Below are 60,948 nucleotides of genomic sequence, written 5' to 3' on the forward strand. Positions count from 1 at the left end.
GGATTTGCCAAGTTATTGATCTTAAAAATGTTGTTTTTTCTCATTTTTTTAAAATAAATATGCTTATTGGTGACCAGTGATGAAAGCAGAGCGATAATGAAAGAAAGAGTAGGGAGGCCAGTAATTAAAAGGGTGGTAACGGAGGAGATGTAGGGAAATAATGCGTACTGACAGAGAAGCTGAGTGGGTCAAGAGCTATGATATGGATCCAAAATGATGTCATCAACAGCACCGCCCACGTCTGCATGGCAGGTCTTTCTCTCATTGGACGCGGCTCTCCAGCTGCAAGAAGACAGCGCCGGCAGCATCATTTGAAGTCAGGGCCTAGCTGCGAACTGGAAGTGCTACAAATTATTTATTTAAAATAACCACACAATTTCTTTTATTTTAAAGTGCTAGCTAGTGATGGGCGAATTTATTCGTCAGGCGCGAATTTGCAGCGAATTTGCGTGATTCGCCGCCAGCGAATAAATTTGCGAAATGCCCGCGAAAATTTGCGGCAAAAATTCGGTGTAAAAAACGTGCGCTGGCGCCGTTTAGCGAATATTTAGCCGTTTCGCGAAATTCACGCGAAATTCGCAAATTTGCGCAAATTCGCCCATCACTAGTGCTAGCAATGGTATGGTGGGAAGTACAAAACCTTTTAAATGAGTGCTCCATTCTACTTGTTGGCAGGGCTTTGCTAATGTAGTAGTATGGGACTCCTGACTACTGAGGGCAGCCCTAAAACACCCCCATATGATTATACTATTGCTTCCATGATTAACTGTTGCTTTTAAACACTAACTGGGTTGTATAATAAAAGGCACTACGTTTGGCCAGGAGCACTAACTCATGGGATTTATGATTTCATTCTCTCAGTCAGGTAAGGATGTACAGTACAAAAACTTGTCTTGATGAAACTAATATTTCAGACTTTCATTACAGTTCTTGTGTTTCTGTCCAAGTGCCTAAGTTGCTACATGACCCCTCAGCTGTTCTTACCTAAAGCTGGTCATAGACATGCAGATTTACCTCCATATCGGACAAACGATCGTTCAGTGCCATCTCCCGACCTACCACTAACCATTCAGATCAGACAATAATGAAAGTTATGTCCAACAGTCTCCCAGTGATATTGTCAGATTGGCAATACATGCAGAGATATTATCTGAAGCCGACAGAAATTTTCCTACCTGTCTGATCGTCTGAACCACCGATCGCCATGGCATGAAAAATGTCAGGACACTCCACACACGGCCCGAAAATCGTACAAACGGAGATTTGTACGATCAAATCATTTTGTCTATGGACTGCTTTGGTCTTTTCTTCAGTATGGAAATGGACATTTTCTATGTTTGCAGTTGTGCCTTGATATCTGGTGCAGTCATACTTCTGTTTGATGGACTATTGACACTTTTGTATATTTCATTTTGCTGATGATTGAGGTCTACCAGATATTTTGTGATCAGATCTTGTCCTTACTTCTTAATGCCTTTTGGTATTTTCTTTTTTGATTGGCAGTGTAAGTTCATACCATTATGATGTTTAATCAGAACACATACCATACCGTAGCCAGACACAGCCCTGGTCCATACCATACTTTGCCCATTATGCATAAACTCTAAACTTATGTCTAGCTTTTCAGGTCCCCTATTTAGGACACTGGGCTAAACTATTTTTCTTTGGCATTTCTCTGCAGGAAATTTATGTAAAAGTATCTTGAAGGCTTTACCATTTCTACATAGCTAGAAAAACAGGCAATTTATCAGTTTATGAAGAAAAAAAATACCAGGATAAAGCAAATTGCCTCAAGTTTGACCTAATTTTCCAATCCATTACTTGCATCCCTGAAAGGGCATTTATATATTTCCTATAAATCATCTTTAGAAAAAACCCATATTTTCATTTTGTTTCTCAGGATCCAAACTCCCAAGGCTTATCTTAAAAGTCAGAAGGGAGGCTGCAATTCAGTCCTACAAAACCCCTGCTATCTCTTAACAGGAGTGGGTGGATTTCCAGCACTGAGAATGTTTGTGTATTATAAAGTATTTGCCATGGCGACAAAGCTTAGAGAAACATCCCATTAGCCACAGACAGGAAGCTCTGGCAGATTGTTCTGATTATGCGCAAGAGAAACTGTGCGTAGTTGTGGATTTGTCTGTCACTTATTGTGTTAGAAATGATCCATCTTCAAACCCTTTCAGTAAAGTGCAGAGAGAGCCTAAGGTGACACTGTCAACATTCTGTAAGCCCTCTGGTACTGAATGGGTCAAAACATTCTAAAACAAACAAAGGGCCCCTTTTAATTTGAAACACTCTTCCTATATAGGATTCCATTTCCCCCAGCCACAACAATGAAACTTTATTATATTAGGTATTACTGCTTTACCCAGCCAGTAAATCGGAAATTATATGATATTTTAAATAGAATTATAAAGGATATATGTTCTCAGGTTAAAACTGATTTAAATTCGGAGCAAGATAAAGTTAAGTTACAAAAATAAAAGTAGGAGGTCAGACTGCGAAAGAGGAGCTAAAGGCTTGTTTTTTTTTTGCTGATAATTGGTCAAAAATAAATCTGGGTTTAACGAAAGTGTCCAGTGGGTTTCCTTTCTAATTCTGATTTTTAATGATGCGTGGAAAGGCTGCTTTATTCATTCAAGTCAGTCTTTTTTAGACATAATTGTCAAAAAAAGAGTCGCAATTAAACTCAATCAGGGTTTTCTCACAATTGCTAGAATATTTACAAAAAAATAAAATTGGAAAATCTTATTTGTGTTGGAAAGTCCTGGAAAAAGAGCATGACCATTAAATTTTTTTGGCAAATTTGACTGTTTGAAATTAAAATAAAATCTGAAAAATCAAATATCAAATCAAAAATGAATGATGAAAATACACCTGATTGATGTTGCCAAATTTTTTCATTAAAATGATTGAGATTTTTTTCAGTTGATGCATCTCGAAAATCTGTGTGTAGAAAACTCAAAAATGTTGAAGATTTTTTGCTGAAAAAAGTGATCTAGATTTCTTTTTAGATTTAATACTGGTCGAGTGTTGGGTGCAGACTTATCAATGCCAGAAAACTCAAGAGATTCCTTTAATTTGCACTGTTTTCTGGAATCGGTTGCATTTTTAAAATTTCTTCATGCAGGGTTTCTTGAAAAAATTAAAAGCTTGCTAGGAACTCACTTGAGTTTTCTGGCATTGATCCACAGCTCACCCTGTAATAAATATTCCCTAATTATGGGATTCCTTCCCTTTAATTTAAAGTAGCTATACAAATAAAAATATGGTCAGTTAGTTTGGCCAGTCTTTGCTGAAGTGACCAAGGTATTGCATTTTATGGTAGCCTGCCACAGACCCTTTGCTATGCCACTGATTTTTAAACAAGATGGGCCATAAAGCCAAATTCAAGGGCTCAATGAATTTCATGTGGCATGATTGTGTGGCCTGAAGGCTAAACATGTTAAATACTTTGAAACTGTTCCATTTGTGCCAGTACAAGGACATTATATTCTTTACAATAATGCTTTACATTAGGGCACTATTGTGACTCTTAGTCCTCTTGATATTCCATCTGTGGTCTAGGTAAATTACCCCAATAGTAACAGCTGAAGGTAGGAGCAGTGAGGAACAGCAGTTATTGTAGGGCAAGATGAGTGTTCACCTTGCAGTTTGGTGTAACTACTCCTGGTAAGTACTGGGCATTGTTTTCCAACAACAGTTGAAAGGCCTTAGGTCAAACAGTTCTCTATTATATAAATAAGACAGTTATATTGTCCCAGGATCCAGCATCACCAAAGATGGCCCTCTTTGTAGGACAGGACATTTACTATTGGCCATTTCCCATTGGTCCCAGAGGCATTTTCCAACATAGTTTTTATTTAGGCATTTCACTTACCTGCTAACTTGTTTTTATGCAAGTGATATAATCTAGGGAACCATATATGATCTGATAGTTGGCAAAAGGAAGTAAAACCACGCCTCAAAAACATAGTACGGCAGTAAAGCCTTTTTATATCTGTAACTATCAGATACAGCCGCACAAGCTGAAATGAGGACAAGAGACCGTACTTTATCTGTATTTCAGCTGTCACTGTGCAGTATTACGACTTGAAGTAGATGGCTGCACCATAAAATCATGGGCTCAATGTCTGATGTTGTAAGAGAGGTAAATGGCAAGCGTGATGCAGGAAAGGAATCAACCGACTTTTAAAGGTCGGTCAGAGGTTGAAGTAAATTGGTCACAGCAAGTTAATCTGGCTGAATGGGAGCCAAATGAAACTTCTAGTGGAATAAAAGAAAATGTTTTCATTTCAGAGCACAGATACTCTCAGATTCTGTTTTCTCTTGCCCATGGCAAAGCATTACTCATTGTTTACGTTAGTGATAGGCTTTATGGATTTACCCAGACTCTATTTTGATTAGAGGGTGGGGGATGGAAAAAGTGGGGGAGGGATTTAAAAATATAGATTTGAACTATGCCAGCCTGTTATATTACACATATAAATAGTGTTATGATGCAGCTATCAAGAAAAAGAACCCAGACACCTTGTTACTACTATTTGTAGTTATTACATTGTAAGTTTCATACCAGTGCTATAACAGGAAAATACAAAAAACTGCAAAACGTTTTTGCTGTGTAGAATACGGGTGTTTTGGGGTTACAAGGAGATATTTCACACCAGAGTCCATGGCCTTTTCATTATGAATTTAGTTACTTACACAGACAATGCAATTTACACAATTTTAATATAAACTTGACTTTATTGAATACATGAATTGCTGGGAGTGCATGAAACAGTGAGCACCTGTCATACGTCATCCATGTTCCCTACCCACTGAATAAATAGGAGTGACTGATGCAAAGGCAACTTACCATGTCTTTCATATTGTGTTACATTTTAGAAACACATCATATGGGCATGTTCTGGCTGACTGCTATTTGCTTCCCAAGTCTCAACACAAAGAGAAATGATTACCCTGCAATCTCTTTTCAGGTTTGTGTTTGTCGAGATTTTATAAAGTGTCATTGTTGAGTGTGTGCCTTTAGGGAGATTGTATAAGGTATGCAATGTACTGAAATCTAAATTGGAAGATTCATCTTATGCAATTCGAAGCTTGTGTAAACCATGTCAGGTTCCTACCTTAGTCCTGAAAGAACCTTCTCCTTGTGGTGAAAGCAGATTTCATCTTCAATATGTCTAGTGTAGTGTAGTTATTCTGGTTTCTAAAGCTGGGCATACACAAACTGACATTTCTAATTGATGACTTGTCCACACCTAATGAAGCTGGGAGCTTATTTTGTTATATATGGGGCCAAGTCTAGGACTTGCTGTATACCTGGTCAGATATTGATCTGTAAGGTTGGAAATACCATCAAAGAGATGGATTGGATGATAGATGAGATCCTTATCCTTTGGTATGCATGGGGCATTTAACTATTGGTTCAGCCTACTTTGCCCACCACCAAAAGTTTAATCTCAGTAAAAGGAGCAGATTTTTCCCATGTATGATCAGTTTAAAGGGGACCCATCACCCAAAAAAATGATTCAAAATCCTATGTTATCACATTAGTCAGTTTAATTACACTATATTTAATTATTTGAATCTTGCTTCCTTCAGTCTGGGAATTCATAATTATAGCAAGCAGGCAGCAGCCATTTTGTGCACACTGTTGCATCATCTCAGAATCTTGTTTGTGCAGCAGAATGGGGGACCCAATGTCCATTCCCATGCCCTGGCTACACAGTTATATGGTAAAGAAAAGGGGGTATGTGAGGAGAGCAGTGACATCTAGGAAGTGCTGAATGGAAAGTGAAAGTAATTTCTGACCTGCTTCTATGCCCATGGCATAGAGGAGTGGCAGACAATATTTGATTGACAGCTGAGATTTTTAAATGAGCTTAGAACAACTATGAATGCTTTAATAAAAAATAGAAATTGGATTTCATGTTTACTTTTAAAAGGACTTTTATTATACAGATTTTTCTGTCTGGGTGACAGGTCTTTAAATGTGTTCCTTTCAAGTGGTAACTCACATAGAATATGGGTCTGATTGGTTACAAGAGCTGGCCAAAATTGCATTCCTTATTATTTAATAATAATAATAATAATAATTATGCTATTGTTTATTACTATAGAAACCCTTTACACAACATCTTTTAGTCTAAGGCTGGAACTACAGGATGCATCTTCTTGAGATCCGACGCAATGAGAGGGAACGGATGCAATGAAAAAAAAGGTAAGTAATAGAAATATCGGACCTTGTCGCTGCATGCATCCAACACAACTGTCTGATGCGAACCCTGTTTTCATCCAACAGTCGTGTCAGATGCACGCAGCGACAAGGTCCGTCATTTCTATTACTTACCCTTTTTTCTTTGCATCGCATCGGTTTCAGTCCTTAGGTTAAACAACAAAGGCCTTAAACCTTTTCTTTCGCTGCTCAATAATGATAATTGCATTAATTTTTTCTTAAACTGACTCTTCTGGTCCACTATTTTTTCACAGTGCAACAGTATATCCTTTGATTACACAGTGATATAAGAAAGTAAATATTGATCAGAACCCTAATATGTTGAATAACAATGAGATGAGCAGGGTCAGACTTGGTTGGCTGAAAACTGGGAAAAAACTGGTGGGACCTGCCAACCCATGCCTGCTGCCTGCCTCAGATGGGGTAAGCATGGTGCTCTTATTATTATTATTATTAACATGTATTTATATAGCGCCAACATATTGCGTAGCACTGTAAAGTAAATGTGATTATACAACTACATCACATGAATTACATACATAGAATATATGGAGTAACAAACATCACAATCAATACAGGTACAAAAAGGTGAGGAAGGCCCTATGCATAGGCATACAGTCTAAAGGGAAGGGAGTAATACGCAAGGTGTGGGAGTGGGCAAGATCGAATTGAGTGGGTGAGAAATGTGGTATTGCGTTTGGTAGTTAAGCAGAGTGAGGGTAGGCTTCTCGAAAGAAGTGCGTTTTCAGAGATTTCTTGAAAGTAGAAAGGTTGGGAGAAAGTCGGACAGACCGTGGGAGAGCATTCCAGAGGAGGGGTGCAGCCCTTGCAAAGTCTTGAATGCGAGCATGTGAGGAGGTAATGAGAGAAGAGTTGAGTAGCAGGTCAGTAGAGGAGCGTAGTAAGCGAGTGGGTGAGTATATAGAGATGAGTTCAGAGATGTAGGGTGGGGCAGAGTTATGAAGTGCTTTGAAAGTCAGTGTCATTAATTTGAATTTGATTCTGAAAGGTAACGGAAGCCAGTGCAGGGATTGACAGAATGGCGAGGCAGAGGAGGAGCGGTTGCTGAGGTGTATGAGCCTCGCAGCAGTGTTCATTATGGACTGGAGAGGTGACAGTCTCTGGAGGGGGAGGCCAATTAAAAGAGAGTTACAGTAGTCTAGACGCGATATGATGAGAGAGTGAATAAGAATTTTGGCAGCGTCTTGGGTGATAAATGATCGTATTTTGGATATGTTCTTTAGGTGGAAGTGACAAGATTTAATAAGTGACTGGATATGAGGAGTGAATGACAGGGCAGAATCTAGGATAACCCCAAGGCACCGGGCCTGGGGAGAGGGGGTGATAGTGGAATTGTTAACTATGATGGATACTTCGGGGATGCTACTGGTGTTAGTTGGAGGAAAGAGAACCATTTCAGTTTTAGAGAGGTTTAATTTAAGGTAGCGTTGTGACATCCAGGTAGAGATAGCGGACAGGCAGGAGGAGACGCGAGTTAGGAGTTCTGGGTTGAGGTCAGGAGATGAGAGATAGATCTGAGTATCGTCAGCATAGAGGTGGTAGTGGAAACCATAAGAATTTATTAATTTGCCAAGGGAGGAAGTATAGAGGGAGAATAGTAATGGTCCCAGGACAGAGCCTTGGGGAACTCCAACAGAAAGAGGTAGGGGAGAAGATGCTACTCCATTGTAGGAGACACTGAAGGAACGATTGGTGATGTAAGAAGAGAACCAGGACAGGGCTGTGTCACGAAGGCCAAGTGACTGGAGGGACTGGAGGAGGAGAGGGTGATCTACAGTGTCAAATGCGGCTGAGAGATCAAGCAGTATTAGTAGTGAGAAGTGATTGTTGGCTTTAGCGGTTAAAAGGTCATTAGTCAGTCGAGTCAGGGCAGTTTCCGTGGAGTGTTGTGGCTTAAAACCAGATTGTAGGGGGTCCAGCAGGTTATTGTCAGAGAGGAATGAGGTAAGTCGGTTGTAGACTAGGCGCTCAAGTAGTTTAGAGATGAAAGGTAGCAGAGAGATAGGTCGGAGGTTGTTAAGATTGGAGGGATCAAGAGAGGGTTTTTTCAGAATGGGGGTGACAAGAGCATGTTTTAGTTGAGAAGGAAACAGTCCAGTTGAGAGGGAAAGATTAAATAGGTGAGTTAAGGCTTTGATTAGACACGGATTGGTATTGCGGAGAAGTTTTGAGGGAATTGGATCAAGCGGGCAGGTGGTAAGGTGAGAAGAGGCCAGAAGCTTTGAGACTTCCTCATCAGTGACAGGGGTGAAGGAGCACAGGAGGGACTGGGGAGTGTGGAGGGAGGGTGGTGGAAGTCTAGGGGGGTTGAGTAGTGTAATGTCCCTTCTGATAGTGTCAATTTTGTTTTTGAAGTGCTCAGCAATATCTTGAGCAGAGACAGATGTGCATGGAGGGGGTGGAGAAGGGGAAAGGAGAGTGTTAAAGGTGGAGAAAAGTTGTGCTGGTTTTTTAGAAAGGGAGTTAATGAGTGAAGTAAAGTATGTTTGTTTGGCTTGGAAGAGGCTGGTGTTAAAGGAGCGCAGGGCAGATTTGTAGCTCCAAAAGTCTGATTCTGAACGGGATTTGCGCCAGCGACGCTCAAGTGCACGTGAGTGTCTTTGGAGCGCTTTTGTATGAGCAGTATGCCAAGGTTGAAGTGGCTTGGGTCGAGAACGTTTAGTTTTTATAGGAGCAAGCTCATTTAGGGCAGTGGTGAGAGTACTATAGTAGACAGAGGTAGCCACATTAGGACATGAGATGGCTGAGATATTAGAGTGAAGAGAGTCAAAGGAAGAAGAGAGATGTGACACGTCTATAGCTTGCAAGTCACGGTAAGTACGTGTTTGGGGAATAGCAGGGGGTGAGGAGGGAGTTAGTGAGAGTTGAAATGTGAGCATATTGTGATCAGAGAGGGGCACAGAATACAATAAGAAGATAGTATACAAATTAGAGAGGGAGAACAAAAGTCATAATATTAAAATAATAATAAAAGACAAATCGCATTTGCATTGACTTTGCATCAACAATCATTGAACATTTGTTCAAAAGCTAGTTTTCAGATGAACTCCCCTTCTAATTTTATTCAGAAATGGGTTTGTTCTACATTACAATTATTGGTTTGCATAAGCAGTATCACAAAGAGCAAGTTTCGTGTGTAGGCAATTTACCTGCCTGTGAACTTACTGAGCACTCACCAGGGCCACATAACTGGCCTCCCTGTACTGCTGCGCAGACATAAAATGCCTGAAATTCTAGCGGGCCCCTCAGAGTTTACATGAAGAGTGAACAGAAACCTGCCTTATATCATCCATTTCATCCCGACTAGAGCTCTGCTCTGTAAGTTATCTGACCTGTGGGAGGTGACCCCATCTCAACAGGAATGTACAAATGATAGGAAACAGCACCCATTGATGCTCCATTTTATAATCTTCATTTTACTGACATATTCCTTTTAGCAGCCATTTCCTTCTAGAGTGGTTTAATATTTACATTTATGGTAATTTGGATCATTTTGCCATATATATGTCTGCTGGTTTTTCATTATATCCTTTTATCCTTTTAAAGCCTTTTTTGGTCTGTAAGTTAACCCAAGTTGATATTGTCAGTGGCTAAAGTGTCCTGGGAGCTGTAGTCCAGCAATATCAGGGTTGTATGCAGTGGTGAATTACCATAAGGGCAGTACCATAAGAGCAATGCAATAAGGCTCCATGTTCTTTGTTACTGCCATTGGAGCTGAAAGCATTAAATACTAATTTTCTAGCACTAACCACCTTAGTAGTACTGTTTACACTCTTCTTATGTATCAGTCTAATATAAAACAGTAAATAGTAATCTCCATATGTTAGACAAAAGCAATTGACACAGGATTGGATGTAGTAGGATTCCTATTGGGGAATTCTCTTGTATCAGTAATTCTGTTCATATCACCTGTTGAGAGCTAGGAGACGCATAAGGACAGTTTTCAGCACTAGGTAGCTGGGAAAAAATGTGACTCAACAGTGTTGACTTAAGAATCCATCTTTAATATTTTTGTACTGCAACTGCCACCGTGCAAAAACCCCTGATAATCGGTTGAGAGTTGAAGTCCAGCAAAATATGTTTGGGGGAACATTTAAAACCCCCTTAAAAGCATCTGTCACCCTCATTTCCCTGGCTAGAAATAAAATGTGCTTTAGGATATACAGTATTTGTTAATGTGATTCATTTATTTAGTACGGTATGTGTTTTTAATACAGAGCACTAATTAAAGTACTATAAAGAATATGAAGAACAATGTCTTGCTAATAAATATCTGTCTGTAACAATCAGGACAGTGTTTTGTTGTAGTCATAGTTACAGAACGAAGAAAACCATCAGAGGAGAAATCTGCAGATAAATGTACTGCTGCAGTGCGTCCTAGTTCTGTCTTCCTTGATGAACTCCCCAACACAATCCCCCATAAATATTAGAAATATCTTTTTATGTCACGTTTAATTGGCTCACAAAATGTGAGCGAGGAATTGCGCCAAGCACAGAAATTCAAGAGCAGGATCCTTTTATTTCTTAAGTCATGAAAACACTTTGAAAAGAAGCCGAACAATTTAAAACATTCCATTCAAGTGAATTGTTGTTGGAGGATAAAAGATTCTCAATAGAAGATTGCAGCGAGCAATATCAAGCTAATGTAAAGTTAGCAGTCTTTTCAACTATTACAATTAAGATTTTGTTCACTTTCAAAGGGGAAGCTCATAAGACGCGCTGCCCATTTTACTTATTTTGTTTAGAACTTTTTCTTGAGTTTTGTGTTTAAGGCAACAACAGAGGCTCCTAAACTGTGCAGCTGGGCAGGACAGGGGTCCAAAACAATAGGTTGGGAGAGGACAGATTAAAGGGATCCTGTCATCGTTAAATATGTTTTTTTCAAAACGAATCCGTTAATAGTGCTACTTCAGCAGAATTCGGCACTGAAATCCATTTCTCAAAAGAACAAACAGATTTTTTTATATTCAATTTTGAAATCTGACATTGGGCTAGACATTTTGTCAATTTCCCAGCTGCCCCTGGTCATGTGACTTGTGCCTGCACTTTAGGAGAGAAATGCTTTCTGGCAGGCTGCTGTTTTTCCTTCTCAATGTAACTGAATGTGTCTCAGTGGGACATGGGTTTTTACTATTGAGTGTTGTTCTTAGATCTACCAGTCAGCTGTTATCTTGTGTTAGGGAGCTGCTATCGGGTTACCTTCCCATTGTTCTTTTGTTTGGCTGCTGGGGGGGGAAAGGGAGGGGGTGATATCACTCCAATTTGCAGTACAGCAGTAAAGAGTGATTGAAGTTTATCAGAGCACAAGTCACATGACTTGGGGCAGCTGGGAAATTGACAAAATGTCTAGCCCCATGTCAGATTTCAAAATTGAATATAAAAAAATCTGTTTGCTCTTTTGAGAAATGGATTTCAGTGCAGAATTATGCTGGAGCAGCACTATTAACTGATTCATTTTGGAAATTTTTTTTTACCCATGACAGTATCCCTTTAAGGATAATTGAAAATGCTGCTGTTTCAAGGGGCTTTAAATACTACATTATTAAGTAGCACATAAACAAGCATCTAAAAAAGTCCATCACAGACTAACATTGCAATCACCTGACAATCTCTAAAGGTAATGGCCATAAGACCCTTCCTTAATTTCTCTGCTAAGGGCACCCTTCAGGAACAATAAAGCCACAGTGCTTAGGAGACAAAACTGAAGAGCCATTTTGCAGGCTAGAACATTAACAGATTAGAAAAGAGAAAAAAAGAAGCATTGACTTAACCCAACTTCCCTTCCCATCCGCTTGCACGCCCCTGCTCTTGGCAAAGGATGTGATAATACAGAAAAATAAGGGAACCAGGGGATACAATTAAAGTTAGAGAGAAGATAGCTAAAAGGTAATCCATTGAATCAGTTTTAAGGACTTATGACCACGCTTAAGCATTTAATTATGCAGATGATTCTTTTCTACTGTCAACCCCTTTCCTATAGAGCCTAGGTTTGCTCATTCTAGAATAATGGGGAGGCCCAGAATACAAGGACAGACAAACACATATATGTGAATGAATTAAGGAAAAATGTTAAAAGTATAACAGGCATCCTTTAATACTATAGATGTTGCCAAATTATAACTTTCAAGATGTTTAATATCAGTTAAGCTTGTGGGAGCTGACAGTTGCCTATCTTTGTAGTAGGCATTTGACAGGGTACAGTAAAGACATAAGAAAGTATTTAAGAAAAGTAATTTTTCAGTAGTTAATGTTACACAGCATGATCACAGTGTAGAATATCTGACTAATATCCATGTTCCTGATTCTTATCCCTGGGAATTCAGTTTCAGTCTTTAGTCTTTGAGGTTTGGTTAAATAAATGGGTTTATGTTATTATGTTTGGATAAAACCAGAGGTGTTCCAGTACAATTATACAACCATACACACTTTCTTTTTTTTTCATTTTTCACATTTTGTAGCCCCGCAGAGGGTTTTAACATACCAAAAGTATCAGGCTACATTAAGGCTTCCCATATATATAATTCTCATTAGGCAATCTGTCCAGCCTTTAGTTCATCTTTAAGTCCCTCTGCATAGAGGAAATGTGTGAAATATTTCCCAGGTTTTCTGTCTGTGAAGATATTCTCTAGGTGGGGGAAAGTGGAGTAGAAAGCATCTGGATTCCTAGAAGAAAGTAAATTCTGGAGTTCGCTACTGCAGCTGTGTGTAAGACAACCAAAGCCAGGAAGCTGGGGCACTTGAGGTAATGAGACTCTACCGAGTGTTAAAGGGAAATGATAAAAATGAAAAATAAATTGATTACGCAGACATTTTATGGAAATATTTCTGCATGGCTAAGAACCCTTTACCGATGTACAGTATGTGCAGATAATAATAAATGCTCCTACCTAGTGAAACAGTTTGCCAACTTGCACAAAGCCCTGAGATGACTCCAACTTCAACTTATGTCCTCCACTGAATATAACAGATGGAAAACTATGGGCAACAGCAAAGATTATTTTTTGAAGCAGGTTGTAGGTACTAGGCTCTAACAAATACATGCTTTGGTAGCTAAGCCAAGATAAGATATCAGTAAGCCAGTTTCATAAATAACAACAGTCTCTGGGATCCTTTTTTCTTTATTGGAAGCTCAACACATTCTACCAAATTCATAAATTCATTATTGTTCTATAACATTCACATGCTTGCTTGTTTTTATGTTCAAATTGGACAAGTGCACTTAGATGCCATTTCTTGCGATTTTCCTACTTACTGGAACCAATATGTAAAATTCGGGTAGAAAACATGCTCAAATTGTACACGTATATACATTTCTTTATTGAGGAGCTTTAATGGACTCAACTTATCAGCCCCGAAGCAATTTTGTGTTTTATTTATGGCTTAAATAATTTTATGTATTCAAGTAATAGTCAGCTGGCCTGTTCAGTCTCCCATAGCGATTCCCTTGCTCATACATGCTGGTAATCATTGTGCTGACTGGAAGATCATTCAGAGATGCTGGGAATCTTTGCTCCCAGTGGCTTGTGGTTACGTTCTTATTCTGTGTCAGTGTGGTGATTGGTAGTTGACTTTACATTCAGCACTGTACATGATGAGACTGTGTGATGAACAAATCAGATGTCTGTTCTCTTTGGTGTTATCATTCCCGCACAAATGGAGAAATATAGTTTTTCAAAATTAACTTGCTTTTTTGTTTAATTTTAAATTTGGTGTTTTCTGACTTTTATATATTGCATTAACATGTGTGCAATAGAAGACCTGGATCAATATGTGCTTTTCAAAATGTTGCATTTTATAAAGGGATGAACAATGATCAGTTTCTCGTCACTAATTATATATGGTAGGCCATGAATGGTCAACAAACACTGTGCCACTGTGACTATCAGTATGCCTTGAGATTCCCTCTCCTCTTTACCCTCCTAGTGCCTAGGCAATACTGTTGCTGATCAATGCTAGAACCTGTCAAAACTTGTGCTGTCCTGGCTTGAGCTAAATCTTACCATCTAGCACCCAGAGTCCTGTGAACAATCTATAGTAGCTGTTACTTACTCGTGCTCCTGAGGGCTTGTGGCCACCTGCTTTAGTGGGCCTTTTATGTGTACAGTGCTGTTATAATAAAGAGAACAAACATGATTGGTCCAAATACCTTACCTTGGAAAAATGTGTCCTGTTTACTACATAGCCCTATTATATTACTGTATATACTTTGTTTGGCATATACAGCTCATAGCCATTCCTTGGAATGTCCTATAGCTTGAGCTCCATTTAAAAGTTGGGGCATAAAACACTACATAGCCCTGTACTTAAAGTTTGGTTATGGCAGGAGTTGAGTACAGGTACATTTTCCCATGACAGTACTATGTACTGCACGGATACATCAACGCAGGCTGGCATATACCGAACCACAAAGTTGAGAAACAGGAGCCGGATACTGAATAATTCAATATCCGGCTCCTGTTTTTTGCTTTGTTCTGCAACTTTGCCTACACCTTAATCCATTACAAGGCTCAAAGGCCAGCCTTTACCTGCAAATGGTACAAACCCAAGTGTGTGCTCCTGCACTTGTGACAGTATGAGTGATAAATGACCCTGAATATAGGTACTCTTTCTTGTAACCTTTACTTATGTGCAATATAGGAGTTATAAGTGTTAATTAATTGGTTCACCATCATTACGTTCCTATTTAGCTAGTAGTAGTTCATAATAAGAGCTCTTTTTGCCTTACAACCCTTTTCACTGATTGCCTGTGACTTTGAAATCACTACACTTACAGCTCCTTAGCTACTGTAGTAGGCACTTCAGTGACACCTTTATAATCAATACTCAATGCAAAAATCCAATGTCTCATGAATCTCATTAAAGCTGCTAGGTAAGGACACATAATAACTAGGCAGCAGCACATTTGTCAGAAGGCATACCATTCCTCTTATTTCAGATGTGTGGATCAATCCTGTCAATTGGAAGCCTTGACATGCAAACATTTCCCTTCCTTCTTACTGGATAAAACCTACAAGGAAAGACATATGAGGACCTATGTACTGTGATCCTCCTACCACTATTAAGTTGTTAGCTGTCATATTAAATACTGCATCTGTGCTACTGATTCGCTTGTGGCCTTTTGGCTTTTCCATTTTTTTATCACCTATTGGTATGTAATCAATAACCATCCCAGTATTTAATATCCACCCCATGTTATTGTCTACAGAAGAATGGACAGAACCTACCTTCAAGAATAGTAACAACAAGCCTAGATTAACACGCGGATGATGGAGCTCTAGCTTCAGGCACCTAACTAATGTTCCCTCTGAGTTGTGCAGAAAAGCTAGAACATCAGCATACCCAAAAAAACAATGTTGTTCAATACATTCATTGTCCTGTCTACTGTTACTTTTTTAAAATACAGACAAGAGACCATTTTTGCACCGGTGCCCTACAATAAACTCAAGTGTCAAATTTAGTGTTTAGCATAAGTAGACTAATCAAATCCAAAATTGCCTGACAAACTCTAGCCCTAGGAAGTATAAAATATAAGACAACATTAGCGGCTTAGCAAGAAGCAAAGTGTTCATTGGCTTTGTGGGCTTGGGATTGAGTAAAATGAAATTACACTGTCATCATAAACATCCTAAAATTGTGAGAGAGACAAAACAAGATTTCTTATTGCCAAACTTAGATGCAGCAGCCCTGCTTTTGAAAATCATATGATCTTCATTCTGACCTGCATAACCCAGACCAAAACAAAATAGCTATATACAGTACATTATAAAGATATGATGGTAAGGGCAGCCATTAATGTTCCTTTGCCTTTGAACATAAAATGTACATTTACCTAGAGATCTCTTTATAGCTTTGCATGTTTCCACATGTAAGTAGCACTTTTGCATTTGTGAATCTCTTCTTGCCAACAGTGGGTTCATTCCGCAGGAAATAACTTAGTACTCTAGAGTAATTTCAGAACTCTGTTATCCCTTTGTTCCTTTATATTCCATGCTGGTCCAGCCAAGGCAGGAAGCGTTGCTATCAGGATTTCTGAATATTTGATTTCACACCTGCATTTTTTGATGTTAAACAATATTGGCATGTTTGAAGTTCCTACTTTGCACAGCAGTTATTTATTCAGACATTGTAATACGAGCAAGATGTCAAAGGGTCCATTGTCAAAGTGAGAATAACAAAACACTGTTCATTTGCACTTCCAGCTGGTATCAAAATCCTTGTTAAATTCCATGTGGGAAACCCAGTACTATAGTTAAAGAGGATTTTTCATGTCTAGGCACTTTTGTAGTATTCGTTTTGTTTCATGTTATTTGGCAAAGCCTACACAAGGGCATTTAAGGGCAATAAAAGGCTATTCCGTACTACAAGAAAAAGCCTACTATCATAGCTCATACAAATGAGAACACATTACTCAGTGGGAAGGATAATACTTAAATAAAATGCTTACCACACATGTAAAATTTCTTCTAGTAGATCTTCTTATATGTTACGGCAGCATATTGTGTTATCTGACTCTAAGCTCCTAGCAATGAACTGTGTGAACCAACACCACCTTAAGCTGAACTTAACCAAAACTGTCCTAATTATCGTTTCACCTTAACTTGGTCCTATTCCCCCTTTACTATCTTTATTGATGGCATGCTCATTAACCCTGTCAACTTGGCCCATTGGAAGGAAAAACAGCAGCCTGCCAGAAAGCATTTCTCTCCTAAAGTGCAGGCACAAGTCACATGACCAGGGGCAGCTGGGAAATTGACAAAATGTCTAGCCCCATGTCAGATTTCAAAATTGAATATAAAAAAATCTATTTGATCTTTTGAGAAATGGATTTCAGTGCAGAAGTCTGCTGGAGTAGCACTAATTGGTGCGTTTTGAAAAAAACATGTTTTCCAATGACAGGATCCCTTTTAACCTTGTTGCCTTGCTGCTCCATACATATGAAATATCATCTCTGAATTCACCCGAAGAGAATTATCTATCAGTCGATTCAGAACCAAACACACCAAAGGGGTATATTTATCAAAGAGTGAAGTTACAGATCGCCACAGTCCGCTAGCATGAAATACTGCCTCTCTCCATGAAATGAATGGAGAGAGAGGTGGTATTTCACTCTAGCAGACTCTGGTGATCTCTAACTTCACTCTTTGATAAATATACCCCAATGACTACCTCTTGGAGCACTCACATAACACCTGACACTTATATTGCACTGTCAATCAGTGTAATCTGCAGCACTTAATATCCTCTTATTTGTGTCTGTAAGTTATCCACTTAGACTGTGAGCTCAATGGAACAGGGACCTCTTTGCTCTTGTTACTTTGACACTAAGGGGGTAATTTATCAAAGTCCAAATTTATCTCAATATTTTCTGAAAAAAACTCAGACCAAAAGTGCACTGTTTTTTTTAAAAAAAAAAAACTCAGACCAAAAGTGCACTTGCCTTATTTATTAATACACTTTCCCGGAAATTTTGTTTGCAGGAAAAAAAAAACCGAAAAATATTGTGAAAAATATGAATAATATGAATTTTTCAGATTTTCCATCCGAAAACTCAGATTTTTTCAGATTTTTGCCCGAAAACCCTGAAACTTTTGGGTTATTGCACGAAACCCAGCGCAGATGAAAACATCTTTGGGACTTCTCCCATTGACTTATATGCAACCTCGGCAGGTCTGAGATGCCAGATTTTTGGATTCTGAGTTTTTCCATCCTTGGGGTATAATAAATCCTGAAAAATTTGTGGGGGTTTTTTCCAGTAAAAATTTTATACTATTAAAAAACACAATTTTTTCTGGTTTTTGGCATTTGGAGTTTAGTAAATAACCCCCAAAGCTCTTCATTTTTAATGTAACTGTACTAAGTATTTATTTGTATTATTGTACTTACCCCTATTTGTACTATTAATGTTTTGTTCCACTGTACAGTGCTGCATGCTTATGTAGTATATAAATATACACACAGACATACTGTACATCTGATGTTTCTAATAAATTCCTCCTGATACATCTCTTCCCACCCCTATGTCATGAATCCTACTGTTGTGCCCAGAAATACTTAGATATGTGTCAGATGTTTAGTATCAAATTAACATTTCTTATGTCATAGCTGGTAATTCATTTTCTGTTCATTCCAAGAGTCTGCAGTTTTAAGACAAAGTTTCAAGTTGAGAAGCTGTTTCCACCAGTACAATGTGGAATACCAAAGGTTCTAAACTACAAATGGGTAGAGCATAGAGCAGACTTTAGAAACTGTGCCATTACTATTTTACAAAGCACCAATTATAGGGATTGTATGCTAATAAGGCTTTTGTTAGAGAGTTGGGTAGTTGTGCAAGTTAGTTATGCAAATCATCCAAAAAACTATCCAATGTTTTTTGTGGAACTATGAAGTAAGAATATGTACAAGGAGAAACCTAATGGTGTGCTGAACCCAAGTGTGAATGTGAAATAGTTTGTAACGGTTAATTTGTATGTTCTCAAAGTCTGAACAAAATTGAATATATTGCAGGGCTTGGCTGTAGATGATGCTTTTTTTGGTACAGGATGACATGCCATTTTAAGAATATTTTCATTGTATTTTCATCCTTCTGCATTATGACTCTGTGCCCCATCTCAGCCTCCATCTTGAGCTGTTAAAGCTATCATCCACCAGTTTCATTACTCAGAGACCTCATGTATCACTTCTTCTTGATCTTTCTGCTTTTGACATTGTAGATGTCATACATTCTTCATCTGTTAGTCCTATTGTCACCGCTCTCTAATGCTAATGGCTATCCACATTGATGTTTATTTGCACAATGGTTCACAGGTTCTTCATTTCCCAGAGCATAGAAATCTTACAGATCCCTCAATACTCATTACAAAATTGAGATTTGTCCCAGCTGTGATAATATATATTTACAGCCTTTTTGTTGGCTGTTCACATTCTGTTTATAACACAACATAATCCCTAAATTGGCCCTACACATATCAAGGGGCACATTTACTTACTTTGAATTTCGAAGGTTTTTTTTGGCTACTTCGACCATCGAATTGGCTACTTCGACCTTCGACTACGACTTTGAATCAAACGATTTGAACTAAAAATCGTTCGACTATATGACCATTCGATAGCCGAAGTACTGTCTCTTTAAAAAAAACTTTGACCACCTACTTCGCCACCTAAAACCTACCGAGCACCAATGTTAGCCTATGGGGAAGGTCTCCATAAGCTTTTTATCGAAGGAAAATCGTTCGATCAATGAATTAAAATCCTTCGAAAGATTTAATCGTTCGATCAAACGATTTTTCCTACGATTGTTCGAACGAACGAATTGCCGTAAATCCTTCGACTTCGATATTCGAAGTCGAAGGATTTTACTTCGACGGTCGAATATCGAAGGTTAATTAACCCTCGATATTCGACCAATAGTAAATGTGCCCCCAAATGTCATACATAAAAAAAAGTTTTGTATGATTATTTGTATGTGAATGGTGGCCTACTGATTCCTGCTGATTTTGTATACTATGGATATCAGTTTGCTCAGGAATCAGGCTGATTTCAACTTTCCAATGCTGTCGGCTAGTTCATGGGCATATGACGAAGTGATGGGAAGCTGAAGCACTTTGCACAAACAGATAAAGCACAGAAAGGTGGCAATATTCTCTCACAACGTGTACACTGTTTGGCCCATGAGCATACCTGATCAACCCATGTATGGCTACCATTAGACTTCTATGTCATACCAATAGTGGCTTTCTGTAATGTATTTATAAACACATTAGGAAGTTGATAAATGAATAAGAATAAATGGATAACCTACACTGAAACTATAGAGATTAGTTGTGGTTGGCCACAGTCAGTTGGCAAAAAATCTTTTGCATCAACATGTGTTCCTTGCACTATTGTATAGTTGCACCACTGCCTTTCTCCTGCCTCCTGTTCTGAATTGCTGCATAGAAGTGTAGGCCCCCTGCCACAAGCCGCCTCTAGCCTGCATCACCCCCTACCCGCTTGTGCCTTTTTTCTTTCGACAGACCGTGGCAGGAGAGGGAGATCAGAGGCAGCGGTGACAGATTCGGGCAGGGAGCAGGTATGGTCTGGCGGAGCTCACAAGAGCCGGGGCCCACCAGGTTTTTCTGCAGTCTTGCTGGCCCAGTCCGACCCTGTAAGTGTCTATTGACACAGGGGAATCCTGGAGCTACTGTCACTTCCCAACCACGCAGTAGCTTTTGGATGTACACAGTGGCCGGTGTGAATCTCTTCAGCACAGCTGCAAAATACAATAGAGCACACAAATTACAGCAATTGGTAAAGTTCATTGAACGCAACTGAGTCAGTGGCATCTTCCCCTGGTGAGTGCAATTATGCTAGAATCATAGGAAAATATAGCATTGTGGGTAAAAACATGCAATATGTAAGCTAAGTGACCCCTGAATGACATTCTTTCAGTCCTTAATATTTCCAATCTTAGTTTTCCCATTAGGAAAACTTTAGAAACAATAATAATGTGTCTGGAATTCTGTAGCAGAACAGTGTTAATGACTCCACTATCTTATTCTCAGAAATGTGCATTTCAGGTAAATACAGGTCAGAAAGCAGGGCAAGTTGCAGAAAGAGGGGGAAGCCATGTAAATGAACCAGTAAACAGATCAGAGGTCAGGGAAGGCATAAAAAAGATAAGGCAAGTTGAGCAGACGATGAAGACAGGTGGTAAATAGTGACATAGTCCTGTAAACAGACCAACATCACCAGAAAAAACACAGAGATAAGGGCAGAAATCCTGGAACACTTGTAGATTGCAGGACCTCAAGAACAGGGATGTTGTTTCAATTACATTATTGGATGTGAATGATGTATAATCTTGGGTAAGCAGTGCAGAATATGTCGTGCTATACTGTATTTATTAATGAATACTAATAAACTCTTTTTTATATCTACCATTACAAACTTGCCTTTTGGAGACTGCGATCTTGCAGCAACTTTGATGCTAGTATTAGTGACCCCTTATTTTTTAGGGATTAACCTGCATTTAATCACTGGCGATCCCAACAATAAACAAGATAGAGATAATACAGGACTAGGGTATGCAATTGTTTTACAATTTTTTTACTTAAGCATGTACAGAATATTCCAAATATATATTATATATATTAGTGACCAGATGAAACTGCACTCAAAAACAGCTTGGGTTATGTTATGTACTTTGTTTGCACAGGAAATAGATTTCTGTATTTTGTAGAAATATATGGAATTGAAAGCCCTATAAACCTATATTTTCTTTTCTCTGTCAGTGCTTCACATAAACCTTTCTTTTGACATAATGTATTGATGGCAAACTGCAGCACATAAACAAATGTCTGCCTAGAGAGGGAGAGAGAGAGAGAATGAGCCATAGAAAATAGCTTCTCTGCAATGCTGAATGGAACCACATGATAATGCAGCAATATATGCTTTAAATTAGTCAGAATTGAGGGCCTTTAAAAAAAGGGAACCCTGTTTGATCCCCAGGCCAAGGTCATTGGATTTTTTTCTGCTCAGACACTGAGAATTACACACATTGCCAGCAAAATGCATTTCTGTGGGTTTGAAGCATGCTAATTAGCACATTTCCTAAATGTAGTTTCTTATGAATCACTGAATGATTTTTTTAATGCCTTTGTGCCTGAATAAGATTTTTGATTGATAGTTTCTAAATAGGATAGAATTGATATAGCCAAGGAGCCTGGTGTTGCCCTCTGCTTTGCAAAGCATTTGCAGGATTTGAGGAAGCAGCTCTCCAATACTACGGAGTGCCACAATGGCTTTGGTAAGATAGATAAGGTCCTGTAACCAACACTGCTAGTGAGTAAAAAATTTATGTTGCAGTTTCATTTGTCAAATGGACAGGCCTGCGATTTTGGGGTAAACAGGTGGCCGATTGAAGCTCACCAGCTTGCTTTATTTGTCTGTGCCCTTTGGAATGCTAAAGTTTTATTGTGTGTGATGTGTTTAAAAATCAATATTTATGTCTTTCTGTTGTTGGATTTCAGTCTCCTCATTATTTAATCCTCTGAAAGTTGTATGTTAGCAACATCTGGGTGGTGCAACACTGTAATGTAATATATCCCCTTTAATAGGGATATAAACAATTCATAATTGCCCCTAGCCATCAAAGTCTGGTGGCCCAAAGTGTATTATATATACATGGGAATCCTGCTTACAAAGGCAATGTCAACTGTCTCATATTTTTCAGAAGTCTCCCTTATGTTCATGCTTTACAGAGGAGGATCAGGAGGCATGATCTATGTTTTGGTTAACACAAAAGTAGTGGGAATAGTTGTAATGTGTTAAAATGGGCACAAAGTGGCAATAGTGTTAAGGCATTGTAAGTTTAGTGGTAGTTCAGACCGCAGCAACTAGAGGGTGTATTCAAGGAGAGAACACACACAGGGTGGGATGTTCCTGACATCAGCTGGAAAGGCACAGATAGAGACAGGGTCTCCCAGTGAGAAGTACTTGGTACTTCAGTTATACAGGTTAGCTAGTATGGGTAGCCCAGACCCCAATGAGGAGGTAGTGATCTAGAGGCAGTGGCTAATCAAATGATTGGGTGAAATTGCTAGCGGATACATCCTGATGCAAGGACAAGGAAATTCCTACCCAGAGTAGGGCAGAGGGATGTTGGAGGAATGCTGGACTGCTATGACCAGGAGGAGGCACATTCCAAAATTCCTATCCAGAGTAGGGCATTGAGGTGTTTAGTGCATGCTGGACTGCTAGGACCAGAAGGTGGTGCAAGGTCCTTGAAAAGAATGCATGGTCTGTGAAAACTGGGTTTGTGTATGCACTAGCGGAATGTTATCGATGCTTGTCATTGAAATCTGCATGAAGTCTGTCTGAGACAACCTGCATGTAAGCCTGCCAGGGAATCTGCATGAGTCTGGATGTGACCACTTGGATGTGAGTAGAATGTTTCCTGTGAAATAAAAAGTGTTTCCATCTTGCATTTAAGTGTAAGCTCTTCCTGGATTGGGTCTCACAAACTGTCAAGATTCTCATTGGATTATTCTCCCACTTCTTCCTTAAGCATTACTTTATATAGCACAGACACCATAAAGAATGATAAGATTTGTAATTTAGTACCTGCCCCAGAGGAGCTTTCAAGCTAAGGTCTTTTCATTATACATATAGAAATATATATACACAGATACACACTAGGGTCAATTTGATCAAAAGCCAATTAACCAACGAGTTTTGGAGTATGGGAGAAAACTAGAATACTCAGAGGAAAGCCCAATAAATATGTATGACTGCTGACTTAAATAATTAAAAATATAAAAAAGTAAACACACATTTTTTGTTAGGAGTGTCTGTGACACACACATGCTCAGTGTGCTTTGAGGCAGCTGTTAAGAAGCTAAGCTAAGGGGCTGTTGCAAATCATCAAGCAGAAAATTAGGTTTGCCTGTGATATAACCTGCTGCTACAGGGCTCATTATAAGATTCTGTGGCTAATTGTGTTGGTTTCTGAACTGCCATGTACCAATAATTATTTGCTAATAAGTCTCAGACATATATTGTGACGTTTCTATTCTGTATATACAGTATATTGTGAGTTGGTCCCTGAGATTACTAAGTGACAGCAGCACAGAGCATTTGCAGTGAATCAGCAGAAAAGAAGATGGGGAGCTATTGGGGCATCTTTAGAGACACAAAGATCTTCTCTGTTAAAGGCCTGTGGCTGCCTTGGGCTGGTACAGAAGCCCAAAACATAATGTACAACATTTATAGCTACTTCTTTAGTTAAGCTTTAGTTCTCTTTTAAAGGGGTATTTCACCTTAAAATTCATTTTTGAATATGACATAGGCAGTACATATAGTAGATGTGGCCCACTATTTGGTTCAAATCATTTAATCACCCTATCAACTAAGCAAATGAACCTTAATGGTACGGGACCTGAAAAGAAAGATAAGCAATCAAAATTAAGAATAACAGTCAAACTTGACCCTTTACATTGAATCAGTTTTTTGACTCATAGTATCAGTGACTCTAACAACTTGTCTTAACATGGTCACATAGGACTGACTTTGGCTGCAGTATTCATTGTTTCATAGTAAGGATGGACATCCTCTTGGGTTCATCTGTAGTTAAGTTTTTAGTCATATATTTTCCAAAATTATATGGTGCAGTGAGCCAGTGTTGGGGGCTTCAGACCACACTTTAAGTCAAGTATCTTTATATTTCGCTGTAGGAAGTACATTACACTGGCTCACTATTGCCACTGGAAAATGAGAAGGTATGACATTAAACACGTCTCTTTCCTCACTTCTAAGAATGAAACATTTGGTAAATGACACAGGATTATTTGCATAACACATATCTGTTTATTATTGTAGTTGGAAGGGAAATCAACTAAACTGATCATATTATTCATTCCCATTTTACTATGACACATGTGAGACTCATGGGACCTTCTCAGCATTCCTATCTCTGAAAGTTCCAGGAACTTAGAGAATTTTTAGAAAATAATTCTAGTTTGAGGCACCCAGTGGAACAAACCCCATATTATAAACAGCAACATATTGTAAGCTGTTTCAGATATTTCAAAATAGAGAAAAATTTTGCAGTCCATCAACAAGCTTGGGGTGTACATAGGTTGGGTCTCTGGCAGCTTGCTGGTTTCTTTACAAAACGTCACAGATGGCTAATTCTCCAAATCAAGGAAGTTAATAATTAGCACAGATTTCCATCTCAGCATATAAGAAATAACACAATACAAGCACTGTTTAAATAATGTCAAGCTGAATACATTTTAATAGGTGGGCAATGTGTTTGATAAGGTGGGCAATGTGTGGGGAAATTAGTGAAACTAAATACCTTACATGTCTAGCTGAACCCACTGTCTGTCCATCTCTCCCTCCATCTGTATAAAAGCTGGGCTGAGTGGTACAGGTCTGAAGCCTACCTCTACCCCAACTCCCACATCTGCTCATTTGCTGCCATCTGCTCCCCGTCATAATTTGCCATTCATTGGTCATGCCAGTACAACTATCCTCAGTGCTCAAGGCAGAGAGGAAGCCATATGAACTAAGTAAATCCCCCTTTGCCAGAATTGACACCTGCTTACCCTTAGTTCTGGCCTAGATTTTTATATCTCTATATTCTATCTTAAAGTGGAACTGGATATACATGTAAAGATTCCCTTGTTTGGCAAACTAGTGGATCTGATTCTAGTTTGGCCACCTACCTTCAGGTCAACATCAGATCATGCTACAAGAGTACAGTGACCCAATGCCATTTTCAAGTCTGCCCAACAGATATCTGGATAATTTTCAGCCAAGCAGGCAGCCCCAAGCACCCCATGCAACTGCCATGCAACTGCCATCCCATGCAACTGCCAATAAGTTGCCAGCTCAGTCTGGAGGAGCCAAATCAACAATGATATCGGCCCCTGTATGCCTATACGCTGTACACTTTTAATGACTTGATGCTTCTATAATTCTTTCCTTCCCACAAATAGATGGCCAGAGAACACTAAGGTCTAATGGCAGAGATTAAGGGGAACTCCACCAACAAACCTTTTGATACAAAAAAATGATACAAAATGTAATTATAATCAACTTTCCTATATATACAAAATAGCAGTACATACAGAATGAGTAACCCTAGACTCATCCTTCCTAGACAAAGTTATGGGCAAGTGGGATAAAATCAGAATAACTTATAGAGGTTAAAGGAACATACATTTGAATATCTATTTTAACTAATAACACAAGTGTTAAAATATAAGACCAGTGAGGCTGCTACTGTGTCTGTCTCTTCTTGTGCTGAGCTTTTGCATCTCTCATTATCTTCCATTCTGTGGTGCCAGAACATGATAAGAAGCCCAGTCTGAATGTAGCATATGCCAACATTAATCTATTTCAGGAAATATCCAAGCTATAGGATTTAAGCATACTATATAAGCCACAAAAGTTATCATTCTAAATTTAGCCTACAGCTTCTAATCTATCATTCTCAGTTTTAGAAATTATAAATAAATTCAACTAAAATTATTATGAAACAAAAACTGCTGTAAAGACTGTTTGCTTTGCAGTCCCTGATGTCTCATTCTTTTTGGTTACCCAGATTTCTTACTGTCTTCTCAGACTCTAGATGGAGAAGAGTTTATCTGAGTCTCTTAGAGACATGCTTTCTCTTTTGCACCTCTGGACCACACTTTGGTCTTCCAGTGGAGCTAGTTTAGGGTTTAAAGGATGGAGATGAGGTCTTTCCTGGGACATACCCAAGTCCTGATCTGCAGTCTTATGAAAACCACCAGTTCCATTGGAAGATAGTCAATGCTAGATTTCAGTAGTATAGAGGGGCAACTTCCCTTCTGTAAATCTACTGTTTCATTTTGGATCTTTATCTTTGACTGGGCTGAACGATCCTTGTCTTTCCTCTTTAGTGGAAGACATCACCTCTTTCAGTAAAGGCAAATAGGAAAGGAGAGGAAAAACACCTCATTCTGTGGAGGGCCACTTGTTTGGTTCACAATCAGAATCTGTTCAAACCAAGCAAAACAAGACTGAGGGTATCAAGACTGACATGAAGCTTTCTAGAGGCTGCATGCTTAAGTGGGAGCTTTGTAAGACCTCCTTTACACTGATCTGGTAGCTGCCCAAAACATCATCTTTTTCCAAATCATATCAGGAGTTTCTACTGACCAATTGTTCTTTTTTAAACTAGGACTGCTATGTGCACAGTAATAAAGGGATATGAATACATTTTTTTTAAGTGGTAATCAATTAGTCCTTCAGTCATTAATATAAACATCATAATCATATCCCTGTGCACTTTGTAGGTGGCAAATAGCTGCTTCTGGTAACTTAAAGAGCTGAAATTCTGATTTATTAAAATGGAAATTTCAGCTCTTCTAGTGCAGAGAGAACAATTGCTCAGGAAGACCCCTGAAACACCCCATGATATTTTACTGAAGCCAAACCATATGCTAGTCTGTCTGTGTCGCACAGAAAACGTAGCCCCGGGAAGATCGAGTATTTCTGCTAGTCTAGTCCAGTTGATATACAAGTTTGCGCTTCGAGGGAAAAAGAAAGTTATGGCTCATATAAAAAAGTATATTGCCAAGTAATAGTTCCAGTATTATCTGTAATGTTTCTTCCAGCTTCAGTCCCTTTTCTCTACTTTGATTAACTCTTTCCCTAATGTGATTTCCATATCAGCATCTCCATGGTAACTGATCTTGATCTTGCAGATTATTTACAATCCAGTTTCTTATGAGTCTTACTGAAGGTACCTGTAGGGCCTTCTTGCCAAAATCGATTTGAGTGAAGTAGATTGAAGGCAGAGCTGAAAGGCTGCCACAAACTATGAGTTCAAAAACTATGGACTTCTGCATTTTCCATCATATTGTTAAAGAACATGAAAACCCCCCATCAAAATGTAATCAGTGAGCAGCGTCTTTGAAATCTTCAAATACCTACCACTGTGGTTGTTGAAAGGTTAATAGTAAGGGTAAAGCATCCACTGAATCACTAAGGGTTCCTTCTTCTCCTCTAACCCACTCAGACCCCCTCCTTGGGAATTTGCTTTGGCTGGTGGCTACTGGGCATGCTCAGTTCTTCTCAACTCAGATTACATGTCCTCTAGTCTAGTAGCCAATGAAGAGATGGCATTGTTGTTCCCATAAAAACCCTGCTGCAGCTGTCTGCTCCTACTTTTAATTCTAACCTGCTCTCTTGATCTCAGTTTAACCCTTACAGTGCTCAAGCACAAGAACTTTTTGTGGATGTCAGTTCTGCCTGTATAAGCCTGCATTGTTCATTGCATAAATTTTACAGTGCACATGTGCTGTTTGCAGATGTAATGTCACTGATGATGTGTCAGAGGAAAAATGGCTGCCAGTAGAAACCTGCTATTAGTTTTAGAAAAATATGATGGTGTGGTGAACAGAAGAGATATATGCAGTATAAATGATGTGGTTCAGGTAGGGGAGATGTGTCCAATTTATATACATGATATAAAAATGTATGGTTTACATGCACTTTAATGGTAAAACTTGATGGAAGCTGTAGTCCAACAAAAATATTTAATTATTTAAGCAACCTTGCAAAATATCATTGCTTCCTAGACCAGCTGTCCAATTGATGTTGAGTATAATCCTGTAAGAATCCAGCCTGCTCAACACTGTCTATTTTTGGGTTCATATTATTATTGCTTAATGCAATTATTTTCCAGCGTTGTACACCTGAACAGCATTATGTTCCTGTTCTGTAGTTTGATGTAATGTATTATGTTAGATAAAATAAGGCAGAGATGGTAAAAATGATTCTTACTGAACATTCTCACCGGACCATTCCCTTGCATATTTATTTGCCCTCTTTGAGAGCCGGGGAGCAAAAAAGATTTTGTTCTAGGAAAAGCATTCCTTGGCCCTTTATACTATGTGTTTCAATATACAATAAGAGCTTTCTGAAAAATAGTTTACATTCCAAAATAGGAGAGTCTTTCTGCTTCGCCTCTCCTCAGCCCAAGTAACTGGGATGGGTCATCCATCTTTGCAAAAGCCCAAAGCCTTGTTTGTGATGCCTTAAATAATAATCTGTAATGAGCTGGCTCCGTAGCACATTCATCTGTGAAAGTGTTGAAGGACGGCAATAATGTGCAAAAAACTTCATGACTTTCGGGGCAAAAGATAACATTTCATTCTTAGTGAAGTAGATGGGAAATTACCTAATGCACGCAGTTTGAAAAGCAGGCATTTCAGATGTGCCTGGATTTACCTAATTCTCCTTTAATCTATAGTAATTTGCAAAAATGTATGCAAAATGTTGCCTTTTGCAGGTTTCATGATTTTCAATGCACTAACTCAGCATAGGATGAGGAGCTTTGCTATAGAAGTTATTAAAGGGATATAATGCATTCATTACAATGCTACAGTATGGACTTCAACTCTCAGCATGCTCAGCTCCAAGGCTTTCCGATTTCATTTATGTTAATGTTAAATGCAGAATTTTTGTTTTCTTATTGCTAAAGAGTGGTATTGTACGTGCTGCACTAGTGATCCCACCCCTTCCCCTGGTGAGTTAGAAGTAAGACATCAGCTTTGGGTCTGTCACCTCAAAGTCTAGAAGCAACCTTTTTTCCGTATCCTCACTCACATGCTTTATTTACCAGTAGGTCCTTCCAGCTGACACAAGGTCACCCATTCCGATTAGAAGAAAGGAGGTTCCATCTAAATATTTGGGTTTTTTACAGTGAGAGCTGTGAAGATGTGGAATTCTCTCCCTGAATCAGTTGTACAGGCTGATACATTAGATAGCTTTAAGAAGGGGTTGGATGGCTTTTTAGCAAGTGAGGGAATACAGGGTTATGGAAGATGGTTCATAGTACAATCCAGGGACTAGTCCGATTGCCATTCAGGTAGGAATTTTTTTCACCCTCTGAGACAAATTGGAGAGGCTTCTAATGGGTTTTTTTTGCCTTCATCTCGATAAACTAGCAGTTAGGCAGGTTATATATAGACCTAAAAGGTTGAACTTGACTGACTTATGTCTTTTTTCAATCTAATTTACTATGTAACTATGTTGTTATTATGTTACTTAAGAGGGGGTCCTTAACACCATCTTATAAAGCTGCTCCTACACAGATTGATAAAAGTTGTTCCTCCAGACCCCAGCAGTTTTTTGTACAAATTGTCAGGTATTTGTTTGCTACATTTAGTTGGGCGAGGACCAAATATCTCCATAGGACGATTTGGATCCGATCATTGGGCCACCATAGTCAAAGATCTGCTCGTTAGTCAACCTCACATCCAGCTTAATTATCCCTTTCATACACAGGCTGGAAGAAGATATGACTGAAAATGTACCAGTCTACCACTCCACCACTAGGGTTGCCACCTTTTATATGGGTGGAAACAAGGGGCACAGCAGGTGGCATGGGGGTCAGAATAATGATGTTTAAGTCAGGCAAATGACATGAGGCAGAGTTTTGTCTGATTGTCTGATTTCTCGCAGACTCTGTGCAGGCAATATGAAAACAGGTTCTGAACTGGACACCCCTATAATGCACACATGAGGCACTGTAAAATATTCTATAACCCCTACTTTCAAATTTAGCGCTGCAGGCTGCTTCCAAACAAATCATATGATTTCTAGAAAACTGTGAGTTAAATTACTTTAAGATATGCTTTTCATCTTTAAATTAAATTGGAACAAACCCCAAAAGATAATAAACACAACCAACCATCATGAAGACGATTAATAAGAAGCCGAGTCATCTCAAAAAAAGCAGCCATAACCATAAGTACTGTACATTGCGTTAAACAGGAATAGATCAAATGTAGATGAGATTGTAAAGAAAGAAGTATTCTCCTTAAAGGAAATAAATGACAATATTATTTAAGTGGCTGTCACAGATTTTGCTTTCTTCTTTCATAAAAACAGTTAAACACTTAACAAGAGCTGCAATTTTTCTTGCGTCCTGCTTTATTTCCTTTTTATCTTTTTGCTGTTGAACACATGATGTCTGTATACACTTTAATGAAAAAATATTATTTTTATACTCTGTGTTATTAAACCCAGTTGATTAGAATGCTAGACAGGACTGTCAGTTCTCCCGAATTCTGTCATCAGCCCTATACTGCCACCCAGTGGCCATAGCAAATACAGGCATATTCCATATTTTACAGCTCAGAGCTTGCTATAGGTATATAGGTATGAGACTTGTTATACAGAATGCTCGGGACCTAGGGTTTTCTGGATAATGTATCTTTCTGTATTTTGGATCTTCATACTTTAGGTCTACTAGAAAATATTCTGAACATGAAATAAACTCAATAGGCTGGTTCTGCTTCCAATAAGGATTAATTATATCTTAGTTGGGATCAAGTACAAGGTTCTGTTTTATTGTTTTACATTTTTAAAAATTTTGATTATTTGGATAAAATGGAGCCTATGGGAGACAGCTAATCCGTCATTTGGAGCTTTTTGGATAATGGGTTTCCAGATAACGGATCCCATACCTGTACAATATTGATACCTTTCTATTCTTCTTCTTATTTATATATTAACAGTATGTTACAATGTGATTTACATTTTACCAGTGGAACTTACACATATGCACTAGGGTTAGTTTTTATCAGCCAAGGAGTGTGCTATATGTTTTTAGAGTGTGGAAATAACCCATTGCACACCCAAATGAACACAGGGAAAAACAGGAGAACATGAGAAATGAATGACAGACTTAAAAACAACTAAATCTTAGGCCCCCTGCAGAGGTCTCACTCCTGAATCTAACAACTGGGATCCCCATTGCTGCCTTTTCTCCTACCTGTTCATAAAAAATAGAGAGGTTAGTGGGCACTATCTTGTGCCAATAAATGTCCACTTCCCAACAACCTCCATCCAGGAGCATGGGCAGATAAAGTTAATACCAGATTGACCTGTGCATGGCCATGCCTAAGCCGAGCATATACTGAAAGACCCACTTGTTTGGTGTGGTCAACAAACTAGTAGATCTTTATCCAATATGGCCACTAATGTCTGCATCCATGCACCAAATTAGATGATTTTCAACCAGATGTAAGTCAGACAGGCCACAGGGAAGGCCCCATACGTGAGCCAGTATGTCTGTAGGGCCATCTTTAAAAGCACTTAGTAAGTCCACATCACAAATGATAAATGTCTTATACAAAACTATATGGGTTGCACAGGTTACACAGCAGAAGTTTACTGCCCATCTTGCTGAATCAGGTCTTCACTATTTCAAAAGACAGCTAAAGCCCCACCAAAAATATTTTTTGGGTTTGTTCTTGACTGCATAGTGCGAATGTACATTGGAAGACATGAAACAGTTCATTGACAAATGTTCACTAGTACAGAGGTTTTTAATTTTGCTGCTGCATTTTAAAGTCTGTTGAAATGCCCCTACTCACTACACAGAAAATCATTGATTATTTTCATGTGTATTCTTTTGTAACTCCAGAGGTACATTTCCTTTCCATTCTAGGGAAGGATTGGGAGGAACACAGAATTCTCCAGGGACAAGGATCAGATCAGTATCCAGGAGGGATGGATATTCCTTAAGTGCATTCCTCAAGGCAATCAGTCAAGCTTAAATTAGGGCCCCTGACAGCAAAACCCTGTCTTACTGGTTCCTTTGCTTTTCTGTGCTTTCTAGAAGGAATACATTATTTTTTATATAGCTCTAACATATACCACATCACTCCATTGGTATTATACATCATTTAACTGCCCCAGCAGAGCTTACAATATAACATGACAGCTCCCAGTTTACCATCCTCCTCCTCCTCTTCATAGCTACAACTCTTCCAAACATTCTCAGCAATCTTCAGAGCTGGCATTTGCCATTCTGAAAGCTGACTTACTATGAACCATATAAGCAGATCCCTTCTTTGTGATATCCCCCCATCATATTGATTAAAAATGAGTTGGGCAGAGAGAAAGTCAGTATAAAAGACACTGAAAGTTCAAGGGCAAAGTAGGAAATACATGCAGATGCAGAGCTAAAGACGGTGGGGAAGGGAGAGTGAAGAGGGTCAGCGAATATGTAGAAAGTGGCAGCTGGAATTCATCTCCTCTGAAGTATCAGGTGGCCAATGGCAATGAAGGGGCCAGAAAGGGGAACGTAAAGGAGATTACAGGCTTTTATTATTTTAAATTGAGATGTTAAAGGAGGCATAGGATTCAAAATGTCTTTTGTGCCCAATGTCCTCCAAAGTAAACATTCTCCAGTGAAAATTCCATCAGCAAATTCTCTTGCATCTGTAATCAAGCTTGGGATGCCTACTTCGGAGAGCTAGAGACAGAAAAAGAGTCAGTTTTAGGTAATATGCATTAATGCAAAAAAGTCCATTACGTTCTATCTTTACTCAAATTATCTTGACACTCTTGTATCAGCTGTAATGAAACAAACCAACCTGGCTAATGTTTAACAGGTTGGACAATAATACATTATATATGGCAAGGCTAAAGCAAATTCACACCAAAGAACAAATGAGTTGCGACTGTAAGATAAGGCGTGACGCAGCCCAACAGCACAATTGTTTTATTGCTTTATTTTCTATATTGTTAGTTCAACATCAATGGCTCATACTTTGCATTTCATCCGGCTGGTGGAAAATATTTGAACTAGGCTTTATCTAGACCTTATATGAACTAGACCTTCCCATGGGTTATTTAGGGCTTGGTCTCACTCCTGTATAACAAAAAGTATTGTGGAGATACATAAACTCAATTATTTCTGTACATAGTATGCCAACAAATTTAATGATTTCATGAATTTGGGCAAATGCTGACTTTTAGGGTGGTGCCAGCAACTATTTTTACAAAGCCCACAGTAGAAGATGAACCTTTTGTAAGGACCCCCTTTAGCTCAAAAGAAGGTTACAAATATATGACAAAATAACTATATCAGCCATTTAGCCATGCTTCCAACAATGGGCCAGATCCAGTTCAGTGAGAAAAAGGTTTATCACGTGAAAACTCATGGACAAGATTTAATTTGAGATGTACTTCAATTAAGAAAAACGTATCTCACTGTTTATTACATTAAAGACTATGGGAAAAAAACTGGAACTGAACTTGGAGAAAAGTTTTTTCTCCTCGAATATCTCATCCAGGAGTTTTCACGTGATAAACCATGACATAACTTTTTATCACTGAATTGAATCTGGCCCATTATCTAGTACAGTGCAACAAGTGCCACCAAGAAACCTCACTCTGGTTGACCTTCATCCTAAGATTCCAGGAGTATCTAGGGCTGAAAATAGACATTTCCCCCAAATCTCACTGTACCTCGGTCTGAGCTCCCCAGTCAATTTTCTAGCTACTGTTTTAGGGTGTTAGCACATGGCTCAGACTATAGCTATGACTATAGCTCATTAATGCATGGTTTGACAGCTCCTTTTGATGCACAGAATCTAGGATTCGGTTCCGGATTCGGCCAGGATTCGGTTCCGGATTCGGCCAGGATTCCTATTCAGCCAAATCCTTCTGCCCGGCCAAACTTAATCCTAATTTGTATATGCATGACTTTTTGTCACAAAACAGGAAAGTAAAAAATGTTTTTCTGGTCCCACCCCTAATATGCAAATTAGGATTCGGATTCAGTATTCTGCCAAATATTTCACGAAGGATTCAGGGGTTCGGCCAAATTCAAAATAGTGGATTCAGTGCATCCCTACCTTTTTATGACATTTGCTTTTACCAGCCCCTTTAAGAATATAAAGACATAACCCTTGCCTGCAACAAGGCAATAAAGCATAAGCAGCATAAGCATTTAAAATGTGGACTCCATTAGACTGCAGGTTTGCCTACCTATATCTGTTCAAGGCTGTACTTCACACAGATAACACAGTTGAGATAGAAGTCATACTTCCTGACTTATTAGAAAGATAGTACATGACTATAGTGTTACCTTAGTTAGTATGACTAAAAGTTCTATGCTATACCATAGTTCCTAGTAGCTGTCTTGTAAAGGACAGAATACATATAACCCCCTCATTTGCTTTATGATGATTGGAGATTTGAAGCCAATTCCCTCAGTATAATCTTTTGTATTATTTTTGTATAAATTAATTAGAGGCACATGTGCAGTTGTCGCAAAACAGAAAATTGCTCCAATTGTGCATACGTCGATACAACGGTCTCATTCCAAAGATTACAGAAGAGAATAAGATGACGCCCGTGAACTCCGATGCCTGAATCTGCAAGAGAGGTAAGTAAAACGTTAGGGGCATTTGCCTGGGGTAACACTTAGGCTGGGGGGAAGAGGGAGGGGGGTCTATGTAGGGTAGGAGAGTAGGGTTTTTTAACTTTAAGGTTGAATTCTACTTTAAGCAAGGGCATAACTACAGATGAAGCAGACCCTGCTGTACAACAAACCTCCCCTTTGGGGTCCAACAATTGTTCCGGGCCCTCTAATGTAATAGCAAACAAAGAAGAAAACACATTATCACCATGATATAGTCTAAGGATATATAGGACAACAATTTAAGCTTCATTCCATATACTGTATCAGGCTGGGGCTATAGGCTGACCTTCTGGAAAGATTGCATTATATACTATATGTGCACTGTATGAACTAGTTAGCCAAGGTAATTTTCATTATTCTCAACTTATGACTTTAAGGGATTGGCTCTCTCTTTAATTATCTGGAAGGGGGAGGGGTCAGGCTTTTGACTCATCCATAAATTGGAACTAATTAAATTGAACTAACGCTCTACTATGCCCTTTAGTCCATGTTTTATAATGAAAAATAACAAGGACACTTGACACGAGGTACAGGGGGGGCAGCTTATTTAACCTGTAAAAATCAAATAAACAATTAAAAAGCAGTTCATTTATTTCTCAGTCGGGAATAGGAAACAGCACTTATGTCTGAGACAGCCAACAGAGTGCAGCTAACGTTGAAGAGCAAGAAGATTACTGCAAAGCAGAATAAATAAAAGCTCAGTCATTTAACAAGGCTTTTCAGACCCACAAGGGAAGGTATATTATGAGAGTCACGTTATTGCAGGGCTCAGCTACTATTCGAGGAGCTGCCTATTCATGGACAAATCTGGAGTGGTTTCATAGAATAACATCAGTCCTTGAAATAAACAGCTCGGGACCTTAATGGCAGGTCATGCCTCTTCTCTTTGTAATTATGTAGTGCTATAGGCCTGAGATAAAACAATGTTTAGAAGTGAGCCTCACCAGATCCTATTTGTTTTCCTATGACTAAGTGCTGGGTAAGCATGAAACGCGTTAGGCGTTAGAGGGAATGCTATACATGTTTTTTAACTACTGATGTGAATAAAATATATTTTTTTTACTTAATAGCAAGTTTTGGAGAAATTATTGAGATTGTGGTTTTGCCTCTGTTTGGTCACTGGAGGTCTCCGACATGCTCACTAGTAGTGTTTGCTGATTCTGCTCCCAATTTGATTCTAATAGCTATTTGTTTTCATGCCAACTGTACAGTGTTATTTCTTCAGCTGCTGTATTAATATGCCAGTTTCTAGCAGGTGCCAGGCTTGTGTTATAATACAATTAATGCTAATGTTATTTTGTCATTTGCAACAATAAACATGGAGCTTTTTAGGAATGTAGATCTCTTTAAACGGTTCAGCAAGAATATGAAGGAATGGAGCCTGGACTACTTGTCAACCAATGCAGCATTTGCAGAATTTTGCCTTAGCATCAAGACTCATTTAATTTTACATGAACAAAAAACAGAGACCCGATTGTACATAAACTAGTGTTATTCTGCACTGTCAGCCATTGCAACCGGAAAAGGTCAGCCTTTGATAAAGAGCTGTGGTTCATGTTTTCTATCTCTAAATTGTGCATAAAAGCAATTCTGTATTGTACCTGTGTTGGCACTGCTGCCCCTGGCTCAGTACTGCTAAGAAGAAAACTCCCTTCTGCTGCCTTTCCTTGACATAGACCTTCATTGCAAAAGTGCATCACAGGTGGAAAGAGGGGAACTGCATTGGGGAGCATTACTAGCAATCAAAATGCAGTTCTAGAATAAGCCAAACACACCATTTATATACAATGGGGAAGGCTATGTAGAGGAGATGCATGAATTAGTTTATGGTGGCGCTTATCTATTCTCAGCAGTCAGCACATAGAGGAACAATGAATGCTTGGAAGCAAGGGATTAATATTTAATAATATGCATGCATTTTGAAAGCCCTGAACATAGATGAAAATGAACCCAATATTTTGAGTCTACCGGACTGTTATTCCTATTACCAAGCCTGCCTGTTGCTAAACTTATTGAGCATGGGAATCCTAACTCTCAGAAACAATGGAAACGGTGGGAAGAACATTGGGCAAAGTATCCCATTAAAAAGCATTTTATGGAACAAATTGAGACACTCAGAGGTCGTATTGAAGGATAATCCTCAGACTGTTGCACTGGAAAAATTTTGGTTTGCTACAAATAAAAAATACAAACTCTTACCTTATCCCTCTCCTATTGCTACATTGGGTCATAACTTGGAGTTTCTACCAGGGATTTTGGATGAGGGGATGTCGTCAGCATTTGGGGTTCAGAATCTACAAATTAGGCACATACTTCCGTCAGTAACTACCCCAGCACTCATAGAGGGAAACAGATCTGATTGGGATAACAAAGATCATTGGAGATTTCTCCAAATACAACATCTGCTACAAAGTGATCCAGTGCTCCAACAAGCTAAAAGACCCCTGACAGAGCTAGAAAGTATCTGTGATAGAAAAACAATTCAGCCCCACTTGATCTCCCTGCTATATAAATTATTGATACGACACAAATACCCTAACTTACCTTATTATACCCGAATCTGGGAAGGAGAGCTCCAAGTAAACCTGCAAGAAGAAGAATGGGAGAAAATCTTTAGACTGACAGGAAAATGCTCTATTAGCAACTCTTTTCAGGAAAACTCTTATAAAACGCTCTCATATTGGTATAGGACACCTATTAAGCTTTTCCAAATGCATCTGTCCACTGATAACAAATGCTGGAGATGCCATATGGAACCTGGAAATATCTCTCATATTTGGTATTCTTGTGTAAAAATGCGAGGGTTCTGGAATGATGTTCAAAATGCATGTAGGGAGATCCTGAGTTGCCAGATCACCCTATCACCCCAACTTATACTGCTCTTCCATACTGATAACTCTGACCATGTACTTCATCAAAGTCTATTGATCCAATTGTTATTAGCAGCTAAAATTCTAATACCTCGACATTGGAGAGATATTTCTCCTCCTACTTTCGAAGAATGGATATCTAGTGTTAATGATATTTACATCATGGAGGAACTCACCGCCTCCCTTTCGGGGAAAACGGAAAAATTTGTGGGCATCTGGCAACCATGGGTCTCCTTCCTCAATGTTCATAGCAGGCTATAAATGTGTCTAGGATAGACTGCTATTTAAAGCCTCCACTTGCTATACCTTGCTCCTTTACCAAATGTAAAACTGTAAGAAAATGTGTTACCTCATGATTCAACATGTACTTACCTCTATGCACCTCTCCTTTCTCTTTTCTTTTTCCTTTTCGTTCTTCTTGTCTCTCTGGACAGCCTTCTGACTTATTTCATGTTTATTGAAAGATTACTGGTATTCCTTGTATTCCTGATTGTTTTCATTAATCAATAAAAGCTGAAATACAAAAAAAAGAAAATGAACCCAATATTATGCTCAGTACTGAAGCTACAGGATTCATGCCTTTTAATATGCCTGTATAGTGGAAAGTCAATGATAACTTTCAGAATGGGTTGCTTTCATTTAGCCAATAATATGAAGGAAGGGTCTGCAGCACTGCATGCAGGACCAGTGTTAGAGCAGCAGTGGGACAATGTAAGAAGGGGAATCAGTGTGGTAGTTGGACTTCAGCTGCAACTAGGGCACTCTATGCTGCACATCCCTTGTGTACATACAAAAAAAAAATTAAAAACTGTTACACAATGCAGTATATTGGGTCCCTTTAAAGTTGGGGGCCCCATTGCAAATGCAGTGTCCTACTAATACTGCCTTACTGTAATAAGTTATATTAGGCAATAGGCTCACACAGAAACATTATTAGAAGTATGTAAAGGTAATAGAGAAGGCCAGCCAAGTGGTATAGTAAAATGTTTGGGAATTTCCAGTTGCACTTTTTAGATTAGATTGGTATTGAGCTGAAAACATCTTCATAACTAATTGTTACCTTTTTTTGAGCTTGTAAACTCACACATCTGAGGTTTTTTTGAGCTTGTAAACTCACAGATTTGAGGTTGTACAGTTTTTTTCCATGGCTGTATTCAGTCGGTTTTTTTATAGTCTGATTTTTTAATAAATAAGCAAACATTTGAGTAATTTTAAATTGTGAGTTTATTTGAAGAAGAACAAAACTCTAAAACCTCACAAATTTGATTATTGATAAATAAGCCCATAAGTGATATTCCGTACACTGTATATGAGCCTCCACAAAGTTCTAAGCTTCGACAATAGAGCACAACTTCTGCCGATTGCACCAACTGGGTATTGCTATGGGAGGGATCGTTAAACACATCACCAAAAAGTAGGGCGTATTTAGACAAGTGAGCTGTATTCTTTCTGTTAGATACCCTCAAAATCCTGAATGTGGATATTTACTGTAGATAATGTCAATCTGTGGAAATGCTCCAGGATTCAATAAAGCCAGGGTATCTGCAAAATTTTGTACTGAGCGAGTTATTGATCAACTCATTTATCTGACAATGAATGCTATTGATTCTGTGGAGCTTTCCTCCATGATGAATGACCTTCTGTCACCTGTGAGTATATGATCCATCTACTTCTTTTTTCTCTGGAACTATCATTGAACTGCACCGTCCCTCTCCACTGACAGTTGGGAGTTGAAGCCCACTGGGTGTCTGGATTTATGGAATAGTTTAGAAACAAACACATATGGCAAACATGCCAACCTAAAATATGAGCTATAATAGAGTAGACCATTGCTACTGTCTAGACAGTTTGTTTTATGGTTTCTTCTACTTTTTCTTCTTAGCATATGATTAAGGCTCTACAATCTGAAACGCATCAGGCCTAGTGCTCCACTAGGGCACCATCAGTGTCGGACTGGGACACCAGGGGCCCACCCAAAAGCCTTAGACCCAGAGCCCACCAAAAAACCTTAGACCAGGGGCTCACTCCCAGAACTATTATTCTTCTCTTTTCTTTTCATACTATAATCTAATATTTCATTTATTTAGCCTCATTGTTCTCATAGAAATAGGGAATGGCCATGAAATAGGCCAAATGTTTAGCAGCATGAGGTCCCACTGACACCTGGGCCCACCAGGAGTTTTCCTGGTATCCCGGTGGGGCAGTCTGACACTGAGCACCATGTTGGCTTTTAACTACGGATCAGGAGTGCAGACTTTTCCCCTTTTTTCTCTTGGTTATATCTTCTTCAAATATATCAATGAAAGCAAAATACACATGTGATGAAAAACACGACTTACATACTGAAACTTACAGTATGTCCAACGTGGCCAATATTCTGTACTGATTATTGGTTATAATTTGGTGATTCATGGTCCCATTACTAAACACTAAACCATCAGCAGAAATTTGTTTTGACGTTGACTGGCGAGCAACACAAATATTTAGAAATGGGAACAAAATCTCATATCTCACAATCCATGCCAACCAACAATTTAGCCTGTATGCTCATTATTGTCAATTAAAAAAATCTAGAATGCCAACCACCACCGCTCAGTGACTGGCACTAAAAAGAACATTTTGTTGTGTCATTTTCCTCCTTAAAAACAATGCTGTTTAAAATATGTCAATTTTTTATGTTGGAACAAACTTTCCTCTGTCGTATGACCACGCGGTTCATTCTGCAACCAGAATAAAGCTGGCAGAGCTGACACAATTTGGCAGCGCAGGAGCTGAAGCTGAACAAACAGATTTAGAAGTGATGTTGGGTTGGAACGACTTGGCTAACGTTCAGATTTTCCTGAATTCATGTAAATGAGAGGCTGAATGATTGTCATTAGTCTCTTTGTAGCGTTACACAGTGGTTTGTATACAGCCATGAGGAGAGACTGGGATAGCTCCTGGGAAGGATATGTTTAGATCATTCTCATGTGAACAAGCATTTGGCACAGTTTCATTGTGTGGCCTCAGCTGAGCATATGACTAAATATATATATAGCTACAAATTACAGTGAATTGTGCCTGCAGTTGTGATGGAGAGGGATCTGCTGGTGGTTAATATTCATTTATTGACATGACCATGAAACAATCATAGTGACACTCATGCACCATGGCACATACAGTCGTGTATTGTAAAAAAAATCCTGCAAGTGAGTTCATCATGCATTTTCCATTATCAACTGCAAATTATCAATATATAATCTTTTTTTTAAACTTCTCATTGGATGATTTTTTTCAGTTCAATGAAGCCACTGGCTCTGGAGAACGGAAGGTTTTAAAATACAACCCTGGACTGCAACATCAACAATGCTGTAGCAATTAAAAAGCACGTTAAAGTACACTGGGATTTAAAGTGTCCTTGAGCAACAGTGTTTAGATCCTATTTAAAACTTAGTGGTCGGAAACTTTCTATAGCAGTGTTTATATTGCTGAACTGCAACTCAAACATTGAATGTGTAGTCAGTCAAGGCTGGATACTTAAAGGAAATTTAAGCAAAAGAATGTAAAATTGCTGAGAGCTTTTCTGTGCACTATTTTCATTAACATGTTTTTTTTCTAGATTTCACGATTTTCACTTTGAAATTTAAACCACAGTGCACCAATGCGCAGTAAATGTAACATAGTAAGTAAGGTTGAAAAAGACACATGTCCATCGAGTTCAACCTTTTTTTTAATTTATTTTTTTTATTAACTACCTATCTGCCAGTTGATCCAGAGGAAGGCAAAAAAACCCATCTGAAGCCTCTCCAATTTGCCTTAGAGGGGGAAAAATTCCTTCCTGACTCCAAAATGGCAATCAGACTAGTCCCTGGATCAACTTGGACTATGAGCTATTTCCCATAACCCTGTATTCCCTTACTTGCTAAAAAGCCATCCAACCCCTTCTTAAAGCTATCTAATGTATCAGCCTGTACAACTGATTCAGGGAGAATTCCACATCTTCACTGCTCTCACTGTAAAAAACCCCTTCCGAATATTTAGGCGGAACCTCTTTTCTTCTAATCGGAATGGGTGACCTCGTGTCAGCTGGAAAGACCTACTGGTAAATAAAGCATTAGAGAGATTATTATATGATCCCCTTATATATTTATACATAGTCATCATATCACCCCTTAAGCGCCTCTTCTCCAGCGTGAACATCCCCAATTTGGCCAGTCTTTCCTCATAGCTAAGATTTTCAATACCTTTTACCAGCTTAGTTGCCCTTCTCTGTACCCTCTCTAATACAATAATGTCCTGTTTGAGTGATGGAGACCAAAACTGTACGGCATATTCTAGATGGGGCCTTACAAGTGCTCTATACAGTGGAAGAATGACCCCCTCCTCCCGTGACTCTATGCCCCTTTTAATACAGCTCAAGACCTTATTTGCCCTTGATGCTGCTGACTGGCATTGCTTGCTACAGCCAAGTTTATCATCTACAAGGACTCCAAGGTCCTTTTCCATAATGGATTTGCCTAGTGCAGTCCCATTAAGGGTATAAGTGGCTTGGATATTTTACATCCCAGGTGCATGACTTTACATTTATCAACATTGAATCTCATTTGCCACTTAGCTGCCCAGATTGCCAGTTTGTCAAGATCATGTTGCAAGGATGCCACATCCTGGATGGAATTTATTGGGCTGGATAGTTTTGTGTCATCTGCAAACACTGATACATTACTTACAACACCCTCCCCTAAGTCATTAATGAACAAGTTAAATAAAAGTGGACCCAATACTGAGCCCTGGGGGACCCCACTAAGAACCTTACTCCAAGTAGAGAATGTACCATTAACAACCACCCTCTGTACCCGATCCTGTAGCCAGTTTCCTATCCACGTGCAAACGACTTCATTAAGCCCAACAGACCTTAGTTTAGAAAGCAGTCGTTTGTGGGCCACAGTATCAAACGCTTTGGCAAAATCCAAATAGATCACATCTACTGCCCCCCCACTGTCCAGAATCTTACTTACGACATCATAAAATGCAATCAAATTCGTCTGACATGACCTATCCTTCATAAAGCCATGCTGATTGTTGCTCATAATGCCATTCATTAGGACAAAATTTTGAATGTGATCCCTTAACAAGCCTTCAAATAATTTGCCCACCACAGATGTCAAACTTACTGGCCTATAATTGCCAGGCTGAGATCGTAATCCCTTTTTAAATATTGGAACAACATCAGCTTTTCTCCAATCCATAGGCACCATACCAGATGACAGTGAATCTGAGAAAATGTAATAAAACGTCTTACTGAAAAAGTCGTTATATTTGCTCCAAAAGATTATGACACCTTCAAGCACTTTTTAAGAGTGCACAATTAAAATTCGCAATGCAATAACAGTTTAAGGAACAATATTACATTGTGAGATGTGGAATTTATTCTTATTGGTGCAAAGTGCTTTTCTCTTTGCGACTTTAATTACATTCACCCCATAAACTCTTGTTGTTGCTTTGTTTGAGGGTGAGAAAAAGAAACATTTGAATGGAAAATCATATTTAGAAAGGGTTGAAATAGGAAAATCATCAGCAATCACAATAAAACAATGAAAAATAAAAAAATGCAATCATTTCTGTAGAAATTCTAAAATAATCAGTTTATTTTGAGTTTCATCTTTCTCTCTACATTCAGGCTTTGTGCCTGAGTCAGGTTGTTTGATAGACAGTTAGCCGCAATACACTTTTGCTTGGATGATGTATCTGAGTTGTTTTGGGCTCCTATACAGATAAATGGTTGGTGCCTCTATGACCAAGAGGGGGGGGGGCTTTATAGGTCTTTTTGGGGCAAAGATGTTTACTAAACTGACAAGGAGCAGTCTGCCATGTAAGGGACCCCTTACTAGAGTCCCTTTAGGGCCCAAATTTATCTGTATAAAAATAAATCCGTTACAACACAGGGCTTTAAAAGCCCAGGCCTAGGGTGGCACATTTTTTGGGGCGGCATGCCACCCAGCCACATATATATTTACGGGTTCCTACCAAACAGAGATATAGGGTACAGGTGAGCATATGTTGGGGGAGGGGCGCAGGAGGAGGACAGCCTGAGGGTGCCTCCTTTGAAAATCTGGCGCTGTCTATTCCCATGATATTTATATGGGATATGGGGTCTGGAGATCTTCTTGTGTTTAGTTGCAGAGAGGTTTCATATAGACCCCAGTGCAATAGATGAAATCAACCTGCAACCTTTCAACTCCCTGCACCCCCTTGTTAGGGTCTGGGATGAAGACCATTGATATGTCTCAGCAGTTAACATAACTTCCTATTCTTAAACATGTGAATACACCGTCCATTTGTTAGTAGTGAGATATGTGTTTTTAATAAAATGAATAATAAATTAGGTGTTTTCCACAAGCAGCTGTAGATCAGCTATGCAAATTCTATAACAGAAAGCTTTGTAGGAGAGAGAATTTTGCCATCTAGTGGTTTTTGGGGTGAATTGTTTTTTTAAAGTATGCCAATTTCTCAAAACAACAAGAATTGATAAAGTACTCTGTATTATTGTTATTGCAAGTGAGATAACTTACTGTAGCATTCACTGTAAGTAATGGAACAGACTTTGTACTTCTAATCTAATGCACAAAAAATGCCCCGTTGTAAAATATAAATATAGTTCCAAAACCATCAGAAAATCACTCATAATGCATCTTATTACTGTTATGTGAAAGACAAGAAAGCAGGGAGCAATGACTGACCCTTTGATGAAACTCTGCTGTGTAAACGCTCCCGATGTGTGAAGGTTCCAACAATATTCTTTAAACATGGAGCACCGGCGGCTTTAAAAACATAATTTTATTCGAAAATCTTTAAAACATCAAATAGAGTGCACAACAGCCAAAATGCTTGACGCGTTTTGTGGACAAAACCACTTTCTCAAAAGCTATTATTGTTATGTAGTCAGAGAACTCTTCCGTGACTAATATCCTTATCATTTACAGTAGGGAGTACATGATTGCTTATAATATATGAGTGATATTCACAGTTCCCTGTATAACTCAGCCTACAGCTTTGTGCCTTTATATGGTGACATAACTCCTTAGTGACTTCTAATAGCCTTATAATTTGCAGTAGGGAGTACATTATTGCTTATAATACATGAGTGATATTCAGAGTTCCCTGTTTAATTCAGTCTATAGCTTTGTGCCTTTATATGGTTACAGAACTCCTTAGTGACTTCTAATATCATTAACATTTACAGTAAGAGGTACAGTATTCCCGCATATTATCAGCATGGTTACAGCATGATTGTATCCCCCACCGTACACTCACTCATCTAAGGAATTGCACCCCATCACCCCACCCCCAATAATGCCCTAGGCACTGCCACCTACCCATTGTTCTGGTGCTGACTGGCCTGTATTTTAAAACAGAACCAACAGTTGTAGAACCAACAGTACTGGCTGGGTGGTACATCTGTAGTACTCAGAAGGGTTAAAAGGGGGTGTAAAGGCAAAAAAATAAAATCCCATTTTTACTTTCTTTAATAAAAAGAGATCTGTCTCCAATATACTTTGATTAAAAAATGCCTACTGTTTTTATAATAAACCTGACTGTATGCAGTGAAATTTCCTCTTCGCTTTACTTGCTGCAGATAGGAAACTTCAGACGGTCCCTAACTGCTCTGCAGGGAAACTGATCATACTGATCTTACTTCCCTGACCTCAAGCAGCTTTGTTTGTTTCCCTATAAAGCAGCTGGTGACTGAGTAGAGATTTGTATCCGCAGACCCAGTGCAGTCTGTATATTCTGATTCTTAATCAGTCTTGTTGTATCGGCTACTTTGGCAGAAATGATTTGACTTGTACTGTTTTGATCATTTTTGACAATCCGTAAGCTTAGCCTCCCAACAGAAGCCCAGACTACACTGAGCATGTCCGTAGTCTTGGGATTGCAAAGATGTTTAACATAGTTACAAGATAACAGCCCCCATTCGGCCAACTTTGAAAACATAGATCATTTGTTTAATTAGACTTCTGGTGCAGTAAGTTCATGTTTATATTTAGTATACAAAATACTGCATTTCTAGCATTATTCTTTTTTAGACTTTAGTTCCCCTTTAATTCTCAATGCATGCTGAGAATTTTGCTCAAAAAGAACTGTAGCCTTTCAGATTCCTAAATCATTTTAACCAGCATATATGGCCTGTACCTTATTAAAGCTAAGACTTGCTAACCGTACCTGCTTTGTCATTCATTGTGTATATAGTGTTAGGTGACGAGACCTGGTTGGTATTTTACTAACCTGGCAGTATGCTTGATGCCATTATTCTTCCAAAATATGTGGCACCTATATGTGACAATTACATGGTCATTACTCATTTCTATAGACCTCAGTTAGGCACATTGATTTGAAGTGACATTATCACTTTTTTGTTGAAGCACTTGAGGTATAATCTTTCTGTATTTACTCTATTATTATTATTATTATTATTATTATAAATATGGAAACAAGGCTGATGTGCTTTGCTTGAAAAAAAAACATAACCCAATTGGTGTTTCTTGGTTGGGGAGCACAGCAGAGCCAGATATTCCAGCCTCTGATTCAAATCAATGCATAGTTGCTAGGGTAATTTGGACTCTAGCAACCAGATTGCTGAAACTGCAAAGTGGAGAGCTGCTGAATAAAAAGCTAAGTAACTCAAAAACCACAAATAATAAAAAAAAGACAACCAAATGCAAATTGTCTCAGAATATCATTCTCTACATCGTATCAAAAGTTAATTTAAAGGTGAACATCCCCTTCCTCAGTGCCACCAATACAGGAACTAGTAGAGCTAGTAGTTAAGATTATTGAAACATTTACTGTTTGATTTGGGTCTGTAACATCTGAACAGCACCCACCAAGAGTTTGTATAATATCTTTCAAAAAAGAGTTGGGAACCCCTGGTGCCCAAGTGCTGAAAGATCTGTTTTGTGGTGGAATACAGTATGGTTAATCCTTTCTCTAACAGTACAACTAGGGCTCATCTGAATAGAAGAGTCATAGGTAACACGTACTCTACCAGGAGTTGCAGGGAGTTGCAACTTGTCCAGCCATGTTCCAGGCAATCAAGCAAGCTAGCAAAATATCAAGCTCTGTTTCTTGTGTATGTAAAAAGTCATTTTTTGGCTCCCCCCCCCTATAAAACACACATACTGTTAGACATATGGTAACAGGTGTCTTGGCATTGAATTTTAAAGTCTGTCAGAACAGGTGCTCCGAGCTTCTGTACAGATTTCAGAGCCATTGAGTCACTTTCACTGAGTTCTTTTTATTTTTTTGGAAGTTTAAAAACGATTCTGGTGTGCTAGGCAGAAAGTACATGTACTGATATTATTTAAAGGGGCACAATGATCATTTGCTATCCTTAACCCCAGTTACTCATTAACTAAAAAGCACTTCCTTGTGCATTATCAATTGTTTCTTTAAAATAATTTCAGTACTAGCACTTCAGTAGTCTAGAGGCTAAAGCTGGCTGATGGTGAGGTCACAAAATAAGAGGATCCTGGTGGAAGGCCTTACCAGGCCCAAGTCATAGGATTTTCAAATATGCCCAACAGAGGCAGGCCATACTTTTTAGTTTCATACATGAGTCAATACATTTCTAATTCTGTATCTGGGGTTTGGTTACAGCCTATATATACCTAAAGGATTATTTGGTTCCTTTGACTTGCTGTTGTTGTCTTCTGTCTTATTTCTGCCCATGACTTGACTACTTCCACTTCCTGGCCTCAGCCTGTTTGTTTGCTCTGAATATTTCTATGTCAGTATGAACTCCAGCATGCATGTTATATTCTTTCAGTACATGTTGATGGAGGTTTTGCAGGAGATAATTATATGAGCCAAAACTACATCTTTCTTAACATTGAGACATTCTGTGACACCCTACTGAAGTCTTAGAGGGCAAGAGCTCTTCCCTTAGCCTACCATCCTTAGTGATTTCACAGTCTAACAAATATAACAAGATTCTGGAAAAAAGAGAAACAATTCTATGTTTACATTAAAAAAAATGAACCCTTGAGACTAATATTCTCTGTGGTCTGTGGATTTCATCCAAATATCCAAAGCTTATTTCCATGTTGTTGATGAAACCAAACCACATGTTTCCAAATCAACAAACCTGATACCAGATAAGTGTGTTCCATTAAGGACATTCATCTAGGATGTTACCAACACTCCATGAATATTTATGCTTGAAAAGCATCAGCCCCTTGTAGAGGTCCATTAATTAAAGATTGGATTTTAGTGGTTTTAGAGCTTTTTGAAACCACGATTAAACTTTATTTCTTTAAAATCACAAATGCCATGAAAGTAACAAGATACATGGAATTACAAGATCCAATTATAAAAAGTAAAAATGGAAAAAAAACATTGACTGATGCACTAAAAAATACAAATACCTCTAAAATCTCTGAAAATTCTAGTTTTTCAGATAGTTACTAGTAAAAAAAAATCTGAAAACCTCTAAAAGTCTGAATGATTAAAAAAAAAGGTCCATTAAGATTACACAGCTCCCATTGACTTCTATAGAACCTTGACTACTTTTTGAATTAGAATTTTTACAATTAACAAATCTTAAACTCTTAGCGGTAAATTTATCAAAGAGTGAAGTTCCGCCACTAGAGTGAAATTCTGCAGCTCTCAATTAATTTTTATGGGATTTTGAAAGGTGTATTTATCAATGGGTGAAGTGAAAGTTCACCCTTTGATAAATACGCCTATAAAAATCCCATAGAAATGAATGGAGAGTGGCGGAATTTCACTCTAGTGGCGAAACTTTACTATTAACTTCATTCTTTGATAAATATACCCCTTAGCGTTTTAGAGAAATAAAAAAAACTCAAATTTTAATAGAAGAAATGCTACACATGAAAAAAATAGGAATCCAAACTTTAGAAAATCAACTCTTACAGTCACACTTAAGGGCTTATTTACAAAGCATCACAAAGACTGAAAATATTATTAGTGTTTACAATTCCCCTATTTAGAAACTTCAGCTTCAGAAGAAATGTTTCATTTCCATTCCACTTCAACATAAGTGATTATGTTCCCAATTAAGAATTTTACCATCCACTTTGACCAAAATATCATGGAAATCCAGTCTCCTATAGGAGCATAAAAAACTTTTTGTGGGCAGAAAATCAGAAAAGTGATCAATATTTTACTAGCCGTTGATCATTTTGAAAGTTTTTTAAATGTCATTAAAATAATAGAATTGGAATGGAATAATAGTAGCAAATGCCTATTCCTGGCTCAGATGTTTGCATATGAACAACAACATATTCTTTCCAATGTTATTTTCTTTAATTGGATATATTTTCTGTTTCCTCAAAATGTTTTTTTTCCCTCATAGCCATCTGTTTTCTCATGATTTCCCTCTCAACTGCCTTCTCTTCTCCAACACCTGTTCCAATCCCTAAGAACGAATGGCTTGAATTGTTTCCTACAATCTTTGAAGTGTTCCTCATGTTATCTCTTGATTAAAGCAGAGTCTATATAATGCAGGAAAACTCCCTTTATGAATATAAAATATAACATTTAAACATTTCATCCTTTCGGTTGAAGTAAACTTTATGCTTTTCTTTTGCCATTTTTAAAGCACACATGAACATTCAAGAATTGCATCACCAATTTTTGTTCTATTTCCAAAAAACTGGATATGTTTTTTTATTTGTTCAAGCTTTGCTACATAAAGAAAGTCTGATTTACTTTCTACTCAACCATTGATCAGCAGTGGTTACTGTGGTCCTCCAGCAAAATTGTTTTAGGCTAGAACATCCACAGATATTGAAGTTAAAGGCACACTAAACCCAACCACAAAGCTGTCCTTAAGAGCCCCTAGTTCTCTATAGAATTTGAGGTGGCAGCTCACACTGGTCTCCCTTAGTCTAACACTAACTCAAAGGAAGGCTTTACATTAGATAGTGGTTGTTCATGTTGCTAATTGTCCCTTCTCCTGCCCTTGTCAGTTCCAACTTTACATGGCTAGAATGCTGTATATTATTTATTTATTATTTTTATACGCCTAGGGGGCTGATTCACTTAACCCTCGATATTCGACTAGGAATTGAAATCCTTCGACTTCGAATATCGAAGTCAAAGGATTTAGCGCAAATTCTGCGATCGTACGATCGAAGGATTATTCCTTCGATCGAACGATAAAATCCTTCGAATCGAATGATTCTAATGGATTTTAATCCAACGATCGAAGGAATATCCTTCGATCAAAAAAAGTTAGGAAAGCCTATGCGGACCTTCCCCATAGGCTAACATTGACTTCGGTAGCTTTTATCTGCCGAACTAGGGGGTCGAAGTTTTTTTTAAAGAGACAGTACTTCGACTATCGAATGGTCGAATAGTCGAACGATTTTTACTTCGAATTCTTCGATTCGAAGTCGTAGTCGAAGGTCGAAGTAGCCCATTCGATGGTCGAAGTAGCCCAAAAAAACTTTCGAAATTCGAAGTTTTTTTACTTCGAATCCTTCACTCGAATTTAGTGAATCGGCCCCCTACTGTTGACTGGGTGCTTTGTTTGGTTGAAATCTCTATTTTTCTACATAATGTGTGTGTGTAGCAATATGAATGATATAATAACACCTTTACTGCCATTATGAATGTAGCATTTCCCCATATTAACTTACTCCTTTTGTGAACTGAAATTACAATCACATCATGTAAACATGATATCCTGAAAACAAAAATCCCTGTGTTTTGCAAGTGAATTTGCCATATGTTCATCTTTAAAAAGCATGCTAATTACTGAAGAGGAATTACATCAAAAGGAATCCAGACTGTTACAGATTGTCTGAGCTGTTTATCAACAGGGCATTATTGCTGCAGTAAGGGAATCACTTTCTTAAATGCTCAAAATCATTACACATGCACCTCTTCACAGAACTCACCTGTGTAGCCCTGCAGATATAATAGGAAGGCGCCATGAAGGGTTAGTATTGGATCAATATTCAGACACCCATTATCCAGAAAGCTGAAAAATACAGAAATGCTGTTTTTCCAATTTAAACATGCAGAACTCTTGAAATGGTTGACCATACTTTTAGGGGGTTATTTACTAAACTCTGAATGCAAAACTCACGAACATTTTGTTATTTTTTTAATAAAATCAGACTTTTAAAAAATCATGAATTTTTCAGAATTTATTAAACCCCGACGATGGAAAAGTCCGGATCAGAAAATCCGGCATCTCAGACCTGTTGAGGTTGCATATAAGTCAATAGCAGAAGTCCAAATGATTTTTTGATGTGCACTGGGTTTCGTGCAATACCCCAAAGTTTTCAGAGTTTTCGGGCAAAAATCTGTGTTTTCTGATGAAGATCTGAAGATCTGATTTTTTTTCCTGCAAAGCAAATTTTCAGTAAAATTTAACAATAAATCAGCGTAGAAAACCCGAGCGGATTTGATCAGAGTTTGTAGCAGAAAATATTGAGATAAATTCGGACTTTGATAAATAACCGCCGTAGTGAAGGATTGTGGTAGTGGTATTATGTTGTGGGTCTGCAGAAACCGGTACATTTTTAAAAACAGAAGAAGGAAAGGCTGAAAAATATAAAGAAATACTGTTTCAGTCTTATAAATAAAAACTGAGTGAAACTACCGCTTACTGCAGGACAAAGATACCGGTTTAATAAGCAACAGATTCCCTCATGTGTGACACAAAAAGGAAAGAGATGCTTGAGGTGGTGTAGATGGTATCACCTTCTTTGGAATAATCCTCAGACATAGGGGTATATTTATCAAAGAGTGAAGTTAATAGTGAAGTTCCGCCACTAGAGTGAAATTCCGCCACTCTCCATTCATTTCTATGGGATTTTTATAGGCGTATTTATCAAAGGGTGAACTTTCACCCATTGATAAATACACCTTTCAAAATCCCATAGAAATGAATTGAGAGCTGCGGAATTTCACTCTAGTGGCGGAACTTCACTCTTTGATAAATTTACCCCATAGAGAGATACTTAAAATTAGAACTGGCCTGCTACATTTTTTAGCAGGTCCTGCCTCCTTAGATAGTCTGTTAACTATTGTACTTGGCCAGACAGAGGGTCATTTCCTTGCCAAATGGCTTGCTTGTTGCTGCTTATACCTAGAGAATGACTGACAAGTTGGTTCCCAATGTCCTTTATCAGACTAAATGCTAAGGGGTTACATGTACTAATTAGTTGCAGGCGGCCAATGCGCCAGAAGATCATAAATTCCACAACTTTTCTAGAAATTATTTATTTACTCTGTGTTTTGGGGTCTAGATAGGACAAATATAACATTAAATCTCACTTTTTGCGTTATTGCACTTGGGTCAGCCTGAATCATGGCTACAGTGTCACAGGCAAACTAAACAGGAAGTTTCACTTCACTTTTAGTGGAGTCAGAGAAAGTAAAATTGAAATTGAATAACATGTGACATGTGAAAATGGGCTGCTCTGGGGTAGAGGTGACACAAATAGAATCACCCACCAAATAACGTTTTAATGCTGGTAGGGAAATAATGGAACCCAGTGATTTCCCTTGGTAGAAAGAAGTGGCAAACATCAACGATGATTCATAGGATAATAATATATATATATAATAAAGTTCAAGTGTCTCTGCATCCAGTCCCTGTGTCCATGGGATTGCGCTACTGCGCATGTGCCCCACGGAACGTCTCTGGCTACATATTTTCTAGCGCCCGTTAATTTAACGGGCTTAATGTCTAGTATAATATAATATTATATATATTTTTATTTTTCTTCATCGTTGGAGCTGTGTATTCTACGACATTCCCCACATCATTTGCAAAGGGCTACGCACAAGTGCTAAAGAGTAAAGTCCTGAAGTAAAGAAAAGTTCTTTGTGCAGTGGCACAAAGGAGCCTAACAGCAAAATGATGAATGACACAGAAGTATGGGATGCTCATGGAATAACCCCATGTATGCTTCATTTTGCTTAGTAAATTATCCTTCAAGGGTCATCGTGAATTAGATTCAGGTCTTTCCTATTCATATTCCAGTGTCTTATTCAAATCAAGGCATGGTTGCTACCCTAGCTACAAGATTGCTTAAAATGCAAATTGAAGAGCTGCTTAATAAAAAGCTAAATAACTAAAAAACCTTAAATAATAAAAAAATAACTGCAAATTGTCTCAGAATATCACACTCTACATCATATTAAAAGTTACCTCAAAGGTGAACAACCCCTTTAAAGAGAATCTGCTATGTGCAATGGTGTGCAAGATAGGGGTTGGATAGGGGGCTGTACAGGAGACAGCTATGCCCCCCCTCACGAATACAGCAGTGCTGAACACAAACAGCACTGTATTCATGGTATATATTCTTATATCTTTTGTTATTGGGTATAAGCCTCTGTAACTTGTCATGTAGTACACTATTAGTTATTGGTCAAAGGGTGTAATACTATTTCCTGCCACACTGCTATATAGTTTGTGTAGGGAGTGGCCTCTTCCTCTTTGGCTCCTGGTGTATGTGCTGCTAGGTGTTTCCCATTGAGCCTGGGATCACCAAGGCCCCAGTAAAGCCATTCGCCCCATAGGGACCTGTACCTTTGGTGATTAAGTCAGGGACCTGGAAACCCTGTGAACGAGGTTAGATATCATTAGGACAGTTCTTTAATAGACTCTCTAGGAGAGTGAGATAGTCAGCTTTATATAGCATGAGCAGCTCTGTGCTCCATCAAGAATAGTAGCAGGGAGTAGCTTCCCAAAGGCTTCTTGTTTGCCTTTAGTGCAGGGACTCAATGGATAAAGTGTTAGGCTTTAGACTTTATCTCCCTAACTACTCCACTGGTGATCTCGATCCCCACAGAGGTATATCTGTCTTCTGGGAATTGATGTACACTTGACTACTATGCCTTATGGGAATGACAGTCTACATTATGCTGTAACATCCTCTGCTATCCTCCCTCCTCTGTGATATGCTATACCTGCAAACCAACTGTGAGTAAACCGGTGGTCATTGCTTATGCTAATAAACCATCCACTTTGTTTGCATCAAGAACCTTCTGGCATCCAATCAATCTATTTTTATATGCAGTAGCCTGTGTTTTGTAGTTCTACTACACCTTAAAAGCATAGCTTCCACTTGGCGAAGGCCCTGACCCTGTTGTGTAAGTCGCAGTGTAACCCATGCTCATACCAACAGCTGGGCACATTAACTTCTTGTGTCTGGATAGCCCAGATTAGCGTCACATATAAATTAGATTTAGTTCACTTGTACCTGTAATATTTGACATTCTAAGGGGGAAATGTAATAAAAATTCGCCTGTCACAATGTAATATTCTTCATTAGGCTTTTATTGCATTGCGAATCTTAATTACGCGTTGAGAACCTTTAACACCAGCTCTGTCGTTTTGTTAAATATTTTGTTGAAAAAAATGGTTTGTGATTGATTGCGAACGTTTGCAAACTATACAATTTGCTATCACTATCTTACTGTTGTGTGTGGGGCAAATTGTTTGCAAAAGCAACATTTTTCACTTTGCGAACATTTATTGGCAATGTGAATAAATTGTGAATGATTTTTGCACCAATATTACATTCCCCCCTAATTCTTTAATGCTATCTATATAATAACTGATTGTGTAGCTGCTGGAGTATGTAGACAACTGGGATGATTTATTGCTTTCACAGAGGAAAACTTGTCACAGCTAACAGTAAACCAAATGCAAGAGGAACAGGTGTGTTTACAGTGAAAAAGCATCCAGGCATATGAAATTATACAGCAGCTGCTAGCTCTGAAGGCTGAAATTATGCCAAGCAATGTGTTTTTATTATTATTATTATTATTATTAATTCTGTAATTATGCAAAATGACATATTCTTTGACTGGGCTGATTTAATTCCTCTTTTGGTGGGTTATTCACCTCTAAAAAACTATCTATCATTACTCTAAGTCAGGGCTGTCCAACTGGCGGTCCACATGAAAATCTGCCTGCTGTGTCTGCTTGCTATGTGTAAGCTTTAAAGAAGAACTAAAGTTTAATTAAGTACACATAGAATAGAAATGTCAACATACAAGGATAATACAAGATAATTACTACATGGCAGTACAGAAACCAGTGCAATTTGCATCAGAATTTAATAATCAGCCCTGTAGCATCACCTTATATTACAGACAAACCTCATTTTCTGCTTGATAATTTAACCCCTAAATTTAGCTTCTCAACAGCTGCTCAGAGCCCACTGAGCATGTGAGTGTCGCAGACACTTTTCAAGATAGTGACCCCCTGTGACAGGTTTAAAATCCTGGATCATTGCTGCTGTTGAGAAGCTGAAACGTTAGGCTGGTGCAATAAATTCAGTATATAAAATATGGTATTTTTAGCCAAATTCAATTTTAGGGTTTAGTTCTCCTTCAAATGGTATCACTACAGAGATTAACTGCCCCCTACATTGTTTAAACCTCAAATTCAGGCTGCAATCCCCTGTTTTTTTCACACATGTAATCCCCCTGCAATTTTCACACTTGTAACACCTCTATTGTTCACACCCCTAAAGCCCTGTACTGTCCACATTGTTCACCTGTTCACACTCATACAAACTGCTGGAGGGGCACCAGCACTGTGTCACTGTATGTAGCACATATTAGAGTGGTCCCTGTCTCCTGCTCTATTATGCCTTCCATATGCTCTCTGTGTGTGCCATACTTTGCCTGCCATATGCTCAGAGTGTGCCATACTCTGCAAAGTGACAAGCAGGACCAATGTGTAATAAAATCTTACTCTGGTGGTCTAGTGGGGGGACGGCAGGGATGCCTGCCGCCCCCTCGGCGGGGATTTGTAGCGCATGCGCGCTGACGTCAGCACGTCAAAAAGTATTTAAAGGGACTTTGGTGTATATTCAGTGCCAGTGATAGGTTTTGTTCCTGGTGCCTTGTACCTTGTGCTGAAAAGCTTCTAGTCTGTTTGATTCCTGTGTTTGACCCTGCCTGGCTGTTTGACTACTCTGATCTCTGGAACCTGACCCTTGCCTGAAACCGACCTCGATTCTGCTTAACCCTCCTGATTGACTTCTGGTTTGACCTCTGCCTGTTATTTGACTCCGATTCTGCCTCATCCCATCTGATCGATTACCCGGTTTTTGACCCTTGCCTGCCTGACGATTCTTGCTATCTGCCTGCCTCGACCTGGCCAGTCTGACCACGAATCTGCCTTATCCTGTTGTACCGCGACCTTCGGCCTAACTGACTTTAACAACTGTCGTGCCCCTTTGCTTGCCAGAACTCCTCGTCCTGCTCCTCTCGAAAAGTCCAGGTGGCATCCAGTACGCTGAGGGCTCCTCCCGAAGCCAAAGGCGGTCACACTACTGGTGAAGCTGAGCCGAGACTAGGGAGCTTGGCACTAGTTCTGGTTTAGGGTGCTGACCGTGACACAATGTGACAGTAAAAGAGACAAGGATAGATAAAGAACAAGAGAATGGGAACATGTACAATGGGAAGAATTAAAAATCCAAAAAGAACACAAAAATCAAAATAGTAACATAGTTAAATCGGGTTGAAAAAAGACATCAAGTTCAACCCCTCCAATGAAAACTAAGTATTCATACACACCCCCCTCCATACTTTCACATAAATTATATATACCCATATCTATACTAACTGTAGATTTTAGTATCACAATAGCCTTTGACATTATGCCTATCCAAGAAATCATCCAAGCCATTCTTAAAGGCATTAACTGAATCAGCCATTACAACATCACCCGGCAGTACATTCCACAACCTCAATGACCTCACTGTGAAGAACCCCCTACGTTGCTTCAAATGAAAGTTCTTTTCTTCTAGTCTAAAGGGGTGTCCTCTGGTGCGGTGATCATCTTTATGGGTAAAAAAGGCCCCTGCTATTTGTTTATAATGTCCTCTAATGTACTTATAAAGTGTAATCATGTCCCCTCACAAGTGCTTTTTTCCAGAGAAAACAACCCCAACCTTGGCAGTCTTCCATCCCTCTAACCAGTTTAGTTGCAAATCTCTGCACTCTCTCCAGCTCATTTATATCCCTCTTAAGGACTGGAGTCCAAAACTGCACTGCATACTCCAGATGAGGCCTTACCAGGGACCTATAAAGAGGCATAATTATGTTTTCATCTCTTGAGTTAATGTCCTTTTTTATGCAAGACAGAACTTTATTTGCTTTAGTGGCCGCAGAATGACACTGCCCAGAATTAGACAACTTATTATCTACGAAAACCCCCAGATCCTTCTCATTTAAGGAATCTCCCAACACACTTTATTGTATAATTTTAGTGTATACATTTAGTGTATAACTTGCTTTTATATTCTTTTTGCCAAAGTGCATAACCTTGCATTTATCAACATTGAACCTGATTTTCCAGTTTGCTGCCCAGTTTCCCAACTTAGACAAATCACTCTGCAAAGTGGCAGCATCCTGCATGGAACCTATAGTTCTGCACAATTTAGTATCATCTGCAAAAATATAAACAGTACTTTCAATGCCCACCTCCAGGTCATTCATAAACAAGTTGAAAAGCAAGGGACCTAGTACAGAGCCCTGCGGTACTCCACTTACAACACTGTTCCAATTAGAAAATGTTCCATTTACCACAACTCTTTGTAGTCTATCTTTTAGCCAGTTCTCTATTTAGGTACAAATACTATGTTCCAGGCCAACATTCCTTAATTTAACCGGTAAACTTCTGTGTGGCACTGTATCAAATGCTTTAGCAAAGTCTAAGTAAATCACATCCACTGCCATCCCAGAATCAAGGTCCCTGCTTCCCTTCTCATAAAAAGAAATTAAGTTAGTCTGGCAAGATCTATTACGCATAAAACCATGCTGGCACAAACTCATAGTATTATGACTTGCTATGAATTCCAGTATCTTAGCCTTTATTAACCCTTCAAAAAGCTTTCCTACCACTGACGTCAGACTAACTGGCCTATAGTTTTGAAAATAACATTTAATTAACATATTGGTCACATTTGGTAGCAATATTTAAGAAATATGTACTGTGTCTGCAGCACAGCTGTTGTAATACTGAATTTTGGATATTTCACAGTAAGCCCCATACACACAATCGGTGAACAAAGGAGTGCCCATACGTTACTAATGCAGGGTCTACTTTATGTCACATTATGATCTACATCCATTAAAAGCATTGTGCAGGGGATAGCAAGAGTCCCCAAGGAACTGGATCAACAAGGGATACCTGGACTATGGGATTTCTTTCACAGTGCATCCAAACTTGATTTCACTCCCTTGTCTATCTAAGAAGAAATGAATCATCTCCAAAAACAGCTAACATCGACCTGATTGGCTGGGACTTTCTTTTGGGTGTGGCTGTCCTGGGAAAAGGGTAGTATGCTTTTTTGAATGGTTTTCCTTATGTGTATATAAAGAGCATTGTAAATACTTTGTTAATTAGACACTTTCCACTCCCCTCCATTGTACCTTTACCTATACCTATACCTTTCTTTTTTCCCTCTGTCTTAGTTAGTTCCCTTTTTTATTTTATACCCTTTAATTACTTTGTAAATAAATACCACTTATTGAAAGACCAGGCTGTCTCAAGTCATTAGCTGGCACCTCAAAATTGAGCGGATCCAACATCTGTTTATTCAACCTTCATTTTTTTTTACACAGCTCAGGATTAAATCTTCATTTATAAGGGCTTGGCAGTAGACATAGTGCTAAGGCCTGCAAGGTCCAACCAACAAGACAATGGCACAAGGGAGCCTACCTGGACAAACTTAAATCCCATGGAACTAAGAGATGGTCATGTCAATGGTATAACCACAATACTGTTAATGGACTCACATGATATAAGGTTCATTTTGCTTAGTTGATTTTATAGGTTATATGCAAGACCTGAATATGGACCCCAACAGAATAATCAGCTACAGTGTTGCAGGTACTGAATTCAGTCAACCCATAACATTATCTTAAGAGTTCCATGAATTTTCTAAACATAGAGAAAATATATATTTAATAATAGAGGAAGTTATTAAGTATTTTTTTTCCTATATGTAACACAGTTAGTTAATGGGGCTACTGTACTAACACGGGTGCACTAGTAAAGTTACCCATATCACCCAAACAGATTTTTGCCCTAATTTTCTAAATTGTAAAACATACTTATTTTCTGCTTTAGATCAACTGCAACCTTGCTATTTAGCACATCTGTTAGCAACTGAGCCCCTGCGTGATCTGGCAAGTTGTCCAGAAAATTAAAGAGGAAATACCCTATAAATAATTCATGTAAAATTGCTCTTTTGAGCAACTTGTAGGACTTCTAATAGTGCTCTTTTCAGCAGTTTTTTTACTTCGTTTTCAAGATATTAGCAGTTTCTACATTGCTAATATAATGATTTTGAAATAGCTAGTCAAAAAGTTGTGTTACTGAGCAGAGAAATATTGGTTGATACTTCTCTGCTCATTTCTATTGATCAGTTGACAATGAGCTGATAATGAGCAATAGAACTAAGATGCTCTGCTCTGTAACTTAATTGTGTGATGGCTGGCCAGCCAAACAGAGCTGGAGGGGATGCTGATTATTCAAGTTCAGTATAATATATGTTTTGATTTTATTATTATTATTTATTATTTTTTACCAGGATTTTTGTTAAATGTGCCCCATCATTTATGTTGTTTGGCACGCTAAGGGACAGACAAACTTACATTTCTTATATTACAAATAACTACACATTAACACAAAAATTGTAATTTATATAAAGTGTAAGGAGAAAAACATTTTTTTTATTTTTGGGTGGATATCCCCTTTAAAAAAGTTAAATGATTTTAAATGTAATTTGTTAATGCAATTGCTACTGAAAGCAGTATCTGCCTGGCTGTTTTCCTGCACTTCAGGTTCTGACTCCTGAAACAACCTAGTAGATAGCAGTTCATTAACAGACCTAGAAAAGAAGGTAAATGGGCAACGATCGATTATAAAAGTATTTTATATTTCTTTAAATCTTCTTCAAAGGTCTGTCCCTTGTATTAGAGTCCTGAAGTGGGTCAGGTACCCTTGGAATACCCACAAAGTGGTCAGGTTTTAGGTGAAAAGACCACAGTTCCCTGGCCATGCGGGAGGTCCGCAGGCACCCTGCCTGGGTACTTGGACCCAGTTCTGGACTGGGAGTCAAAATAGACCCTGGCATTCCAAGTACTCAGAGGCCCAAATAGTACTCAAACAGCCCATTAATTAGAGATTGTCTATGGGACCTTACAGCAGCCCCTCTGGATTTGATTTTCCCCTGTCCTGGTCGATGCGAGCTCCAGAGTGACACACAACAATGCCATCACTCCCGATTTCCACGGGTCTCGGGTCAGGCTGATGATTGGTGCAATGGCAGTAGGTTCCGGCAGTAGGAACAGGGGACTTTGTAGAGGGCCAGTGGGACCAGGTCTGATTCTTTCTTAGCAGGTCTGAGTTGGACTGGGGTCTGCCCAATTGGACCCAAGCAAGACTTAACCTTGTATACAAGCTAACAGGTGCAAGTGATAGTTTACATGTCCACTGTAACACACTGCATATACTACCTGCACCTCTGTATGGTTACTCCCTTCACAATGCAAGTAGTACATGGAAAAGTACCTTTCATTTGTTTGCTCTTATAAAAACTTTGTTTTATGTAGTGCTTAGCTGATCCAAGTGGATTATAAAAGGCAATGGAAAATGAGCTTGACTGGGGGTAAAATTCCCCAACAGATTTTCCCAGTCTATTGTCTGTCTATTATATATAAAAGTATTATATGAAAGACAATTTTTGTTATGGAATGTCCACTTCAACTATCTCATTACTAATGTCCCACTTACCCTAAACACCAAGCCTGCGTATTTCAGCAGGACGACTTTAGCCCCATTTGGCATTAGCCACGTGGTGATAGCACAGTAGACATATGAACCATTCTTCTCTGCCTGTGTTTTTGAAGGAACCTCTCCTAAACACTTCTGTGTGTTGCTCCACTAATAGGCACAGTGTTACCTTGAGTGCAGCTGACGAGATGGACCCAAAAAGGTTTTTGCTCTGCGTAGCAGCTCTCAGGCTGAAGTCATGCAGTTACACTTCTCTGTGACTGTCTACAATACACAGACAGAGAACCTACTGTCT

General features: G+C 38.7%; 1 long non-coding RNA gene across 1 annotated transcript; it reads right to left on the reverse strand.

Annotated features, from left to right (window-relative positions):
- Window positions 1–36,553: 36,553 nt before the first annotated feature.
- Window positions 36,554–58,617, reverse strand: LOC121398956. Its single transcript, XR_005964653.1, has 6 exons — window positions 58,575–58,617; window positions 50,773–50,855; window positions 41,605–41,608; window positions 38,243–38,383; window positions 37,545–37,585; window positions 36,554–37,294 (listed from the first exon to the last, which is right to left on the reverse strand). It is a non-coding gene; the product is annotated as an uncharacterized LOC121398956 (long non-coding RNA).
- Between the last annotated feature and the right edge of the window lie 2,331 nt (window positions 58,618–60,948).

This window comes from Xenopus laevis, chromosome 9_10S (assembly GCF_017654675.1).
Source record: "Xenopus laevis strain J_2021 chromosome 9_10S, Xenopus_laevis_v10.1, whole genome shotgun sequence".
Taxonomy (NCBI): domain Eukaryota; kingdom Metazoa; phylum Chordata; class Amphibia; order Anura; family Pipidae; genus Xenopus; species Xenopus laevis.